The sequence below is a fragment of the Sorex fumeus genome, unplaced genomic scaffold, assembly GCF_029834395.1.
Source record: "Sorex fumeus unplaced genomic scaffold, SorFum_2.1 ptg000166l, whole genome shotgun sequence".
Classification (NCBI taxonomy): Eukaryota; Metazoa; Chordata; class Mammalia; order Eulipotyphla; family Soricidae; genus Sorex; species Sorex fumeus.
In genome coordinates, this window is record NW_026606223.1 from 1,308,147 (window position 1) to 1,380,235 (window position 72,089).

Below are 72,089 nucleotides of genomic sequence, written 5' to 3' on the forward strand. Positions count from 1 at the left end.
TGCAGAGCGCCCGCTGCTCCCCCGGTGCCCAAACACCCACACCGGGTCGCACGCACGTGACGCCAGCTCAGACGACTCGGTGCCCCGCGCCCCTAGTGTCCCTATTCTAACTTTACCTTTCTACATTTTTTTCCACCTCCCCCACCTTACCCTCACCCTGGCCCCGAATATGGAAGGTGATCCTTGCTCATAACTACTCCAGTACACCTCAAACACCAGTAGCATTCTTCGTATCTAATTTTCTCTGAGTGACACTCCCGGTGAGACCGCAAAAGCTAGCTGGGTCACAGTTGTGTTAAGGAAAATCTTTACTAAACCGATCCATGAAATAAGCAAAACCATTGGTCGTTCCAAGTTCCTTCCAAGAGGCCTGTGCTCAAGGGTAAAGCAAGGGGCCATAAATCACAGGAAAGTTCCCCCTTGACACATCTCCACAGCTGGGACATGAACACAGTCTTATTTACTTTGTCCAAGACCACAATTAGTGAAAATCAAAATGTCCACAGATATATTCACTGCTGTAAATTATTAGGTAATTAACCTTAATGCTCCCTGCTCCGAATCACCAATTTTCTTTTGCTCTGCAGCCCCGAGAACATTTCCCAGGTCTTCGAGTCTCTGATTGTATCATAGCTTACTATTAGGTACAATAAGGTTTGAATGCCGTGCAAGGGATTTAGGATGGAACAAATTCCAAAGGAGGGATAGCAAGATCCTGGCTTACTGGTCTATTAAAAATACACACTTGTGATACAAAGCCTAAATGAACAAAAAGCAGCAGAGAAGTGTTCTTTTAAGCAATCTCCAACTCATGCTTTCTTTCTACTAGGGAGTTTAAGCCCTTCTGTCATGCTTGGGCTATTTTAATAGAGAACTCCCAAATGCTCTTTTTCTCTATCTTCTCTTCAATCCTTTGTAGCAGATTAATCTTCTTGAAGCAGAACTTACAGCGACATCTGATCCACAAGGTGAGTGATTTTAGAGGCTCCACTTCCCCAACAAACAATATCCCAGCACTTTAGTTTAAAATCCGAATTCTTTCTCAACTTTGCGTTCTAACCATCACTTGCAGAATGGTTCACTATGGTGCCCCTGAGCCTCTGATCTCTGTGTGGTTGGTTGTTTCTCTCAGGGTTTCCTGCCTACATTCAGGGTCCTTCCTGAAGTCTGGGACAATGTGAAGTGGTAATGGTTAAGAGAATAAGGCCCTGAGGCAAGACTACATGGAATTTAAAGTCCGTTGTATCAGTTATTGATTTTACAATTTGGCAAATGTTATTAGTTTCTATCCTTGATTTCCTCAGCTGTGGGGTCGGAATGCCAGCTGGAAAGACCTCAGAGATATATTGTATAGATAAAGTGAGGAAATTCATGAAAATACCAGAAAAATTTCCATTTTTTTCTCATTGTGTGCACCCATTCATTTTCTATTCAGGCAATTCTCCTTGTGTTTTTATTACCATTTATTTCTACGTGCAACGATGGTGATGATGGTGATGATGGTTGTGATGGTGGTGATGATGGTGATGATGGTGATGGTGGTGATGGTGGTGATGATAGTGGTGACAATGATGGTAGTGATGGTGGTAGTGATGGTGATAATGATGGTGGTGATGGTGATGATGGTGATGGTGGTGATGATGATGGTGGTGATGGTGATGATGGTGTTGGTGATGATGGTGTTGGTGATGGTGATGATGGTGGTGATGATGGTGATGGTGGTGATGGTGGTGATGATAGTGGTGACAATGATGGTAGTGATGGTGGTAGTGATGGTGATAATGATGGTGGTGATGGTGATGATGATGATGGTGGTGATGGTGATGATGGTGATGATGATGATGGTGTTGGTGATGGTGATGATGGTGGTGATGATGGTGGTGATGATGGTGATGGTGGTGATGATGATGGTGATGGTGGTGATGATAGTGGTGACAGTGATGGTAGTGATGGTGGTGGTGATGGTGATGATGGTGACGATTATGATGGTGGTGATGATAATGATATTAATGATGGCGATGATGATCATGGCTCAGGACAACTTGGGAAATGACCCTATTAGAAGTCCTCCCTCTCTCTCTGTAGTTCCTATCACTCTTTGAGAAATATTTATCAAATTATGTACAGCTATACAGTGTTCAGTATCCTCTTTCTTGTTTGAACATAACTGAGGGATAGTGTTTTCCCCTAAAGAGTCTTTAATAATAGTAAGTCCAGTACCAGGCATGTGGTAAATATCTAGATCGATATGTATCTGTAGAACAAATAGCTGCCTATCTTTTTATAGCCTATACATGGTCAACACTGAAAAATAATATAAAATATTCAGAGCAAATAAAGATATATGATCTCAGCCAAAAGAATCAAATTTATAAAAATGTTTAGGCGGATTAAGGATCTGTGACTGTTATGAGCTTTTTGAAAAAATCCCAGCAGATATTATCTACTTCTCTCTTCCTTAAATTGAAGATATCACTGAAAAACCCTTTGGGTAACATGAGCAGAAACATCCAGAGACTTAATCTACCAGGGGGCACTAAAGAAAGTCAGTACCAAGAGGCACACACAGATCATATCTGTCAGATGACTGTGAAGCTGGTCTCATGCCACATTCAGCCTGGGCACACACCTGCCTACTGAGCTTTTGACAATGTGCCCAGGGAGAAGACTTCATTGTGAAGAGTCCACAAACAAGTGCCCCAATCTGGTGTGAGATGAAGTCATGTCATCTCACAAACTTATAATTGCAAATTAGAAATATATGAAAAGTGTGCTCAGAGCTTGGACCCATGGGTAAGGGATGTTCCCATTCTCTCAAAGCTGGGAACATTCAAAATTCAAGGATTATGGGTGCTTTTGTTGAATTTAAGTATGTCATTATGTGCCTGGTGAAATGAGAACTAGGGGTTCAGAATTCTGGATCTAGAGCCACGTAGACTCAGGCTCAATTCTCAGAATTTGGCTCCTATTTGTGATACCTGTCAATTCCCATATTCTCTTTAGCTTTCAGCTTCTTTTTTGGTGTGTGCGTGTGTGGGGGGGGGCACATCTGGCAATGCTCAAGGCTTACTCCTACTTTTGTGCTCAGGGATCATACCTTGTGGAGCTTGGTCCGAATGGAGTGCTAGGGATTAAATGGGGTCTGACACATATAAGGCAAGTGCCCTACCCACTGTACAATCTCTCTCGTCCCATTAGCTTTCAGTTTCTCTTATGAATTAGGGATATCATTAGTATCTTTCCCAAAGGTTCAAATAAGGACTGAAGGCAGCTAAATCAGAAACAGAATATGAAGCAGAGGACAGCGTTGAACACACAGTGGGTAATCATTATTCATGGGTCCTGCCCTTGTACCTTTATCTCTACTCTCTGAACCCTAAAGTCATGAACCACATGAAAGTTCTCATACACTGCCAAGGCCATTCACGACATTAGCAGGGTAGCAAGAATCAAATGGCAGTGTTCAGTGCATGTTTTCAGCAGAGGCGGAGCTGGCAAGCGCTCTGCCTTCTCCACAAATAAGTGTTCTTTTCCTGGGCTATTTAGTGCCATAGAATTTGTAGTTTTGGGAGAGATCTTGCTGTTTGTAAAGGTCCCCTGGTATAGAGCCAAAGCACCATCTAGGATCCCTAAGTACAAAAAGCTGTGATGTACCTTACGGAGAAAATGTGTGTTAGGTAATCTTCATTCAGACATGAGTTATGGTGCCATATTAGTGGGATGGTCAGATGTCTTCAAACAGAACCACATGAAACAAGGTTAAGTACCAATGGGCTGCTGAAATAGCCTTGACCTTCAGACTAGAGACACTCAGTTGCCTAACTCTATATTTCCTCTGGATAAATGGTTTAGTATTTGCTAATTCAGTATTGTGTTAACTTTATAGAACCTAATGCCAGTACAGAAAATTGCTTTTAGTACTTAAAGATCGATTGCCATTTATGATTATTATGTAACTGTTACTATTATTGTTATGTTAGGAACATTGAAAGCTCATTGACTTAACTGCTTGCATAAAACTGGATTCTGCCTTTGAAATAAATTACTTCCTAAATCCATTTAAAAAATATTTTAACAAACCACCAATGCTGCCTCTTTTATCTCACCATTGTTTATCTTGGAATTAGAACCATGCCTGTTTAGGATTAGTGGCTTCCAGGAGCTATCTTAGAATTGGGTAATGGGATCCTAGGAATGGGCATAGGGTAAGTAGGCAAAGAGATAAAGGTGGAAATGAGAGATACACAATCAGAGCAAAAGTCTTAGGAAGAATGAGTAACCAAGAGAAAGAGCTTATAGAAACTTCTAGAAGAAAGAAGATGAAGGGACATTTTGTGGGCTACACTGTCTTTGTCTTTTGATAGTAAGGGCTACTGACAATAGAGCCAAACAAAAGAGGTGTAGGTGATTATCACCTTTTGATACTTACAGTGATCTTAATTACGTAAGAAATAAACAATCTTCATAGAACATACAGAATATTACCATTAAGACTAAAGTACCTCTCAGAGAGTCTGGCAAGTTACTGAGAGTATCTGGCCCCCACGGCAAGGCCTGGCAAGCTACCCTTGACGTATTTGATATGCCAAACACAGTAACAACAATTCTCACAATGGAGGCGTTACTGGGCCTGCTCGAGCAAATCACTGAACAATGAGAAGACAGTGCTACTGTGCTACCTATTGGCCCACTCTGCATCTCCTGAGAGATAACTTTTGTTATGAATATGCTTCCACACTTCATCTTTATGTAAATGTGCACATCCGTAGGAATTAGCTTTAAAAATTTGTTTCTAAATTTGACATCATGTCATTCATATTTTCAGGACTTGTCTTTTCCCACTCATTAATAGTTCTAGGAGAAACTATATATATATATATATATATAACATATTATGTTATAAGTGGGCTGGAGCAATAGAACAGCAGGGAGGGCGTTTGCCTTGCATGTAGCCAACCTGTTCTGCCCAGGTTTGATTCCTCTGCCCCTTTCGGAGAGCCCGGCAGGCTACCAAGAGGATCTCGCCTGCACAGCAAAGCCTGGCAAGGTACCTGTGACGTATTTGATATGCCAAACACAGTAACAAGTGTCACAATGGAGACGTTGCTGGGCCCGCTTGAGCAAATCGATGAACAACAGGAGAACAGTGACAGTGACAGTTATAAGTAACATATACATTTATTTTTTATTCTCCCCTAGCTGAGTTCATAGACCTATTGTACACATCCAATTTCTTTAACTACCTTGACAACAACCAATACTATGATTGCACCACAGTTTATTCAGACACTGTTTTACTAAAGGATGTTAAAGTTCTATGTTCTTTTGGCATTTAACTTGTTAGCCGAAACTCCACTTCAAAACCCACTCCATTCATTCTTTCTCTGATTCAATATTTATTGAGTGTCTCCTTTGTGCCAGGCACTATGGTAACCTTTGGGAACATCATGTTATCCAGCTATTACCAACTCAACAAACTCACAGATGACTAAAGTGGAATAAAAGTGTTCTCAGGAAAGATAGAACATTTGTTCTTATACTAGGAAGCCCACAAGTCAGTAGCACTAATGATCAAGATTAAGTATTGTCTGAATTATTCCAAACCAACCTGTGAAATAGAATAATCATGGTTTTTAAACGCGGTCCTCCATGATTAAAGGGGAGTTTAATGGAGAAATCAGAAATAATCTTTAAGAGTGTATATATAAAAGGAACAAATAGCCTGGGATGTGGGAGATGGTGCATGGTTGCTGATTCTTGGATTAATAAAACTCAGGTTCACACACATAATATGATCCTACTTTATAAAACTCACCGGAGTGATAGCACAGCAGGTAGGGCATTTGACTTGCCCATGGCCAACTCGGGTTTGATTCTTCCATCCCTCTTGGAGAGGCCGGCAAGCTAACGAGAGTATCCTGCCCTCATGGCAGAGACTGGCAAGCTCCCCACGGCATATTTGATATGCCAAAAACAGTAACAACAAGTCTCACAACGGAGATGTGACTGGTGCCCACTTGAGCAAATTGATGAACAATGGAGGACAGTGCTAGAGTGCTACTTTATGAAAAATAATCACAATCACGATCATCCTGTTTTTCATCGATTGCCTCGAGCAGGCCCCAGTAACGTCTCCTTCATCCTAGCCCTGGGATTTTTTAAAAAGTGCCACATTCAAGGCTCTTTCAGGGTTAGGAGAATGAGATCCATCATTGTTATTGGTATTTGGCATATTGAGTATGACACAGAAAGTTTGCCAAACTCTGTCGTGCGGGCAGGATACTTTCGGTAGCCTGTTGGGTTCTCCAAAGTAAAAATGAGATAATAAGATATCCCAGCTTCTGGGAGCTGGGTTTTATAGTCTCTGGCTCTTATCCATAGATGGAACCACCTGGCGCCGGCAGCAGCTGGTGTGTGTAATGCCTACCTGCTGGAAGATGGGGGATCTGGGTGGAGAAGGCACAGTCCCGATCTGAGCAGGCTTGGAGATCTCAGCCCTAGGACCCACATGCCTGGGTTCCTCTGCCAGTTCCTTCATGCATGAGCCTTGTCCGGATGTGTGGAGAGTGGTCTCAGCATGGTTGTTGCTGGTTCTGGAGGTCTTTGGCTGCCAGGGCTCTGCTAGGGGCTGGGAGGGAAACTCAACCCACCCCCCTCCAAGGGGCCCCGGTGAGGTCAGCCAGGTGCGGGGTCAGGAGAAAATAATAACTGAAGTCAATTATGACTCTTTGGGAAAAGTTCAAAACCTTGAAGAACCACCCCATCAGTGAGGGAAACCAGTATCCAATTATTACATACATATTATTTTCTATTGAGAAAAAATTTTCTAGTAGTTTTTGCTTTGAATATTTCTTAAAATTAGAACTTTTGTTTATTTTTCCCAACACCAAAAGTAATTTTTTGCTTGTCATAGATAGAACCTTATCCTGTGTCAATTTTTAGATAGTTATTTTTACTCTCTGAATTTCCACAATTCATTAAGCTCTTATAAAAATAAGAATATAGAATTGAACTTTTGTTCCAGAATGATCTCAGTCCAATTATTTTCTCTTTAGTAATATAATAATGGTTAGGGAGTAAAGCTCAATTTTTGATTTCAGATGTAGGGTAGGGGGCTAGAGAGATATATAGTGGGTAAGGCACTTGCCTTGTATGTGGCCAACCCGGATTCAGTGTCCAGCATTCTAAGTACCACCAGGAGTGATTCCTAAGTGCAGAGCCAGGAGTAACCCCTGAGCATCGCTGAGTGTAACTCCCCCCGACCCCCCCACCAAAGTATGGTGAAGTTAGAATTTCAGCAAATAAATAATTGATGTGCTCAATAATTGACTTCTCAAGATAAAACCAAGACAAAGAAATGTCTGGTCAAGAGAGGAGTATATAGCTCCCCAAAAGAAAGGCTTTGAGAGTGTAGGGAGATACTTCAGAGATGAGAGGTACATGCCGTGCAAACAGAAGGATTCAAGTTTGATTGCTCATACAACTTAACCCTTTCCTTTCTAATACTCCCAGGCCCCATGCACGATAGGCGTGACTCTGTGACTCTGGAGGTCCCTGACCCAGCTGGGCCAAGTAGAACCATGTAGCTAGGCCCTAGCATTGTACTGTCCACCCTGATTGGTGAACATACCAGGATTACTCCACTGGCTCTTGAGATCTGCCTGGGAGACCACCCTATAAAATTAAAGAAAAAAAGGGTCTTGAGAGTTTCACCAGAAGTCTGAGGAGGCTGGTTGAATGGTAACAAGAAACCGATGTTCTGTATCACTACGTTGGCTCTCAACTACAATGATTTCATTACATGTGAACACTGAGTGTCAAGGCTAGACCAGGCTAGATTCTTTCACTAATTCTCATTGTCATTGCCGAGTCACGCGGGTATGCATAGAAGGGCCATAATATGGGAGCATATAGGAGGGATAAGTTGATATTATTTCCGTGAGTAATGGCCAGGCAGAGATGTTTCTGGGAATCTTTGTCCCCCCCAGCCTTCCGGTCCTTGACAAGTCTGTACAGAGTGATTTGTTTGCATCCTCAGGCTTACAGGGATGACGTGTGCCCCAAACTGACCTGACCCCTTTCTAAGAAGTGCTCTATTTCATGCCTCTCTAGTCATTTCATAGAGGGCAGGGCTGCCTGCAGGGTGCCCTGGTTGTTCTAGCACATACCCAACCATTGGGAATTTGTGCTATCAAAAGTCTAGCAGGTTTCACTACGAATGACAAAGCATCCTGGTTATGCTTACCATTGACTTGTATCTAGGAGTCTTCTAAAATTTTGCCCTTTGATACAAAAATCCCACCAGGAAAATAAGTTTTAAAAGCTAATCCCAAGACGATATTTGTGGGGGTTCCATAATAAGAGCTAGAGTATAACATGGGTATTAGAGAATTGGAATGAGACACAAATGTGTTAAATATCTCTGGGTGATCTAGGAAGTGCTGGGCCTCTTTGGTGCATGCTGACTCACATTCTCAGCCAGCTCCACAAATCATCTCTTTGATGTTAGAAGATTGAGATTCTCATTAGTTTCTTGAAATATTTGCTCTTTATTGAGGCTTATTTTTTATGCACTTGGTGTGATTTGGGGCAAAGGGAATAGAGAAAAAATGCTCTAAAATGTCCTCCTCCCTCATTTACTGTCTTTACCTCACCACTGGATACAGTTCATGGATGGAAGAACTTGGACAATAAGCCTCCATAGCAATGTGACACACTTACCAGTAACTGTGTCTTGTAAATGTCATTACTGGTGCTACCTTTCAATGTGGTATAAGAGTGTGGTTCCTGTCATAGACATAACATGGAACGCATCTTTGGGTGGGTCTCTGTCAGCACAACGTATCTGATTCCGGGGTATATTAGAATTTTGCTGGGATGTAGACCTGGCGCTTAGAATTTGAATGCACCCTCTTGGAACATCCTCTGTTTCTCTGGTCTTTGAGGGAAGTGGTGCACTTGATGTTTCACCAACATTTTATATTTTTGAAGTTGAATTTCTTCGGCCAACTTTGGTGGGGAACTGTTTCTGTTCTGTTATTGTAGAATGGACCAAGGAAGCATAGTTGAAATGATTTGGCTTGTCACCCTCAAATCACAGAACCAGCTGGACACCAAGAAAGGGCTTTATTGGTGAAGAGACAGCTTCAATTAGGAAGCCTGTCAAAGAAAACTCTAATAAAAAGCATGGGGAAGGGGAGAAGGTCTTTAGGCTGAGGAGATCTAGGTCTACAAGTAACCTATACATGTTTTAGAGCTCTCCAAGAAAAATCATGTATGTTAATAAGAAGGAAGGTGTGTGTATATTAAATATATTCACAAGTAGAAAGAGCATACACAATCACATGAAAATAGTCACATATACAGAAAATCGTGGAGAAATGTTAGGGATGTGCTTGCAGTATGGAAATGAGATGATGGATGGCTGTCAGTCAAGGAGTGTTTCATTGTATGGTCTCCACTGACCTGTTTTGTCCAGCAGGGCCTGCGGTCCTTGTCAGTCCAGAAGTTTTTCTAGATTTAATCAAAGTCCAAAGACGATCTCTGAGGAATTGTCACATTATCCAGACTACAAGACTCTAACTAGTGTGTGTGTGTGTGTGTGTGTGTGTGTGTGTGTGTGTGTGTGTGTGTTTATTTCGCTCCTAATCCTACAGAGTCCTTCAAAGTTTGACAAGAAGAAAAGTGAACACATCATGGTCGGAAGTCGGAACAACAAGATTGTAAATTTCATCCAACAATATTCGAGTCTTTACAAGTAGAATGAACCCAGGCATTACTTATAAAATTTAAATTTCTTCACAAATGCTCTATAAAACACAACCATGTCCTATTGTTTGATGTTTACCCCACCAGTGAGTTCACAAGTTTCTGGTTTGTGAGCACCAAGATGGTGTGGTAGAAGCCAAGGGCAAACTGAGGGAAGAACTACAGTGAGTTTAGGCTGGTGGCCAAAACCTGGCACAGAGATGGAAGCTGGAGTCGGCGTCCTGCTGAGGTGAAACACTGAGTCAATAGCAGATTAAGATGCCAAATCGCAGATGCCCAGGAGTGAGGAACTAAGAATCTAAGAACAAATCACCAGTTACCAGTCCCAGGGAGTGATGAGCCAGCAGAGTGGGAAGTTGAAAAGGAGCTGTGGGTTCAGACACATCTATGCGAATGGAGCTTCTTATGGCAGTACAAAGAGGAGAGTGGGAGAAGAAGGACCTTTGAAAGTCTGACGTCAACCTTTTGGGGAATGCTCTTAAAGCTAGAGAGTGCTGCATTAATCAAAGAATATCGGGTTGGAGTGATAGTACAACGGGTAGGGTGTTTGCCTTGCACGCGGCCAACCTGGGTTGCATCCGGGCATCCCATATGGTCCCCCCAAGCACCACCAGGAGTAATTCCTGAGTGCAAAGCCAGGAGTAACCTCTGAGCATCGCTGGGTATGACCCAAATAGGAAAAAAAAGCAAAAAAAAAAAAAAGCAAAGACTGTCACTGATGTCTTAATTTCTCCTACTATTTCTTATTATCTCCCCTTGTAGATCAGAAGTCAATTTTTAATAATATGTTTATGTCTTTTCTCCCAAACCTCAAGTGTCTAGTCTCAGGGCTGGAAAACTTTCCTGTAAAGGACCACATAGTAAATATTTTAGCCTTTGTGAGTGTAGTGGTCCCTATCCCAATTACTCAGCCCTGCCTCAGACTGACAAGGCATCTAGGGCCAATATGTTTGTGAATGGGCAAGGTGGTGTTACAATAGAGTTTTAATTTAAAAAGTAGGTTATTGGATAGATCAGAGTAATGGACCGTGGTTTTCTGACCTATGGTCTAGTACATTTGGCAGGGATCATAATAATGATTCTGATTTACTTGATGTAAGGGTGCTGTAAGAACATGAAAGCAAGCTAGTATATTTCTAGGCATTTTAGCTACTCCCTCTATTTTTCTGAATTTAAATCACAATCACAATAACGACCATCCTGTTATTCATCGATTGCCTCGAACAGGCCCCAGTAACGTCTCCTTCATCCTAGCCCTGAGATTTTTAAAAAAGTGCCATATTCAAGGCTCTTTCAGGGTTAGGAGAATGAGATTCATCATTGTTACTGGTATTTGGCATATTGGGTACGCCACGGGGAGTTTGCCAGACTCTGCCGTGTGGGCAGGTTACATTCGGCAGCCTGCCAGTTTGTCCAAATGAATGAGATAATAAGATGTTGCGTGGCCGCGAATGCAGCCACGAATGCAGCTGCGTGCTTCCAGGAGCTGGGTTTTATAGTCTCTGGGTCTTGGCCGTTGATGGGATTACACGCGCCAGGGGGCCAGTTGGTGGGTGTGACCCCTGCCTACTGGAAGTTGGGGGATCTGGGTGGAGGATGCTCAGCCCTGATCCGAGCAGGCTTGGAGATCTCAGTCCCGGGCCCTGAGTGCCTTTGTTCCTCTGCCGGTACCTTCATGTGTGCAGAGAGTGGTCTCAGCATGGTGGTGGCTGGTTCTGGAGGTCTTCGGCTGCCGAAGCCCTGGTTGGGGCGGGGAGGGAAACTCAACCCGCTCCCCTCCAAGGGGCCCTGGTGAGGACAGCCAGGCATGGGGGCAGAAGACTCTGAATTTAAATAGTAAATAAATATACACCATTTTGCTATAATCACTACAATTTTTCTTTTAGATACACACATATATATATATATATATCGCTACAATATATATATGGAGCGATAGCACAGCGGGTAGGGCGTCTGCCTTGCACGCAGCCAACATGGCTGACCCGAGTTCGATTCCTCCGCCCCTCTCGGAGAGCCCGGCAAGCTACCGAGAGTATTCGATATGCCAGACACAGTAACAACAAAGTCTCCAATGGAGACGTTACTGGGCCCGCTCGAGCAAATCGATGATCAATGGGAGGGCCTTTACTTTACTATATATATATATTTTTTTTTTTATTTTTTTTTTGGTGTGGGACACATCTAGCAGTGCTATGAGATTATTCCTGGTTCTGTGCTCAAAGATAACTCCTGTAAGTATTCAGGTTTGGTGTTAGGGATCAAACCCAGGCTGGCTGCTTGCAAGGCAAGGGCCTTACCTGCTGTAATAGTTCTTCAGATTCCTATAATTCTTCTTTATAAATGTTTGTTTGTTATATACAAAAATGAAATATTAATGAGATCAGCTTCCTTTCCATGAACTCTAGTTGCACAGGTAACTCATTCTGATGAAATTCTAGGTGCTAAGAATTTTCTTTCTGAAGTGGAGACCCAAGTGGTTTCAACAAAGATTGAACATCTCCCTTAAGGCAAACCAATGATTCTCCTTGATAGAGGAGGCTCGGAAGAACTGAGTGTGCTAATTGTTCTTGGCTGAGGACATTACCTGGCATTTGATCTTTAGACAAGCCTTGTACAGTAAATGGATTTCAAATCCAATTGGGAAACTCAGTGATCTTGTAGACACATAATGAAGACATCACTTGCCCAGAACCCCCTGAGGTTAGAGTGTCCTAGAACTGATTAAAAGTGATTTCTCTGAGTGTTATTCTTCAAAGTAAATGAATATTCTGATAAGCACAGCTCTTTGAACTGAACTATTTTTTTAAGTAATAGCTTGATTTGGTGTTTTGATAAGTCTGATGAAGTGTGTTTGAACATTAGCAGAGATTTAGCAGGTTTTCCAACTTGTTTGTACAATCTTTCTCCAATTATAGGAATTACTGGCTCATTAATACCGTCATTTGATACTAGGCTAAGGCATGAGTGAATGCATTGTGACTAGGATAAAGCTGGAAATAAATGAACAGATTATTTAATTGTCACAACCAAATTTGTTCCAGAGTGGTTTTATACCATATCAAGATGTGGGGAAATTGTTGGTGAAAACGATGCTGAGTGTAGATCTGATTGCTTTTGAGTTTGATAATTCAGTATAATTGGTGTCTTCTAAGAATGCTACAGAATCTCATGCCATTGGCTCTGAGGAAGTGTTTGCAATCACACACAAGGTTATTATTCCTCTGAAGAAAGGAATAAAAGTGAAAAGTTGAGACAGTTTCCTAGGTGTACTTATTCTTTGGGACAAAAGATTCAGTGTAAAACTGATTTTGAAGACCTTGTTTTAACAATTATGCACTAACATGCTCTTTCATGATATGGCACGGACGAGTGGGGGAACTTTAAGAATTGGAAGCTGTGGCCGGAGACACAATCAGGGATTATGGGCCTTCAGTAAGCAAAGTAGACGAATCAATGTATTCAGCCTCTGTGGTATCAGTATCCTGAGATAGTTTCCAGGATGTGGCACTTTTGGTCCTAAAACTAAACCAGCACCAGGGAAATCAGTAGAGTTGGCCCCCTGAAATAGAGTTAGAAGACAGATTTGGCCTTTCACTTCATTAAAAGTCCTGCCCGTAAATTCTTCAGAGAACTTGCCTCAAGGCCAAACTCTACCCATCTACACAATCTTAGGGATTAGTTATCTGGCTATTTGATGTCAAGGTTCCTTCCAAGCAAGGAAAAGGAGAAATTACAGCCCTAATGTCTTCATAACATCAAGCTGTATCTTCTGTATGACCTCCTGGGGTGATGAGTGTACTGCCGTCTTGGGCCAGATGCTGTTGATCTGCCACTGTGGATCAGGTGCTATTGGTCTGCCATCTTGGGTCAGATGCTGTTATTCTGCCATCTTGGGCCAGGTACTGTTATTCTGCCATCTTGGACCAGGTGCTATTGATCCACCATTTTGGGTCAGATGCTGTTGGTCTCTCCTAAGCAGACATCACCTGTAATGCCAAGTATCTCTCATGCTCTGGGCCATAACTAGATGTGGACAGATTTGTGAGCTCTTCATGTTTCTGGAGCTGAGGAAAATGGTTTCTGGCACTGGAGTGAGCACTCCCTGTTGGAAGGATGCTTCTGACTTCACAAGTGAGAGCTAAAAGCCCCAGTGGGCAGGGAGCGAAATTGGCCACGTGTCCTGAGTGCCTCCCTGGTGCTCAAGTGCCAGCCCCTCCTTGCTCTTCCTCAAGCCACCTTTCCCAATCAACTTTGTCTGAGAAAAAACTTCTGGTATCCTTACTAATTTCTATTAAATTAATTGAGCAAATTTCTGTACTTTGAGAGTCAAAGAATTTGGTGACTGTAAAGTCATCTTTCTAAAAAGAGGCTCATTTATTCATTCATCATCCTGTTATTCGTCGATTGCCTCGAGCAGGCCCCAATAACGTCTCTTTCATCCTAGCCCTGAGATTATATTCAAGGTTCTTTAGGAGAATGAGACCCATCATTGTTACTGGTATTTGGTATATTTGGTACGCCACGGGGAGTTTGCCAGACTCTGCCCTGTGGGCAGGCTACATTCGATAGCCTGCAAGTTTGTCCAATGTAGGAATGAGATAATAAGATGTCATAAAAAGATGTCCTGATAAGATGTCGCGAGGCCGCAAATGCGGCCGCGCGGTTCTGGGGGCTGAATTTTATAGTCTCTGAGTCTTGGCCGTTGATGGGATTACACCTGCCCCTGCGCCTGGCTGTTCATCGCCGGGGTCCCTTGGAGGGGAGTGGGTTGAGCTTTCCTCCCCGCCCCGACCAGGGCTCCGGCAGCCGAAGACCTCCAGGACCAGCCACCACCATGCTGAGACCACTCTCCGCACACATGAAGGTACTGGCAGAGGGACAAAGCCACGCGGGTTCTGGGGCCGAGATCTCCAAGCCTACTCGAATTGGAGTCGAGCATCCTCCACCCAGATCCTCCAAATTCCACCACCTGGCCCCCTGGCGCCGTGTAAAAAGAGGCTAGAACCACACAAATTGGTAAAAGAATAAAGTCAGCCTTGGTGAGAGTATAGTTTGAAAAGTTTAAAAAAGTCATTTAACCTTTCCAAGTTTGTGTTGCCTCATCTCTAAAATGTGATGGTAAGAACTTCTATTTGAACTGCGACTGTAAGACTCCCATTCAGGGTCTGGATTACCAGTCTATATGAGAGAAATCCAGCAAAAGTGACCTGGAGCATTTTTGCTATCAATAAAAGATAAAAAGGACATATGGTGAGGCCTAAGAATGGAGATTAGACTGAGTTTGGGGAGTGTGTATAGGTACGTGTGTGTCTGCGTGTGTGTGTGTGTGTGTGTGTGTGTTCACGCGTGCAAGTGTTTGTAGTAATGAATGTATACATGCATAGACATGCATCTAAAACTGGTTTTCTTCACAAAGCCGATATCTTCTTAGGGAGGCTAGATGCTATCAGAAAGTGGACACGAACAAACGGAAAGTTTAAATTCTGATCAATTTACAAAGAGGATGGCAGCCTTTTGTGGGAATATTTTACCTGGTCAAGGTGGGGGTGTGTGTGTGCTGTGCAGAGAAGGTTTCTCATGAGAAGGGGAAATGTAGGTAGGCTAGAAGTAAAGACCCTTTTCAGCAGGGATCAGCGTACTTGCTTGTCAGGAGTTGACGACAGAGAAAAATGAAAGTATACTGGATGAATGAGAAGCGAGAAGAGATGGAGAGTGTGTGTGGAAGACAGACTAGTCCATACATGTCTTCTGGACCATGTGGAGAAGAGATTTGGATTAACCCCAGACAGACGTTGGAAGCCCGTGAACTAGAGTGAGGGGAAACTAGACTAGAGTGAGACAAGTCTGGAGGGACAATTCAAGTGGTCGGGAATGTGCTTCGGATGCTGGAGGCCCAGGTTTGACCCCGGTGCTGCATGGTATTCGCCAACCACCACTGGGAGAACTTTGGGACATCGAGTCCTTCTACAATTAGATTGTATGAATAAAAAATCTTTATAGTGTGTTTAGTTATTATGAAGTTTAAATCTTATTCTGTATCAATTGTCCACACCCCCTTCTCTACATTTTACACTGTTAGAGAAACAGTCCTGGATATTCATTCTATAGATTGCCTATAATCCTATAAATTGGACTATACCCCAAGCACTGCCATGTGTGGTCTAAAAAGTTTTGATTTGCTTGAGCGGGCCCAGTAACATCTCCATTTTGAGACTTGTTGTTAACTGTGTTTGGCATATTGAATAAATGTCACGGGTAGCTTGCAAGGCTTTGCCGTGCGGGCGAGATACTCTTGGTAGCTTGCAGGGCTCTCCGAGAGGGGCAGAGGAATCAAACCCGGCTTTACCCTCTTCAAAAATTTCAGCATGACTCAAATCACACAACTATTCAACTATCAAGGCTTTGGAAAATGAAAGGGAGAAAGGAATAGGTGAAATATGACAGTAAGGGAATAATCAGCCAAGTCTAAGATGTGGGGCAATCTTAATCACTTAATCACTTAACTTCCCGTTAGTCATCGATTTGCTCTAGCGGGCGCCAGTAACGTCTCCATTTGTCCCTGTCGCGTGCTAGTGTAGCCCAATGGCATCTGTTCGCTCCGGGAACATGAAGGGCCTCAAACCGATCGTTCATGATCTTGACGAAGAAGTCTGACCATCTGGTAGGTGGGCGGCCACACGGTCTTTTGACATCCTGTGGAATCCAGTCAGTAACAGCTCTAGTCCAGCGGTCGTCTTTAAATCTCATTACGTGACGGGCTGGTCACGTAATGTGGGGCAATCTATTGGACAAATATCTTGGACTGTTTCTCTAACAAATCAGTATAAAAAGTGGAGGAGGGTGTGGAGAATTGATAGAGAATAAGCCTTAAACCTCATCATGACTAAATGCACCATAAAGATTTTTTTTTAAATTCTTACAGACCAATTGTAGAAAGACATCACTGAGACTATTTGGCAGAAAGATGAGTACAGAATCATTGATGGTATTAAAAAGGAGTGCATTTATTCTAAAATAGGATTAACAAATTAAAGAATGGATGTTTCTTTTTTTTTTTTTCCCCCTTTATTTTATTTTATTTTTTTTAAAGTTGTAGATTTACAATTTTTTGTGCTTTGGTTTCAATTATACAATGATCAGATACCCATCCCTCCACCAGTGCCCATTTTCCACCACCATGGATAATATCCCTCCCACCCCCAACCCCCATCCCCCCGTCTCTGTGGCAGGGCAATCCCCTGTGTTCTCGCTCTCCTTTTGGGTGTTGTGGTCTGCAAAAGAGGCATTGAGTGGCAAACATGTTCAGTCCATAGTCTACTTTCGACATGCATCTCCCCTCCTGGGAGGATCCTCCAAACATCCTTTATTTGGTGCTCCCTTCTCTATCTGAATAGCCCTTTCCTCTAGGATACCCGGCTGGCCTCTAAGTTATGGAGTAATCCTCCTGGTGCTGATCTCAGCTATTCTTGGGTATTAATCTCATACTTTGTTACTTTATATCCCCCAGATGAATGCAATCTTTCTATGTCTATCCCTCTCTTTCTGACTCATTTCGCTTAGCATGATACTTTCCATATTGTACCACTTGTATGTAAATTTCATGACTTCATCTTTTCTAACAGCTACATAGTACTCCATTGTGTAGATGTACCAAAGTTTCTTTAACCAGTCATCTGTTCTTGGGCATTCAGGTTTCTTCCAGTTTCTGGCTATTGTAAAGAGGGCTGCAATGAACAAACAAGTGCAGATGTCACTTCGACTATACATTTTTGCCTCTCTGGGATATATTCCCAGGAGTGGTATTGCTGGGTCAAATGGGAGCTCAATTTCTAATTTTTTGAGAATCGTCCATACTGTTTTCCAGAAGGGCTGAACCAGTGGACATTCCCACCAACAGTGAAGGAGTGTCCCTTTCTCGCCACATCCACGCCAGCATCGGTTGCTTTTGTTCTTTTGAATGTGGGCCAGTCTCTGAGGTGTGAGATGGTATCTCATTGTGGTTTTGATCTGCATCTCCCTGATGATTAATGATGTAGAGCATTTTCTCATGTGCTTTTTTGCCATTCGGATTTCTTCTTTGAGAAAGTTTCTGTTCATTTCATTGCCCCATTTTTGGATGGGGTTGGATGTTTTCTTCTTGTGGAGTTTAACCAGTATTTTGTATATCCTGGATATCAACCCCTTGTCAGATGTGTATTCGGTGAATATCCTTTCCCAAGAATGGATGTTTCTTATCTAATCAAGATGCAGAGAGAGAGTAATAGAGGGTGGGGAAAAGTCTGAACTTTGGTTGTTCATCCTAAGAATTTTCGATATCTGGACATCTATTCTTGTTTATCATTTTTTTTTCTTCCTGGATGCACAACTCAATTTCCCTTTGGGAATATCACCTCCTGTATATTTGTGCATGAGTCCAGACTGGCTCTAGAGGAGGGAGATTTGACCAATCAGAATGCAGCATCACCTTTACTGACAAAGAGATTGGTTCAGAGAAGATGACTTGCTTCCTTTGAACCAATGAGATACAGACACGGGACTTTTGCTAAAACTCTTGGCAAATAAAGTATGTCCTGGTGGGTCTCATTTTGGGCTTGCTCAGCATAGACGATGAAAGTCAGTGTTTCTGGAAGGTCTTTCAGCACCTGGCGCCGCGTGGTTGGTTGAATAATGTGATGGCATAAGAAAGTGGGGCAGGGGTTGGAGAGAACAAGACGTTAAACCGTAAAAATGTTAATTCAGGCTCGGTTTCATTCAGATCCAAAGTCATGGACACTTAGTTTTATGAATCAATCTCTGTCTGTCTTTGTCTCCATCTCTTTCTGTTCACTACTTTCCCTGTCTCTCTGACTCACTCTCTCTGTCTCTCTTTCCTTTGTCCAGTTTCTTTCTTTCTGCCTCCCCCCCCAAAAAAAAACTGGATAAGATTTGAGTGACAACAGTCTAGAAAGTTCTGAATCTCTGCCTCACTGACAGTCTAGGTGGACCTTTCCTTGCAGATCTCATTCCATAACTAGTTCTTGAGCTCAAAGTTTTCTCCCAAAGTTCAATTTCTATTAGATAATCAGTATTTCCCTTCTCCCCGCTATAAATCTTGCCCAGTTTCAAACATATATGCTCATAAACTGCTTTTAAAAATGGCAACCTGGTATTCTATTGGAATCATTGTATATGATAATTAGTAATCTGCAAGATAATTTTAGTTAATTTTAAATTTAAAATCCATCATGCAAAACTAGTTGGATCAGAGTGCAGCTCCCAACAAAAGAAATGAATCAGGGAACGAGAGAAGCTTCATACAACCCGGCAAATAAAAATGCGCACATTTCTCAGAGAATAATCATTGTCTCGATTTTTACTTGTAATTATAATTTAATTATGAGCCCACTTTTGCAACATTTTAAAAGTACATAGTTAGCATTTAAGTACTTTCCATATAATTATCTGTTATTGAACCTGCTCATTATGTAGGGGCTGCTGAATAAATTACTGTGCTTTGTGTAAAAATATTTTTCACTTCAGTTTGACTTGAAATGAAATAAGACAAATCCTTTGAATGGTGCTGGCTTGCTCCCCAATATCACACAGCTGCTGTAAACCTCACTGTCTTCAAGAATGGGGTCCATCTCAACTCTGGCTTTGTTTTTCTATTATCAATGGAGATCACTTCCAGGGAGCCGGAAGATTTCTTTCTTTCCTGTAACTCCTAGGGATTTACTTCTTTCCTCCTTGTTTCTCTTGAGATGTTTCTTAGAGAATCTATGAAAGCCCTGTTTCCAATACCCCCTAGGCCTTTGGGAATTACAGGAGAGCCAGCGAATTGCTGGATTGAGTCCACTGCATCCTGTCTAGATGGGCTCTGGACCCCAATGGGACGTGGTTGTAGAAAAGAGCAAAGTTAAGCTCTGAACCGTGACCCCAATGCTCCTTTCTGAATTCAGCCTCCTGTCAACCTTGCAGGAAAGCAGTCACAAGGTGAGTGTGCCACTGTCCCCTTTGATAGATGCAGAAAGAGAGGCAGGGGAAGGTCAGTAATTGGACCCTGAAGCTCCAGCGGCCACTTAGTCCTGGGAATGGAAGCCTCGGGCAGACTGGGGCCAGGATAGGGCCATACTGGGGCCAGTGTGCATTGGGGATCACCGTAGGAGAGGGTGCATCCCAATTCTACCCCTAAATGGCTTTTAGTAGCTTCAGACCAAAAGGGACTAAGGGTCCTAATGGAGGTGATTCCTGATGGACATCTGGGCTTTAGTTCTCAAGGATCTGGTCTTGTTCCCTCCCCTCCCAGCAGTGAGAAACACGTGTTTGCAAATAAGTAGTTCTGTGTGGGGTACTGGGACACTTGAATACTCACTTTTCTAAACTTTTAGGTCTTGGCAGTCTATGTGGAATAGAAGAGCATTGAATTCTATCCGATCTTTTTCAGCTTGAAAGTTCTCCCCCACAGGATACTTGGTGACGTCTGGGAACATTTTGACTTGTTACTGGGAAGAGGTTCTACTAGCAATGGTCAGAGAGCCAGGAAGCACCCAGAAATCCTGTATGACATAAAGAATAGCTCCCCATGGGAACAGTTTGGTGCAAAATGTGAGTGGTACCGAGGTAGAGAAACTTGCTCTAAGACCATTCCTACCCCTGCTCCAAGCTGCCATCTTTGTTTTTGTTTTGGGGCCACACCCAGCAAAGTTCAGGAGTTACTCTTGACTTTACACTGAGAAATTACTCCTGGCAGTGCTCGGGACCGTATGGGATGCCGGGGATCGAGCCTGGGTCAGCTGCTTGCAAGGCAAATACCCTACCAGCTGTACTATTGCTTCAGCTCTTCAAGCTTCTACATTTGCCCATGCCAGAGGTTTGAATGGTTTCCCAGTCCATCTTTCTGTTGTCCAAGAACTGCTCTAGTAATCTTTTCAAACACCAAACAATTCACTTTTTTCCCTGTGCCCTGTAATCATTTCCTATTGCTGTAACAACCAACCTCAAACTTGGTGGCTTTAAAGTACAGAATGTTATAATAGGCTATTCTCTACCCATGTTACAGCACAAGGATTCCAGTGAGAAATGCAATTTGTCTATGGTTCTTATTTTCCAGTAGGGCTGAGCAGATATAAGCCTTGTTCCAGTAGCTCATCCCACACCGTTTTATGGTGAAATGTAGAATTATTAGGGTACAATTGTCAGAATTTTAGTTGTTTTCTGTGGTTCACATGTAAATATGCAAGATCTGACACAGGCTGAAGTTTCAAACTTTCTAGTCAAGTATGGTTTTGCTGCAGATGAATGCATGAATAGGTCAGGATCTGCTGGAAGTAGAAGATCAAGAACAGAATTTTCTCTTTCTCTTTCTCTCCTTTGATTCTAAAAGGAGAGCAGTTTTAGGCAAAGAAAGGTGGAAATCTCCAGTAACTTTCAAATATATTACTCCCCAGATTTCCTGTCTGGGTAAATCAGAGATACTCACGACTACAGATAATGATATAATTAAAAACTAGTAAATATGAATGTGACATACCTCCAACCATTAAGCCCTGAAAATGTACCTGTTTATGAAACGCTGTATTTTGAAATGTCAAATCAATTATGAGAGGCACTTGTACATTTCTCCCTGAGAAATATTTACCTAAAATTATATTTGTGTATACTGTATAAAGTACTGAGCCGTAGCTATAATCAGAACTGTAAATAAGACTAAAGGTATGCTGTAGGCATGAAATATGCAGACAAAAAATTAGCAAAAATTTAAATCGATTTCATTTTGAATTACGTTGGTTTACCTGCTACCTTACATATCTCAGCTCTCCACTTTCTCTTCCCCTCTTCAATTTTATACTCTTTCAAAAAAATCACAGGGGATTTAATATTTTTGTTTGTTGGCAAAGAGATGTAAATATAAATATAAATATTGTACTAACGTTCTGAACTCTGCCTGCCCTCCCCTGCTTTTGAGGGCTCCATTGTTGACTATGAACTCATGTTTTGCGTTGAAATGAGACCTGGATTTAAATCCTCCTCTGAACCCAGCTCTGAGCCCTGGGCAAGTGACTGCATCACTCTGGTCTTAGTTTCCATGTTAACTAAAGGGGATTTATGGTACTTACCTCTTGGGGGTGGTAAGGATAGCATGAATGGGTTTAGAGAAGTCTCTGGCACATCTACTCACAATTATTTCTCCCACTGTACTGTAATGATTACCTTGCCTCTTATTGGTATGGTTGAAATATTGATATACTCTCAATATTTTGGACAGAGGGAGATGGAGTGTGTTTGATAGACAACGAATAATCTGTGTCATTCATCATGGTGTTCCAAAGATTTTACTGCATCTGGATCAGAAGACCATCCTGGTAGAGAGTGCTGTTGCCATGTTCTCTTGTGCTCAGTGTGTTGTATACAATTTGGTGTCTAGGAAGATGCCTCTGGTTTGATGACTTGACTCAACAAAGTAGGCTATTCCCGCACCAAAGTTCAAATAAAAACAGAGGGCATAAGAAAAGGAAAGTTTGGTTCAGCTGAATACTGTGTTTGAATGACAAGTCTGTCCTGGTTTCTTCAGGAGATCCTAGTTTTAGAGTAGAGTATCCTGTGCCACTGGAAATGCATCAATCCTGATTCTGGGGTGAACCAGGATGGCAGATCACTTTACACTACAATCAGTGGCTTTAATTCTGGGATTGACAGTTCGCAATAGGAAAGTGTGTAGTTATACATGACTGGAGGCGGGAATGGGAGTGCCTAAATGAGCATGAGAGTTTCAAGTCAGGCTGATAGAAAAGCTTGAAATTTAGATGATAGTGATGACTGAAAACTGCATAAGTACACCAAAAATCTGTTATAAAGTGAGTGAATTTAAGGCATGCAAATGATAATCTCAGTTCATTTCATTTCATTTCATCATCCTGTTATTCGTCGATTGCCTCGAGCAGGCCCCAGTAACGTCTCTTTCATCCTTGCCCTGAGATTATATTCAAGGCTATTTAGGAGAATGAGACCCATCATTGTTACTGGTATTTGGCATATTTGGTACGCCACGGGGAGTTTGCCAGACTCTGCCCTGTGGGCAGGCTACATTCAATAGCCTGCAAGTTTGTCCAAAGTAGGAATAAGACAATAATCTCAGTAAAACTCTTTAAATATTGATATGAAACTATTTTCATCATAACACATTTGCTTTTTTGATAGAAAAATACAACACTTTGTCCATAACATGAATGTGTTAAGCTTTTAAACTGAATTAATTACTCATCATCTCAGACAAGATTTATTAAGGTTAACAAAACTTAGCACTATCAAGGACCAGAGGAATGCGTCTCATTCCACCTAGTCCAAGGAAAAACTCAATAAAATGTAGACGGACATTGTGACAGGATGACTCAAAATATAAAATGTGCATACTCTGGCATGGCAACCTCATTTCCAGAAATCTACTCCAAGCAGAAATTGGTTAAGGGTGCAAATTTCCGTCTGTAAGACGTTCATCAAAGATGCTTTGCCATAGAACCATGATTCACACAAGACACAGTGTAAAGCTCCATGAGAGACAGGCTGTTCACATAAGTGGTGGCCACAAATACAGTCAGAGGTACCATGGCACTGAGATAATGACATAAGCCTATATGCACATCTAGTTTGACCACTCACCTGTTTGGCCTGGGAATGTTGCTTTTCGGTGCTTAAGTTCCGAGTCCTGGGGGCTGGAGCAATAGCACAGTGGGTAGGGCATTTGCCTTGCATGCGTCTGATCCCGGGTTCGATTGATTCTCGGTGTCCCATATGGTCCCCCGAGCACTGCCAGGAGTGATTCCTGAGTGTAGAGCCAGGAGTAACTCCTGAGCATCGCTGGGTGTGACCCAAAAAGCAAAAAAAAAAAAAGTTTCAAGTCCTGGGAAACTTCTCCATTCTAGTTAAATAGAAAAGGTTGGTCACCAACAAATTCCTATGAAAACACCAAACATAATGTCAGCAAAAAGCAGCAGGAGTTCTTCTGAGGTGATGGGGCTACAGATCTGATCAACTTCTCCTTACAGATGGTGGGAGAATTTGAAAAACATTAGCTGAAATTTTTATAGAATCATTTTACATTTGACAGTAAAATGTAAAACTTGCAAAAAATTTCTCCTTTAACAGATATACAGGCATCGTAAGCGTATCACATGTTTATTGTATAGGATTTGGCTGACATTTGTAAATGGGTTTATTTACATATATATCTAAATATGTATGTGACACATATATGTGTACATATCTATCTATATATCAACCTATCAATCTACACTGAGCAGGAGCACAGTGCTTGGGACATAAAATAAAATATTACAGATATTTGTCAAAATTTGATGAAAACAATAAATCAAAGATCTTATGAAATACCAAAGTAATATATTTTAGATATTTGATCAAATTAGTGAAGAGGTTCATCTTTTTTATTTTTGTTTTATAATTTAAAAAATTTAATTTAATTTTTATAAAGTAGTTCATAATATTTAAAGGTTAGTCTGTTTAAATGCTGTGCAGTGACTGATCTCTCTAACTTTCCTTCACAATGATTTGGCTAATGATTTGACAAGAGTGACTTGTTTTTTTTTCCCCTAAATGATTTTTACTTTTACTTCCCCGCCCACGACCCCCATAAAAATGCCTGCCCAGTCTCTAAAAGTCCATTGCTGTCAAACAAGAATATAAATACTTCTCTGGAGAGAGCTTTTGATCACAGCTTCTCCTTAACTTTTCTAGCATTCATGCAATGTGTCTATGCATATATATTTATGCTTGCAAAACACTTAACAAAAAATAAAATGGTAACATATTACGATCGTCTTTCCATTTCGCCACATGTGGCAGCTTCTGTCTGTCGTTGTGTAATTGAAGACCATTTTCACATTATTACTGATGGTTTTATGCTATTCCAGAACATCCACACTCGAGTTAGACCGACTCATTGCACGAAGGTCATTCTCATGCTGAGCTCGACCCATTGGGAGCCTTTTCAGTCTCTTTATCTGGTCTCCCTAAAAAGAAGCACATCCAATGCCAGGTACAGAGCTGGGTGTAGAGCAGCTGCTCAGAAAATGGGAATTCATTTCTCCCATCCTCTAGTAAGCAAGCAATAGATTTTAAGAGTTGGGGATAAGAAAATTGAAGCCTGTTAATGGTGATTTTCTGAGATCATATGAAGGAGGGCGATACATACAAGACGAAATGCATCTCTCCAAAGAGTTCTCTCCAGGGGAATATCAAATGCTGAAAAGCAACAGGAATAGCAGGAGAACTGGTCCTCAGTAGGAAGCCTGTCACGGGTGTGTGTGTGTGTGTGTGTGTGTGTGTGTGTGTGTGTGTGTGTGTGTGTGTGTGTGTAAGTTAGGGAAGGGAACACTAGGACAATTCCAGAGGGGAAATATATCAGCTAGGGAGGCTGGCTGGGGAGGGAAACTGAGGACATTGGTAGTGGACACTGGTAAAAGGAACTGGTGTTAGAACACTGTGCTCATTGAAACTCAATCACAAATAGCTCTGTAACTTTGAAAATCGTGGTGATTCAAAGACAAACAAAGAAACAAAAGCAAAAAAAGAATTCTCTAGATCCAGGCAGGGAAGGTATGCACTTGCGTTCTCTGCTGTGGGCAAGGCATCCACAAGGACCATGAATGAGCTCTACTTGTAGGATCTCCCATAATCTGTCCTGGGTTTTCTCTTCTCTCAGTTTCTGGTTCATGCTGTCATACCCTGTGGTGTTCATGACATTCATATGCACGTGTTTGGTAGGAAATTAAGTTTTCACTCATGTAGGCAAATTCCCAAAAAACACAATTGCTGGATGAAATGGTAAGACTCTTGATATGTAGAACTCTGTAAGAAACTGTCTATCAAAGTGGCCCAAACAGTTTGCATTTTTGTCAGCATGAACCAGAGGTCCTGCTACTTCACATCCTCACCAGGGTTTGTGGGTCCAGGGCTCTGGGTCTTGGGCATTCCAGTACCTGAGAGTGAGTGGGATCTCACTTCTGTTTTACTTTGCATTTCCCCGGTACTATATAATGTGAAACATTTTTCCAAATCTTCAGTTGTGATTGTGATTGTGATTCATTTGCTGCCTAATTGTCTTCTTTGATGAGGTGGATAGTGCATGCTTTGCATGTCTGTCTGAAAGAAAGAAATCAGTGAGTATCGGAAAATCAAACCCCTCGCTCCAAAACGGAAGTGTGCTTTCTCTCTGTGTCTGTGGTAGGTATGGGTTTTTGCCTTGCTTGGCTTCTAGATCTCCTGGCATCTGCTTCCGTTATATTACTCCCTTTGGCTTTTAAATGTGAATTCACTATGAATCACAGTTATTTATGATTGGGTTTAAGGAATATCAATACCGATTCCTTCACCAGTTTCCACTTCCCTCCATCAATGCTCCCCACCCACTTTTACCTCACTCCTACCCACCTCACCTGCCTCTGTTGAAGTACTTCTATGCTTTTAGTTGGAGCAAGATAGTTCTTTTTTTTTTGCATAAAACTTGCTCAAAAGATGTAAGAGGAGAGAAAGAGGGGAAATGTGTCTAAGAGAGAAGACAGTGTCTCCAAAATGGAGATAAGCAAAGAGGCCAGTAAGTGGGATTTATGTTTGAGGGAGAGCACAGGCTAGAAGAACAGGCCGAGAGGCACTTTCTATTCTTTCTTTTTAATAAATTTTGATCCTGTGTTTTAGAGTTCTGTTGCCAACAGGGCTTCACGCATAACACTTTACTACCTTCAGGCTTCTCTTTCCCCTTGGATCATTTTATTATTATTATTATTATTTTATTGAATCACAGTGAGATACAGTTACAAAGCTTTCGTGATTGGGTTTTAGTCAGACAATTCCAACACCCATCCCTCCACCAGTATACATTTCTCACCACCCTCACTTGAATCCGATTTCTTTCTCTTTTCCAAAGCCAACCTCTAGATGTTTACAACTAAAATTCATGGAACATTTCATGTGTGGGAGGCATTATATCAACTACATCATATAAAAAACTCAGAAGTGACCCTCTGAGGCTGGTATGATTGCTTGCATCTTTTATACAACAAGGACCCAGAGGATAAATATCTTTTCTCTCACCCCTCTTATCTCTCCTGCCACATCCCTTCCCCCAGCCTGCCTCAATGGCACTTTTCTTCTCTCTCTCCCTCTCTCTCTCTCTCTTTCTCTCTCTCTCTCTCTTATTGGGCATTATGATTTGTAACACAGATACTGAGAGGCAATCACATTTGGTCTTTCACCCACTTTCAGCATGCATCTCCCATCCAGAGTGTTCCCTTCCAAACATCATTGTCAGAGTGATCCCTTCTCTATGCCAACTGCCCTCTCTCCAAGCCCTTGAGGCAGGCTTCCAACCCTGAACCATTTGTCCTGGTCCTTGTCTCTACCACCCTTGGGTGTTAGTCTCATGCTATGTTTTTTTTAATATATGTAATATATTGCATCTTTTATACAACAAGGACCCAGAGGATAAATATCTTTTCTCCAGTTGTCCGGAAATTAGTCCTGCAGCCCAATTTACTTGAGTCCAGAGCTTTCCATGAATCAGCACAGCATCTAGCACAGTATAGCCATAGCACGAGTCAATGGGTAGACTCTGTATTTATGAAGCTAAAAAAAGAAATCTAGAAAGTAGGAAGTTCAGGATAAAAAAGATGAAAAATGAACACAAATATTAAACTGAATTTCAGTAGGCATCTTCTACCAATATATAGTGTTTAATATATTGTTTAGTTCAAATTAAATGCCCTTTATAATCATCTTTTATGAGCATTGGTTAAAAATGTTGGTTCAAGGGGCTGTAATGATAGTATAGTGGGTAGAGTAGGGCACTTGTCTTGCATGTGACTAAGCTGAGTTAGATCCCAGATACCTTCTGTGGTCTTCAAGTTCTGGCAGGAGTGATCCCTGAGTGAGAGCCAAATCCCTGAGTGTAAGCCTAAGCATCACCATGTAGGGCCCCAATGTGTCCCCTCACCACACACACACCACCACCACAAAAAAAGGAAAGAAAAGAAAAAAATGCTGGCTCACTATTTTCCCTTCAGACATAGAAGACAAAATCCTCTCGGAGAAAGTGTAGCAATCTGTGTTTTAACATGTGTGTCTATTGATTTTGAAGTTCCCCATAGTTGGGAAACACAATGGTGCCAATTCATGACTGTGGAGAACAGATACTCATTCGCCTTTGTACAGGAGTAACCTCACCTATTGCATTTTTGTACCAGTGACTATTAGAAAGTTTTGTATTGGGACCTCCATTCCTTGAAGGGATTCCAAGACTTTCCCAAACTGCCTGCTTCCTATTATCTTCCAGAGCACTTCAACCCACAAGAAAAACAGTGAAGTTAATTCACCTCTGTTCAGGAGGATGGATTTACAAACTCTCTCCATACCCCTAATCCACTGATGTTCAAGTTTCTTATATAAAATAGCATGCATTTACATATACCCATACATATCTTCCTGCATATTTGAAGTCATCTCTAGATTGGCTGTAACTCCAAATTCAATGTATAAATGATATAAATTGTTGTAATCTGTAGTTTAGGGAAGAAGTGCAAGAAAAAAATGCACATATTTGTCACAGAAGCCACCATCATAGATACACCTACACAGAATATCATTCTTAGCTAAAGTTGCTTAAATTTACAAATATAAAAAGTTTGAGAATACAAGTCAGAGGTCCAACTATTTTCCAATAACCTCGTGCTATTTTTCTTCTTGAATTGGAAATATTTTCCTTTTGCATCACCTTCTAGGTGATGAGCCTCTCAAAAGCAAAATCTGATCCATTTACCTCTAGAAGTTGACATAGAGCTGGCAAATCATGGACCAGAGATACTACTAGAATATAATTTTATCCACCAGGCGGATGGAGTAACTAGTTGAGAAGTTCACTCAGTGTATTTGAGTTAAACCTGATTTGGCATTATCATCAGGGAAGCAGAAATTTATAGTTTCTTTCACTTTGGTGATGTTTCTCTAAAGACCTAAACTATGGCTTATAGAACTATATAGTTACTTGTGGATTGTGGTGGGAGGCAGTGCGGTGGTTTCCCTTGTTGGGCAGGTAGAGGTTTAAATTCTGGTTCTGACTCTTGCTTATTGAGTAGCTGGGAAACGGGTCCTAGAACTCTCTAAGTCTTTCTTTGCTCTTTCTCTTAAATGAGGACAATCATATCCAACTTCTCAGATGGGAGTGACGATTCTCTGATGCGAGAGAAAGCTCTCTGAAGCTGCCTGCAAGTCCTGAACCCTCAATTATTTGTCACATTCTAATAGTCCACTGTGGCAGGGCCTCAAACACCTTATATGGAAACATCCACATGCTCATGCGTGTTTTAATCCATGCTACCCCATTAGTTGTTACCCCATTAGTTGTGTTTTTATCAATAAATATGTTTGATTCACATTGATTGATAAGAATGCAATGCCTGTGATGCCTGAAGATTTATTTTTGGCATCATTTGGCTTACCTGAGTAGAGACAAGGCCTGGTCAGATAGAATGGAATTACCTGGAGTCTCTGAGACTCTGTTCATCTCCACACAAAGAGAGCTTATATTAATAAAATATTACTCCAGTGCCTTGGAAATCTACATCAAACAAAGCCTCTGTGATTATGTAAATAGCTCTGCCTAGATACTCTTTTGGCCAAAAGCAAACCTGAAGCTCAATTATGGAATCAGGGCCAGGCATCGAAATTACATGGTTGGTGCCTGCCACTCACCAGACAAAATTATCGACTGTTCAAAGCTCTGCTGCACGTCCCTGGTATTTTATTGTTTCACAGGTTGTCCTGCTCTTGTGCAGGTCTCCCTGACTGGAGTGCCTCCTCTAAGAGCCAGTCTGCAATCCTATTTTAAGAGTTTCCTTTATTTTTCCTAACTTTCCCAAGTATAGGCATACAGCATTAGAAGATAATAGTGTATTGAAGGCGGAGATGACTGGAAAGACTGTGCCTGTGTGATGATGGCTTCTCTGCAGGGTCCCCAGGAAGGAGGATGACTCCTTCCAAACAAGTGACTTCAGGGGCTGAAGAGATAGTACAGTAGATAGGATGTTTGCCTTGCACACAGCCAACCCGGGTTTGATCTCCAGAATCCCATATGGCACCCCCTAAGGCCCACCAGGAGTAATTCCTAAATGCAAATTAGGAGCAACCTCTGAGCATTGCTGGGTGTGGCCCCCAAACTAAAATGTAAAAAAAAACATATTCAACAGTGATTTGACTGGTGTCTCCTTATGAGATTCTTCTATGCATCCAGCTAATTTTTTTAAGTGCATCGAGAACGCTGATGGAAAGACGGTGATAAAACACCATCATCGCTCTGAATCTCATGGGACGTCAAGCAGGAGAGAAACATTCACAAAATAGTCATACATGTGTAAACACATATTCATGCAATAAGGGCAGATTTGTTGGGTGAGCAGACATGGGGTTAAGGGTGCTGCTTAACCCCAAAGCACGGCCTGGAGAGACGATCTGGTGTTCAGAGGTATCATCATTTTCCCCAAGGGAATGGAGACTGTGTTGGGTTTGAAAGAAGAAATGAGAGCTAATGAGGAGAAGGAGGAGGAGAGAATGTTAAGGGGAAAGGGTGAGCACGTGCCATCCTAAGATGAAACCATGGTAGGTAAGCGGGGTGGAAAGTCCCAGGGCAGAGAAAGGAGTCAGGGGAAAGGCAGGGCTGGGCAGAGGCTGTCCACTGCAAAGCGTTGTTGGTCCTTTAAGGAGTTTGGAGGTGATCCTTGGAGCCAGACACTGGCTGGATTTCAGCAGGAACGGAGTTCTTGGAGGGATGAGCAGGTGAAAGAGGATGGCAAGGGTCTGGGTGGGGCCGTCAGAGCCTCTTCAGCAGCCCAAGTGACAGACTCTCAGGCTTGATCTGAAATGAGTGTTGGATTCAAACCAGGGGGATTGACAGAGAAGGGTTTTATTCTAGACCCTGTACAGTGGTCAAGGTAGCGGGGGAAAGACCATGTAGACAGAAGGACCCACAAGTCAACAACTGAAGCTAGTGGTTTGTGGGTATTTGCAACATGGAGCAGAGCTGACTGTCAGGGGTGGAACTTGACTCCTCGGCTGGGCTATCAAAGAGACAAGAAAGAGAGGAGAGACAGACACACACACACAGACAGAGGAGAGAGACAGACACACACACACAGACAGAGACAGAGAGACGGAGAGACAGAGACAGAGAGACAGAGACAGAAAGACAGAGAGACAGAGAGAGACAGAGAGAGAGAGAGGGTGATTTGCATCACTTTTGAGAGGAAGGAAGCAGAGGAGGCAAGGGAACAGGATGCTGATGGGGACGGGTCCCCGGCAGCTGTGCAGTCTGAGAAGGAAAGCAATTAGTCATGACGCTTTCGGATACTTGCCAGAAAAGCAGCTCAAACTAACTCAAAGCAAAAAAGTACATTTATTTGCTGAGCTCAAGGAAAAGTGCTGGAAATGGCTTCAGGTAAAGTTGGATCTAGCTGCTCCAACAACGGTGCCAAGACCTTGTCTCTCTTTTATCCATGATACTACTTTCAAAATAATGTGGCCACTTGGTATACCAATGCTACTACGTGGGTAATTGGGTGAGTGCCATAAAATTTGTAGAGTCCTTCCTGATTTAAAGTAAATGAAGTATGGTAGCCATTTGGGATAAAGCTGCGAGGATAAAGACTTGGAGGGACTCTCTTTTATGGAACAATCGGATTTGCTTTTCATCCTTGGGCTTGGGTGTGTGGGGGGCTTTCTAGTAATTAGAGAATCATAAACGCCATCCTTTTTCTAAAATGTTGCACTCAGACTAGGGGGTTCTGTTCATTCACTGATATGAATTTTTTTTATCTGATGTTTTATTAAAAACAGCATGAGAAGTGTCAGAGAATGGGGAATTGAGCCATACCAGGAAGGTGAAAGAGAACCTGAGTCATTCTTTCCTATTTTTTTAGTAGAGAGAGATTGATAGAAGCTTTTGATCATAATTCAAGCGAGCGCTGGCCTTGACAATGATTTGAGAGAGGTATCTAATTTAGAGCCTGTATTCTCCCACAAGTTATTTTTTTTATGTTCTTTAAATTCTTTCATCTTTCAGCAGGTTTTATTTAAAAAAATTTAATTTTATGTTCCTTTCATTTTATCTTGATTAAGCTTCGAAAGGCCTTTCTGAGGGTCTTATTCCGGCTGATAATTAATTTCAGGGTATTCTTTTCTGCTTCGTAATAGCTTTTGTTAGTGTATAATTAAAAACAAAATTAAAATATTTCTGCCCCCTCACTTTGGTGAAGTCTATAATCCCGCTCCTCGTGAGGACCAGGATGTCACCATCAGATGCGAAACCTGAGCTTCCCGCTGTCTGGCAACTAAATTAAAACCCCAGCCTACGGGAGCAAAGTAAATATCAAATCGGTTCATGGCGAGGATGAAGCTGGATTGTGGATGAATTCCCCTCCACCACTCAGCACCCATATCCTCAGTCTTTTCAGGGTTCCAGGGGAAAACAGGCTCGGGATGAACCGGTCCTCACCCAGCACAGCACTGGGTTCCCTTCTCTGGCGGGTGGGCTCACTCCAGCACCAGGGCTGTGAATGGGGAATGGTGAAGGATGGCTCCTTCCAGCCCCTGTTCCCCAGTTTCTGCAAGGCTTCTGCAAGACAGACCCCTCGCAATGTGCCCACAATTCCCAGAGCTAGCTTATTCCCTTATACCCCAATTCTAGCCAGCAAGGACTTCAGTAGTTGGAAATATAACCCAGGGAAAGACATGAAGAGTATTTGACCACCAGTGTCCCCAGTATCTCCCCCAACCACCAGCCCACCCCTCCCCCTGCCTTTATGGAAGACAATTTTCTTCCTTCTCGCTCTCTACTTTTAGATATTATGGTTTGCAATACAGAGGCCATCATGTTTGGTCTTTTATCTACTTTCAGCACACATCTCCCATCCTGAGTGATCCCTCCAACTGTCGTTAACTTAGTGATCCCTTTTCTATCCCAGCAACCTTCTCCCCCAGCTCATGAGGCAGGCTGCCGACATGAAAGCTTTGTAACTGTATCTTATGGTGATTTAATTAAAAAATAAAAAATAATTAAAAAATTTAAAAAATGTAAGCACTTCAGAAAATCAGAAAATAGGAAAAGGGAAAATTTTTACTTGAAGAAAAATCACATAAGAAAGACCTATTGTGAGACTAACACCCAAGAATGGCTGAGATTAGTACCAGGAATTTTACTCCATGACTTGGAGGCCAGCCACACATGCTAGGGGACAAGGGAGCTCAGATAGAGAAGGGAACACCAAATAAAGGTGTTGGGAGGATCCTCCCAGGATGGGAGAAGCATGCTGAAAGTAGACTATAGACCAAACATGATTGTCACCCATTGCCTCTTTTGCAAACCACGACACCCAATAAGAGAGAGAGAACAAAAGGGAATGCCCTGCCACAGAGGCAGGGTGGGATGGGGGGAATGGGGGATGGGAGGGATACTGGGATCTGTGGTGGTGGGAAATGGGCACTGGTGGAGGGATGGGTATTTGATCATTGTATAATTGAAACCCAAGCACAAAAATGTGTAAGTCTACAACTGTACCTCATGATGTCTCACTAATAAAAATAAAAAATAAAAAAAAGAAAGAAAGACCTATTGCTAAAAAAACGCAAAAGAGTATTTGAGAGGGTTTGGCCAATTGGATGCCATCTGTTTCTAAAACTGGAGGCTTCTTGATGATGGGGGCAGAACTTTGAGAATGAAGAATTTCTAGGAAAGCATGTGCAAGGACCCGCAAGCATCATCTAGAAGCTGAGAGCAGTTCCTGGCTGCTGAGGTGCAGGTCTGGGGACTTTCCTCAGGAACCTACTAGGAACTGGGCTCTGCCAGCCTCCAGAGAGGTCTGGAAGAGGATTCTTACCCGATCCCACCCCCAATCCTCAGAGCCAAGCCCGGGAGCTCCTTGCTGTCAGCTCCTGGTGGGGTCCTAATTGAGATTCCAGGAGCCTGCTCAGATTGTCCCCTCCTCACCTCAGTGACATAGAAGGAGCTGAGGATCTAAGTAACTAAGATTGTAGCACTTTTGGTTTTTACTCTTTTGTTTTGTTTTGGGACCACACCCAGCAGTGCTCAGGGCTTACTCCTGGCTCTGTACTCAGGGATCCAGACTCTTCTGACTTCATTTCAGTCCTGAGAGCCAGGCTGACTTCTTGGCTTCTTCCCATTTCTCCCCAGGAGGAGCCCTAACTCCTCCGAGTAAGACCCCTAACTCTGAGCCATGGGTATCATCTTGTCCTTAGATCCTCAAGGTCATCACGTCTTGCAGATTCTCCTGGCGGGGCTTGGAGGACCACATGGGGTGCCGAGGATAGAACCTGGATTGACCGCATACAAGGCAAGCGTGCAATCTGTTGTATTACCTTTCAGATTGTGGCTGTTTGTTACACAGGATGGAAAGGCAATTTAGGAGTTTCAAAGGACAGGTACAAAAGGCCACATCCTAGCAACTGAACCCCAAGATCTGTAAGCACACCTTTCTCTTTATTTGTAATTTTTATATTCGGAGGTTTTATTTTCTTGCTTCCTGGGTCACACCTGTTGGCATTCAGACTTCCTACCAGCTCAGTGCTGAGAGGTTGCTTCTTACAGTGCTTGGGGACCATGTGGAGCCAGTAATTGAACCTGGATGCAAAGCCTGCATCCAGCCCGGGGAGCTGGGCCTGGCTTTAAGATCAACCTCCCAGAGGGGGTCTGATACGAAAGAGCTAAAGGCACAGAGACTGAATGACTGAGTCCACCATGTCTCAGGACCTGTTCAAAGTTTGAAAATATACTCCCCTGCCGAGGAGATACAAGAAAAACCAAATAGTGCTTGGTTCGAATACTCTTTCTCATTGCCTCTGCTTCAGTAAGTGCATGGAATCCAAAGTAGAGTTGTAGGAAAAGGAAGGTGCGAACTCTTAAGTGCAAATTCCACAGTGGTAGGGTAATGGCCATTGAATCATTTTCAGATCCCAGAGGAAAATGGTCTTGAATGAGTGGATGAAGCTGAAGGAATCTTGGTCAGTGTCTGAGCATGGGCTTTGCCCATAATGGGAGGGAATTGCTCTTGGCGTCTAGTGGGCGAGGGCCAGGGGTGCCACTAAGCTCTGCAGTGAGCAGGGCAGAGCCCCCAAACACACTCAGACAACAATCATCAGGCTGACAGGGCATCGTGGAGGCTGAGACTAGTGGGAGGGACCACTTTCCTCTCAAGCTTGGTTCCTTTGGTTTTCACTAGCTGTAAAGTTCTTCCTGGTTTTCCAGACTCTTCTGACTTCATTTCAGTCCTGAGAGCCAGACTGACTTCTTGGCTTCTCCCCATTTGTCCCCAGGAGGAGCCTACTTCCCCAGAGTAAGACCCCTAACTCTGAGCCGTGGGTATCATCACGTCCTTGGGTCCTCAAGGTCATCATGTCTTGCAAATTCTACTCTCAGCAACCCACCCCATCTCCCAGAGGGACAAACTTGAAGGTCAGACAGTATAGCTGAGATACCTAAGGTTACAGGACTGGTTAAAGGCAGAAAGTGCTCTAATCCCAATCTCCATGGTCTGCATAACAGGGCTCTAAGCCGTGTCTGCTCACTGAGACTGTACTTGTTCCAACTTTCAGTTCTAGAAAATGCCCCAGTGTTTTCCCCAGAAGTTACCTTTGTTTCTCATCCTATTGACATTACCCATGGGGTCAATATTCAAGACGTCTTCCATTATTCAGACTTCTGTCATTCATTCCCTATTAGAACACACCCCTGAAGTCCCTTATTCTTCCTCCTCTCTTGCTCCTATATGGTACAGGGTCAACCAGGGAATGGAAAAGGGAGAGCTGCAGAAATATTACTACACACAAGCAACCAGAATCATCCTTTCAAAATGGACATTAGGGGGCCGAAGCTATAGCACAGCGGGTAGGGCATTTGCCTTGCACGCGGCCGACCCGGGTTCGATTCCCAGCATCCTATATTGTCCCCCGAGCACCTCCTGAGTAATTCCTGAGTGTAGAGCCTGGAGTAACCCCCGTGCATTGCTGGGTGTGACCCAAAAAGAAAAAATTTTAAAAAATAAGGAAATGGACATTTTTGGCTGAAAAGTCATTACAGTGGGTGAAACACTTGCCTTGCAAGCCACCATCTCAAACTCAGTTGTTGGTGCCTGTAGGGTTGTCTAGGCACTGCCAGGGGGCACTGAACACGGAACCAGGAGTAGCTTCTGAATACCACTGGCTATCAATCATAATCTTCCTCCTCTTACCCTCCACAGATGGATATTGGATCATGTCTCATCATCTTGAATATGACCATTTGCTAAGAGACCAGGGTCATAGCTCGAAGGAGAAAAGCACATGCCTTATATGCATGAGGTCCCAAGTTCTATTCCTGGCACCGCAGAGGCCCCCAAGTACCACCAGGTATGGCCTTGGTCCTCTGGCACTATAGTGACCCAGTACTGAACCCTTGGGCCCTTCCTGTCGGGTTGAGTATCACGGTGCTTCCAAGAACTGGGTAGGTCCACCTTCATTTAGAAAATGCTGTTTTCTGGGGGGATGGCTTCACTCAGGTCTGACTCAGTTTTCAGAACCAGTGCCTGGAGGGTGGGTCCAGCATCTCCATGGCTCTTGTATTTCAACTTCTTAGCATGATTTCTATAATCACTTCTTGAATATTTGTCAAATAGAAAAAAAAAGGAGTGAGAATCTCAGGAGTGGATTCAAACAACAGCTCACCGATCTTATTCTGATCCTGGGCTGCTCTCTGAACCAAGTGCCCTTGTGACTCTGGGGTCTATAGGGCAGTGCAGTTGTGAATTTTTCTCTCCCCACCTGGAGCAGATTTCTGTTTTTGCAGACCTCTCTCTCCCGGCTCCCTTGCTCCCTGTGTATTTATTTGTTCATCAAACATACTGAGCCCGACATCAACTATTATACTGGGGCCTGGCTATATGCAAATAAATAAGTCACCTTTTCTGTCCTCAAAGAGTTCTGAATAGCAAAGGAAATTGACATTCAACAGACTTCACAATGGTATTATTCTTGTGATAAGAGAAGTATGAATTAAAGGTGAGGCTTTGGACCTGAGTGGTAGGAAATGATTGTGTTTCTAGAACAGATACTTCATATTGTCCTTGCTGACAGGCTTAAAAAGCATACACACACACACACACACACACACAAGGAAAGAGAAAAAAGATGTTAATTATCTTAGGTTGGCCCAGAGTTTCTAATTTTGTGGAGTTTTTTAAGCTGCACAACACTCTTCCATGTGGAAACAAACCTAGGATCTGGTAGGCCAAACATAACTCACTACATTTAATCAACAAATGAAGAGACACTTATGAAATTGGTGAGTTTTGCTGGTTATTTTCTCCTAGTCTGAATATTTCAACATTTTATAACTGGAATGGGATGGGGGAAGACTCTGGAGAGGTAATACATAGGTAGGGCACTTTCCTTGCATGTAGCCAATCCAGATTCAATCCCTGGCACCCCTTAGGATCCCTGAGTCCCACCAGGAGTAATGTCTGAGCACAGAGCCAGGAGTAAGCCCTGAGCACTGCCACGTTAATTCTCAAGACTAAAACATAAACAAAAAAATCTCATAACTGGTATGGCCTTCTAACCATCTGCCCAATTTCTAATCCACCTTATGTTACTACCCTTAATATGTTGTCACTTGTCATTTGTCATCCCATTGATCATCGATTCACTTAAGTGAGTAACATTCGTTTCCATTCATCCCTGTTGCGTGCTAGTGTAGCCCAATGGTGTACTGGGGGCTCTTTCTGGTCAGGGGCATGGGGCCCATTACTGTTACTATATTTGGCATATCGAATATGCCAGGAGTAGCTTGCCAGGCTACTGGCAATATGTTAATTATTAAAATTTTAATACATTTTCTTTTAGTTGAAACTATAACTATAACACAATTACAAATACAAAGAACATTGAAAACAAATGGATACGGACCTCTACCTCCCTCCCTAGAGAAAATGGTAGCATTTTCCACATCATTTTCCAAATATGGCATAAAAACCTGTGAACTGCTTAATATAAGGAGGAGTGAAAAGTCTCACAGACTAGCCACTTGCATTTTCTGTGTTTTTAGATTTCTATTACCCAATGTTGGGGAATAGAATATAGGGTGCTATCCCTCCATCCCCTAGCACATCTGGGTTCTTCTGACTGGAAGAATGAACAAATTATCTTTATTTTTTTCTTATCTTTGAAATGACATTTGTTCTTCCTTTATATTTTTAACAGTTTTAAATTATACATGCACAAATTTATTATTATTATTATTTATTTATTTTTTTATTATTAGTGAAACACCATGAGGTACAGTTGTAGATTTACAAATTTTTGTGCTTGGATCTCGGTCATACCACGATCAAATACCCATCCCTCCACCAGTGCCCATTTTCCACCACCAGGATAATATCCCTCCCCCCCCATCCTCTCACCCCCCCATCCCCCCCTGCCACTGTGGCAGGGCATTCCCTTTTGTTTTCTCTCTCCTCCTGGGTGTTGTGATCAGCCTAAGAGGCATTGAGTGGCGAACATGTTCAGTCCAGTCTACTTTCGACATGCATCTCCCCTCCTGGGAGGATCCTCCAAACATCCTTTATTTGGTGCTCCCTTCTCTATCTGAACAGCCCTTTCCTCTAGGATACCCGGCTGGCCTCTAAGTTATGGAGTAATCCTCCTGGTGCTGATCTCAGCTATTCTTGGGTATTAATCTCATACTTTGTTACTTTATATCCCCCAGATGAATGCAATCTTTCTATGTCTATCCCTCTCTTTCTGACTCATTTCGCTTAGCATGATACTTTCCATGTTGTACCACTTGTATGAAAATTTCATGACTTCATCTTTTCTAAGAGCTACATAGTACTCCATTGTGTAGATGTACCAAAGTTTCTTTAACCAGTCATCTGTTCTTGGGCACTCAGGTCTCTTCCAGTTTCTGGCTACTGTAAAGAGTGCTGCAATGAACAAACAAGTGCAGATGTCACTTCGGCTACACATTTTTGCCTCTCTGGGATATATTCCCAGGAGTGGTATCGCTGGGTCAAATGGGAGCTCAATTTCTAATTTTTTGAGGAACGTCCATACTGTTTTCCAAAAGGGCTGAACCAGTCGGCATTCCCACCAACAGTGAAGGAGTGTCCCTTTCTCGCCACATCCACGCCAGCATCGGTTGCTTTTGTTCTTTTGAATGTGGGCCAGTCTCTGAGGTGTGAGATGGTATCTCATTGTGGTTTTGATCTGCATCTCCCTGATGATTAATGATGTAGAGCATTTTCTCATGTGCTTTTTTGCCATTCGGATTTCTTCTTTGAGAAAGTTTCTGTTCATTTCATTGCCCCATTTTTTGATGGGGTTGGATGTTTTCTTCTTGTGGAGTTCAACCAGTATTTTGTATATCCTTGATATCAACCCCTGCACAAATTTATTATTAAAGTATCCACTATTCCTAAAATAATAAATATTTTTATTTATGATTTTAAAATATGATTTTGTGATGTGGATGAATATCTTCACATAGGTTCAGAATCATATTGTTCTCCCTATAAATAGTAGCGTTGAAACTTTTCTTAAGTTTCATAAATAGGGATTCTGATCTTTTAAATTATCTGATTTTGCAGTAAGAAAATGAGTATTTGGTCATGTGGGTTTTAACTATTCTTATAGTTAGTATTTTTGCTTTTGATTAAAAACAAAACATTTTAAAGGGTCAAATTTATATCCTATTTCTTGAGAAGAATTTTTTTATTTCAAAACCAGAATTGTTTTCCTGAGAAAGCTAAGATTATTTTATTTAACTCCCTTATTTTCTTCTAGTTCTTCGAAGGTGTTATTTCTTACTCATATCACTGACCCATTAGGGATGATTTTTGATGAAAGAAATGATGTAAATGCAATTTTGTTTTATTTTATATTTTGAAAACTTCCCAGGTGCCCCAAATCCATTCATCGAATAATCTATTTTCTCTTTACTGATTTAAAATGCAAGCTTTATCGTAAATTAAATCTCCATCTGTATTTGTGTCTGTTTTTTCATTCAATTTTGCTCCATTAATCTTTCTCTCCATTCCTGTGTCAGGCATTGTGCTAAGTAATTTACATTCATTATCTCATTAAATTACTCTAACATTATAATGTTGTATCTTTCAAGGCTAATCTCACTACCATTTATTCTGCCTTTTCAGTTTTTTTCTAGTAATTTTTGTATCATTATTTTCCCTGAGACCTTAATTAACTTGTTTTCTTCCTTTAAAACTCTCAACTAGTCAATGAAACATACTTCTTGAGATTTTAATGGGATCACTTTACACTTATACTTTCTAATAAACAGAACTTAGAAAAGAAAGACACATCTTTCTATTCATCAATACCTACCATTTGCTAATATTTGTATTTATAGATTAAGATCCTATATATTGCTTATTGAATTTATTTTCTGGAATTCCCTCCAATATTTTTTGCTTTAAATTTTTCTTTATGCTTTATAACAGTTTTAATTTATATTTATACAAAATATAGATATCAATGATATCTATGTTATTATTGTATACACTATTCCTAAAATAAAAAATATAAAATTTGGTCAAATATGTTTATAATTTTTAGAGTATCATAGACTCTATGGCCACGAACTACCAGATTGGGTTTAGTTGTATGAACAGCTTATAAACCTCATATAAGCATAGCGATCATTCTTTAAATTAGCTGCTTTTGGGGACCCAAGTGATAGTTCAGTGTTAAGGCACTTGCCTTACATGCAGTTGACACCAGTTATATCCCTGGTTCCTGCAGCACTACTTGGAGTGAGCCCTGAGCAGAGAATCAGGAGTAAACCCTGAGCACCATTCACTGTGACCCTTAAGATTTGATTTCTCCAAACCTCCAATCACTATTTTTTGGTTAACTTTTTTTTTCCTGATTTGTTGTTTATTTTTGGTTTTTGGGACATACCCTGAAGAAGTCAGGCTTACTCCTGGCTCTGTATTCAGGGATCACTACTGGCAGGACCATGGGACCATATGGGGTACCTGGGTTTTTATCTGGCTTGGCCACATGCAAAGCAAGTGCCTTCCCCACTATCCTATTACTATCGCTCCTGTCCTAGCATTTTATTTGAAATTTTTCTTATTACAAAGATTCATTGTCTTGTGCTATGTCAAAAGTTGAAATCATTGATCAGGACTGATTGTGTGTGTATGTGTGAGTGTGTGTGTGTGAGTGTGTGTGTGTGTGTGTGTGTGTGTGTGTGTGTGTCTGTTTTCGGGTACTTGGGTTGTTTCCAGATTGTGAATAGTTATTGTGAATAGTGCTGCAATGAACATAGGAGTGCAGATGGTGTTTCTTCTGTGTGTTTTTGGGCCTTCAGGGTATATTCCAGAAGGGGTATTGCTGGGTCAAATGGGAGCTCAATTTCTAGTTTTTTTTTTTTTGAGAAATGTTCATATTGTTTTCCAAAAAGGCTGTGCCCATCGGCATTCCCACCAACAATGAAGGTTGTTTCTTCCTGCATCCATGCCAGCACTGGTTCTTCTTCTTCTTCTGGATGCGTGCCAAAGTCTGTGGCGAAAGCTTGTCTCTTTAGAAGAGAATTAGGAAGCAATACTGGGGGACCACAATGTGCTGAAGATTGAGCACAACTAAATGTGACTCCCTAAAAGACACAGAAATGAAGAGAAAAGGCAGCCCCCCTTACCCCGGGGACTGGCAGGCTGCTTGCCCACTGATAGAGTTTTGACTGACGCTCATGTGTGAAGGTGGGAAAATAGGGCCTGGATGACCGAACCGAGTATGTGAATTAACATCAAGCTCTGCAAACCCTTGAACAGTCCTAGGAAAACTCAGAGGATGGAAATGAGGCCGAACAGTAACTGTCTCTGGGCTCCTGGGGCTCACATGGTCTTTTTCCCAGTGAAGAAATCCTGGTCTTTTGACTTGTCTCCTGGTTTTCATAACCTGGGGAGTGTTCTCTCTTGTGCTCATGAATTGGACAGCCTGCTTCCTCAGCATGGTTCTGGCCAAGGAGGGCATGGAGTGGTATTTCTTCACCTCTCTTTCGGGAACCGCATAACTCACGGAGAGAGTCACTGCAGGCTTAATCGAGAGGCTGCTCCTCAGGCCCTCAGCCTCCAGCCAACTATAGCAGGAACACTCCCTGGATGGCGGCTGAGTTGTGGCACACATTTTTTTCTATTCTCTCCATTGCCTTGGGATCACTCCTTCCTCTGACTAGGACTTTTCCTACTCGAACGTGGAAGGAAGGTACATGGTTCACCTGGACCGATGTTTAAAGACTCTTACCTCTGAATGATGAGAAGAGTGGCTTCCCATGGTGTTCCGTGGTCCAGGATTGTGCTCACTGGCCACTGCATCTTTTTGGTAAATCTCCATGTACTGGCCAGAGCTTTGAGTTGCACCTCGCTCTGGAAAGGTGAAACTGCACATTAGATGGCCCGGAACCCAGGAAGGCGAGGCAACTGGTTCCTGGGCTCAACAGGAAATACTCTGAGCGGTGAAGCGGCTCTAGAGATTATTTCCTCTTTGTTCACAAATTCATCCCCCTCTCCAGATGGAGTTGGGGACTTGGGGGTCAACTTTCTTTTCAACCTGTCCCTTCCATGCACCCCATTTGAAATAAGGGAGCAGAAGAGGGAACTCTTTGTGGGGACAGCTGCTCAGGCCTCCAGTTCCAGCTTCTGCTGATAAGCAATTCCAACTCGAATCCTGGGGGACACACGAGGCCTTTGAAGTGTGTGTTTTTGAGACTGTTCGCTGTGTGTCCTCCCTCCTTGGGGGAGATTACCAGAGACAGGAAGGATTCTTCTGTGGTGTCTCAGATAGAGGGATGCCTAAGGGAAGTGGAGAATCAGGGGAAACCTCTCTGGTTTTGGGGCCCATGAAATCTCTGTCCTCCTCTTGGTTGTTATGAAAAAGTCAAGAAAGTGCCTTAGGTAGCTCTTGGCAGTGGTGTCGCTTGGACAGTCCCCCACCCCCAACCCCGTTTCCAAATAGTGGAGGTACATGCTAGTTTGAGTCACAAAGCTCTGCTTGGAGCTGCTGGTCTTGACTTGAATTACAATTGTGCCTCCGTGCCCTGTCTGGCTTCAAAACCTCCGAGAAGATCTTTTGATGTGTATGCATTTTCCTAGCCTGGCGATTTTGCTGGCAAACTGCTTGGTTGGCGGGAGGAAGGCCGAGCGCAGGTCCTCCCTGCAGAGCTGGCAGGGAACAGCATAATGTACTCAGCACCCACAGAGCCCAACAACACTTGAAAGACACACTGATGGTCTCCAGATGAAGTTGGCAAGAAGACGCAAAGGACCAAGGGCCTCTATCTTGGCTGGACTGTTGGTCCACAGACACATCGTCATCTGCTTCCAGTCTTAGAGATGAAAACGTCCTTCCGGTGGTGGAATATTTGAAAAGCCAGGGAAGGGGCTGCCAGGCAGGAAAGAGAAGACGGGTGTGCATGGGTGGATTTCTGTGGTCTCAGCATCTGTGCCCCTCCAGTGGTCCTGCACCCTCCCTCTCCCAAGTTTCTCTGTCGGAATTCCTGGGGCTGCTAGAATGGTATTGGAGGTAGGATCTTTGGGAGGGGCTTAGATAGTGTGGGTGACTGGGATTGGTTCTTCTTCTTGTCAATCCTCCCAGAACAGACCGCTCACTCCTTCCCTCACATGAGGGCATTGGAGAAGGTGCCAGGTACCAATTAGGAGGAGCCGGCCCCTCTGACCTCGTCTCTGCCTTCAGGACTGTTTGGAGCCAGCACCTGCCCACAGTGGGGTAATCCTAGCTGACTCTTTGCCGGGTCACTGTGACAGCCAATCAGCTGTGTCTATGCTCCTCTTTCACTGTGTCTATCCTCCTCCTCCTCCTCCTCCTCCTCCTCCTCCTCCTCCTCCTCCTCCTCCTCCTCCTCCTCCTCCTCCTCCTCCTCCTCCTCCTTTCTTCTTCTTGAATTAACGTGAATGACTAAGTTACAAAGATATATATGACTGAGTTTGAGGTGTACCGTGTTTCAATACCAACCACTTCACAAGCGTTCACAACCTTACACAGTGACCCCAGCTCTTCTCCAGCCCACAGCCTGCCTCTGGCACGCATTCCCCCCTCCACTGTCCTAGTGTTTCCTTCTGGAACTTACTGTAACTCACAACTCAGTTTTGCTTAGAGCCGGTGGTTTTGAATTACAATTGTGCCCCCTCCCCCAGTTCCTGACCCCCACTCCCCTTCCAGGGGCAAGCTTCCCACTGAAGACCAGTTCTTCATTTCTATTTCTGTTGGGCATTTGAGCGCCTCTTCTTTTCACTGCAGTGAGTCCCCAGCCCCATCATCTGTCTTGATTCTTTGGCAAAGAATCTCTGAACTGGTTAGACTTTACCATAAAGGATCCCATGCCCATAACTTCCACACAGTTTTATAATTGCTTCAAGATGTGGTTTATTTAATTTAATTTTTTTTGTTTTTGGGTCACACCTGGCGATGCACAGGGGTTACTCCTGGCTCTGCACTCAGGAGTTACTCCTGGCGGTGTTCAGGTGACCATATGGGATGCTGGGAATTGAAATGGCCGCGTGCAAGGCAAATGCCCTACCCGCTGTGCTATCTCTCCAGCCCCTTAATTTTATTTTTAAAAAGCAAAAACATCCTTCAGTTCAATCTGTCTTCCTGGTATAGAACGAGAGTATCCAGTACTGGAGTAACCAGGAGCTACAGGAAAGGCAGCTAGTGGTTATCAGCTTTAGTGTCCGCCAGCATTGTGCTGTGAACTTGATGCACAGGATCTAAGTCCCAGCTCAAAGTAGACCATGGAGGGAGAGGGTAGGCTTATTTCCAGCCAGCAGGTGAGGAAACTGTGTCACACAGAGACCAAGTGACAGGATCAAGAACACAAATCTCAGAGAATAGGAAGTCCAGAGCTAAGAATGTTGAGTCATGCTAAATCAACACTTCAAAACTGAATTGGGCAGTGTCTGCTAAGAAGGATGCAGGATCTGTGGGCCTGTCCTATGTCCCAGCCACTATCCACACTCGTGGTTCTTACATTTGGTGTGGGCTGAACCACTGAAAAGATTATTTTAAACATATGTACACTGGTGGAGGGATGGGTGTTGGAACATTGTATGACTAAAACCCAACCATGAACAGCTTTATAACTGTATGTCTCACAGTTATTCAATTAAAAAAATTTTTAAATAAAAGCTCCTTGACATATACCTAAAAATATAATAATTTGAAAGTATTTCAGACTAAGAAAAATGCTGCAAAAATAGTACAAAGGAGGGTGGCACATTCTTCACCCCAACCTCAAAGCTATATACCCGACATGCCTCGGTTAAATGATGACACATCATACAATGAACACTCAAGTAATCTTTTTCTGTAACTTCCCATATATTATTCACCTTTCCTGGCAGGCTACTGAAGGGCCTGATTCCTAGCCGGGAGTCCAATTTGAGAGCTGCCTATCATTCATTTTTTTTTTTTGTTTCCTCATCCCGAACACATTCTCACCTTCTCATAACTGTTTCCTAGGGATGTGTTTGGAAATGGCCACACATTGAATAGCCTGGGAACACTGGGTGAAGTTTCTTACAGCTCTGAAGTCTGCAGTCCCTGCCTGAGGGCTGGTGGAATGGGATCCTTGGAGGCAGAGTTCTCAAAATGTCTCCACAGTCCTCTCTTCTCCTCTCCCTTCCCAGGGCTGCTTGGAGGCATTAATTGGCAGCTCAGAACTCCAGCTCCTGTCTCCTTCTTTCACTGCCACTTGTCTCTATGTCCTGCATCTTCCTCTTTGTGCTATTTGATTAGGAAGCCCTTCATTGGGAGTCACATCATGTTGATATTCTTATTTAATTAGACCTATGAAAACTCTAGTCCACACAAAGTTCTATTTCAAGATTCTAGGGAACATTTCCATGGGAACCACAATTCGACCCTCAATAAGATGACATCAATGCTGTAATGTACTGACTTCCTATTTGTTAAGCTTCCTCAACTTGGGTCATTATGACATTTCCCCAGGATAAGAATCAGGTTACAGATTTGGGGAATAATGGCCTTAAGTTTGTCCCCACACATTCGAGAGCCTGCATCTCCAATGCTTTGAAGCAGAAGGTGATGGTGCTCATTTGTTTCCTTGACTGGCAACTTTAATTTAGTGAAGACGGTATCCTATAGGTTTCTCCATCATAGTTGCTTGTTTTCCTTTGCAATCAGTAATCTAGTAATAAGGTGCTTTGAAGCTTTGTGTGTATCCTGATATTCATTATTATTTTATTCACTACTATTATTTTTCAGTTGCACTAAAAACTTACATGCCATAAAATTAATTCTTCAACATACCTAGTTCAGTGGTTTTTATTATATTCTCAAAGCTGCACATTCACCACCACTATAAAATTCCAGGACATTTCCATCATTCCCCAAAGAAATCTATACCAAAAACCCTTGGCAGACACCACTGAGTTACTTCGAATTTGCCTCTTCACCTAATGAACATTAGGACACATTGATAATTCTTTCCTGGAATGTTTTTTACTGTGATATTTTCTGGATAGTGATACTACTAATCCACATACGCTTTTGAAGACTAGAAGTTATGGTGACTCATTTAAAGGGATTAAATCATGTCTACTATTATTATATGACTCGTGTGCCCTGAACAGTAATGGTGTCCATTGACATTTATCATGTGTCTCAGAAAAAAGCATCTTGTCTGGAAGATAAATTATTTGGTCCCTCCAGTTATCTATCATCCCGTTTGTTTATGATAATCTTGAACAGGATCAATCTGCTTCTGTGACCACATGTCTCAGGGTGGGTCTCGCTCATAGAAACATTTTTAGAAGGTCTATTCTGAGCCCCTCTCCCTCTCAGATCCAGTAACAATTGTTACTTCACTTGGAATTCTCTCTTATGTAATCAGGAAACAGAGTGTTTTTATATATTCCCATGTGATGTTTAAAATTTGTGGATAACATTAAGATTTCTTAGATTTCAGCAAACTGTGCCCTTATCTCTCCTCAAAGCCAAATGATCCACCAAGATTGACCCATCATAGATTTCCTTATACTTGCATGGATGAGCCATTGATCATAGTAAGGTATACTGAGTGGAGTGAATGAAATTTGAGACACATTTTTATGGTCATGGCTCAATATTTTCACCATGTTGAAATCTACGTATGCGTGGTGTTGGGGAACAGTTTTCCTTAACGTGCCTGGATACTTTGCACTCCAGGTACAGGCAGACATGGGGGAAGGATGATGGAGAAAACACTCTCTTGGAGCAGCTGGTGACTGTTCACTTTATTGCCAAGTAGACATATATACATATATATATATATTTTAATTTTTATTAGTGAGACATCATGAGGTATAGTTGTAGGCTTACAAATTTTTGTGCTGGGGTTTCAATTATACAATGATCAAATACCCATCCCTCCACCAGTGTCCATTTCCCACCACCACGGGTCCCAGTATCCCTCCCACCCCCATCCCCCCCATCCCACCCTGCCTCTGTGGCAGGGCATTCCCTTTTGTTCTCTCTCTCTTATTGGGTGTCGTGGCTTGCAAAAGAGTCAATGGGTGACAATCATGTTTGGTCTATAGTCTACTTTCAGCATGCTTCTCCCATCCTGGGAAGATCCTCCCAACACCCTTTACTTGGTGCTCCCTTCTCTATCTGAGCTCCCTTTTCCCCTAGCATGTGTGGTTGGCCTCCAAGCCATGGAGTAAAATTCCTGGTACTAATCTCGGCCATTCTTGGATGTTAGTCTCCTATTTTGTTACTTTATGTTCCCCAGATGAATGCAATCTTTCTGTGTCTATCCCTTTCTTTCTGAGTCATTTCGCTTAATATGATACTTTCCATGTAGTGCCACTTGTATGTAAATTTCATGACTTCGTCTTTTCTAATAGCTACATAGTACTCCATTTACACATATATTTTATAGAGGGTCTTGGCTTATGGGACGGTCCAATCACATAAAAATTAGCATTATTGGCTTATTAGTTTTCCTACTCTGCTTTGCCTGGGTCCAATCCCAATCAAGGCTAGATGCTGCAGTTAGGATAACTTGCTAAGCGTATGTGACAGTTTCTGTGTCTTGGGCTCATGTGACTAGGAGGTCGAGTGAGGCTCAAAGCTGGACACCTGGTACTAACACCTTGTTCTTGCTAACTTTGCATAGATACTCCCTGCCTCAGGGCTTTGCTCCAGGACCACTTTGCGAAGTTGGGGTTTTATTTTCTCCAGTGCCCATCTCCATGCGCCACAGTGTAGGAATGCAGTCATTGACTGCTTAATCTTTGTTTTAGCTCTGTTCCCTGTTTCCCCCATTCGTTTATAAAAATGCTTCAGTTTAATTTTTAATTTCATTTAATTCGGGGAGCTCCCAAGCAGTACTCAGGTGGTTCTCAGTCAATCCTAGTGATGATTGGGGGCCTCCAGGGTTACTTTAATGGGAATCCAATCAGGGTTGACTGCATGGAGGAAATGCGCCCTAACCCCTGTAGTATTTCTTGTCCTGAGTGTTCTCTGGATGTGAAGATATGTTTAAAGAAAGTAGAAATAGATCTGACCGATAAAAAAGGGAAAGATGTACATGCTGTGGGCAGGAGTATTTTAAATGGGCGTGGGCAGCTTGCCATGTACTGCATGGTGGCTTGTAGAGACACACACAATAAGGCTGCACATGAGCTCACAGTGATTTTTCAGTGGAGGTAATAATCATTATTTATATAAACAATAATCATTACTTATCTTATGTCAGCTCCCTAGACCCATTACTTTCTGTTTTTATGGTTGCATATTTATGGTTTATGTTCAGTCTCCACTCGGTCGCCACAGTTGGAGATCCTTGGCTAAGATGTCAAAGGCACTGGGGTTTGCAAAACTTGGCAAGACGCCTCCTGTTCTGGGAAGGAGGAGGAGCAGAGTACGTACAGAAACACACCCAAAGCAGGTGTCTCAGCACCTTCCCAATGGTGCACGGAAGTGTGGAAAAGCAGCAAAGAAAGTCAAGGGGACTTTGAACTATTAGCGTAATTTATGCAACAAAATCTTTTATGTTTAAAGATAGAACCATAAATCTCTTTTCGATATTCATATGCAAATGTTTAAAGGCTCATGTACTCCTATAATGGATGAAAGTCCATAATGACTAGCGTCCTAGTCAAGCTTAATGGAAGAGAAACACACATGCACGCACATACACACACATCCCACACACACACTTGCAGGCACCCAGAGTTTCTTGTGGGCTGACTGTAGTTCACAGAGGTGAAAGGTGTTGGTGGAAGGTACATGTCTTCTAGAATATATGCGCCAAACATAGACTACTCTAAAGGCTTAATAGCAAATTAATTATTTACAGTCCACAATTCTTAATTATTTATGGACCCTGGCTTGCTGACTCCTACCATTCCATGATTTCACGACATGCCTGAAGTAGATAGTGGATAGGGAGAAATAGCAGATAATAATCAGCTTGGTATGCTCTTTTGTTTTAGTTACATGTGTTTACATTTCAAATTACTCTACTCTTTGAGACTATTCTTAATTATGCCTCTCAATGGTCTTGGTAATAAATTAGTTTTTATGTGATTGCTTAGAATAAGTGGTTTACTCCCTAGCAAGTAAGTTAAGGAAATAGGATTTCAAGTGAGTCAAATAATTCTTAGTACTAGCTAGCCAGCATTCATTATTGGAGAGTGAGTGACCAAGCCACAGGTTATTTTTCTTACATTTCAGTGTCCCCTCAACATGGCTCCATTTTCCAGCAAAGTAGCAGCCTTTTGGTAGGATGCTAGCTCCAGGTAGGCAGCTTAACTTCTCAGCAACCCTTGAAGGGGAAAAAGAAGCAATCCTGAATCTTGGCAGAAAAACTCTCAGGCTCAGCCCTGCTTGAGTTGTATGCTCATTCTGAGCCAATCAGAGTGGCCAGGAGAATGCAATGCTTTGATCGGATAGTTGGCATGGTACCTGCGTAATGAGAAGAGGCAGTTCAACTTGGATCCTATGGCAAATGTGTGGGCGGGAAACGATTCTCCAAGGAATATTAGAATGTTATAAACAGGGAGAGTGAATGCTGTGAGCTTGATCACACTTGTCTACTGTCCTGCCTTTCTGGGTATAGATGACAGGGTGGGGCTAATATGCCTCCAAAAAGAGTTATTTCCTACTTTTATTGATTAGTGATGGAGCCTCTCCCATGTGTTGGCTCAGGAGGCTAGGGTCAGGAGGCTAGGGTCGATGCAAGGACCAGAAGATGTGATGATGCTCTAGCTTGGTGGGCTCTCGGATACCAAGTACACCCTATAGTTGCTGAGGGCCTCGGGGTGCTACATTCTGCAATGCTTAGGGGACAATGTGGTTCTTGGAATTGAACTGGGTAAGGTGTATGCCTAGTACTAGCATGCTTGCATAAAGCAATATTATCTCCTGGTCTCTGGCTTCCTATTTGTTGTATTAATTGCTATTAGTGTAATTTGGAGCACTCATATTGGTCTTCACCCCAAACCAAGTGCTATTAGTACAATTTAGAGCACTCATATTGGTCTTAACATAACCCCAAACCAAGCCAGTTAATATATTAGCAAGGATAGTGTCTGAAAGATGTTTGAAACACTGAAGGTAATTCATACAGTCCAGTCGTGTTCAATGTATCTGGGCAGCGAAGCTTGAGACCAGGTCCTGGATTCCTTGTGTAATTTGGAGACTTTCTGCTACTCTGGGTATCTGTCACTCTGATCTGCAAAGTATAGAAAAGGAGGCTGAAACCATGACTTCCCTCTCATTTGATGATCTGACTTGACTTGATGTTTCCCTGCCTTTTCCCCTTTCCATTATAAATCAAGGAGTAAATTGTTCAAATGGGCTTGAGGTTGTGTTTCTCCAATAAAATGTATAAATTTCCTGGGGGCTTGGGATAATGGAAAGACATATTAGAAAAAGGAGCTTGAATGAAAATGTCTGGGAGTAACTTTTGTTCTTGCTGTATATCAGAAAATTCCATTAGCTTTTTTTTCTTATTATATTATTATTATTTAGCTTTTTTTCTTATATTATTATTATTATTATTTGCTTTTTGGGTCACATCTGATAATGCACAGGAGTTACCTCCTGGCTTTGCACTCAGGAATCACTCCTGGTGGTGCTCAGGGGACCATATGGGATGCTGGGAATCGAACTCGGGTCAGTTGCATGCAAGGCAAACACCCTACCCGCTGTACTATCGCTCCAGCCCCAATATTATTATTATTATTTTAAAAATTTTTTAATGAATCACCGTGAGGTAAAGTTACAGACTTACAAACTTTCGTGCTTACGTTTCAGTCATACAATGATCTGGTACCCATCCCTCCACCAGTGCTCATTCTTGGAACTGGGCTGTGACATTGAGTCACTTCCTCTTGGGTGGAGATCTGGGTACCCTCAGTTCCTTATCTAGATTATGTCTTCCTGATCCTTAACCTTCTCCCTTGACCATTTGTCTCATCTTCAAAACAGGAAGAATTTTTGTAAAGCAACCTAGAGAACCCCACTGCTCATATCCTGGTCCAAACCATTGTTATTTCTTACCTAGGTGATGAAAATAGCCACCTACCTGCCTTTCTGCTTTTGCCTTTGTCCTAGACTAATCTTTGTACTCTTCAGTGTAATCAGCTCACCATCGTATTTGAAAATCTTTTGGTGATTCCCAGCCTCACTCAGGGTAAAAATAAAAGCCTTTCCAAGAACTGGGCTCTTAACCCATCTGATCCAGCCTCCTCTGACCTCACTGCTGACTTTCTTGGCCTTCCCATGAGTCTGCTCAATGGCAGTTGTCTGTGGTGCCAGAGGTGCATCTTCCCTGGGTCTTGGCACATGCTGCTTCCTCTGCCTAGGATGCATTTCCTCCCAACACCTATGTTCCTCACCTCTCTTCTCCTTAGGTCTTAGTTCATCATGGTGTTCCATGGATACTGCATTAGTTTCTTGTTGCTCCTGAACAAGTCTCCACAACTGGTAGCCTGAAAACACATAGATGTATCTTATACTTTTGGAGGTCAGACTCCCTATTTCTTAATAGGTGGGTTTTCAGCTTTAAAGATTCAACCAGAAGGTGCATCTTTGTCTCTTCTGGAAGCTGTAGTGCCATGTGTATCTCCTTCCTCTTTCCAGCATCTGGTGGCTGCCTGCACCCAGGGGCTTCCGGCCCCTTTCTGAGAGCAGTCACATCTATTTCCATCTCCACATCTGTCTCCCTCTTATGAAGTCACATTGGTCCCACCGGGATTGTTCAGGATAATGACCCCTTAGATGATCCTTAATTCACTCACATTGGTGAATTCTCTTTCACTGTGTTAGATAACTCAAGATAGATTTCTGAGATTTGGACATGGATATCTTTGGGGGAACCTTAGTCTACTCACTGAGCCTTGTATATAAATAAGCATGCACCAACACTCTCCATCCTTTTCCTCTGACATGATTTTACTTATTATCATTTCAATTATTTATCGGTTACCAAGTAGCTTAGATAGTATGCAATCAGAGAGGTCCAGGACTTGGAACAGAGGCTCATATGTGGGTTCCATAGGAAGTTTTTGTATATATTATTTGGAACTATGTTCTCCTCTCTCCCCCAAATAAGCAATATATAAAAAGTTTTTCAAGGTAGGTGCTTCTTTTGGGTCCCTTAAAATTCTGGCAAAGACCAGCACTTCAAATGCTATTACTTCTGCATTATTCCACTTCTCTGCTTGAGGCAGACAACAGGGAGGGAGGGAAGTGGTGTGACGAGCTGGGGGCCCCAAGTTCCTGCTGAGGCAGGCCTGCTGAGCACGGCTGGAGGTGTAGGTTCAAGATAGACCATCTGACACTTGTCTCATTATTCCCTCCATCTGTGATATGATTTTTGTACCTGAAAATGAGAATCAATTTCAAAAGAACACTTTATTATTAGCCTTGGAAACAAAATCGGGGATTTGTACTTTATGATTATAATTAAAGCTTGACTTAAATTATTTTTTAATTTTTATTTTGACTCTAGGGAGAGTACCTATAATAAGATCTCTGAAATGGCCATTTAAAGGTGTCTATGAGTGTGTAATCTAGTAGCCCTTAATGGCAAATTAAAAAATTTTTTTTTCTGAGCTTCCCAACACAAATTCCATAAAACAATTAAAAATGATCACTGCAAAACTTTTAAAGGTATAATTATTTTAATTTTAAAATCAGTCACACAAGCACAGAGTACAAAAGTTAAAAGGCCAAGAAAGTATCCAGCAGCCTCTTGCCAAATACTATTCACTAGAACTTTCTACAATGATGGAAATGTTCTGTTGGCACGTTGTCTAATACAGCACCTTCCACACGAGACAGCCAGACACTGGAGATGTGGCTAGTGGAGTGGAAGAATTGATTTCAATTCACTTTTATTGAAATAAACTTCCTAGAACTAGAGTATCCGACAACACATTCCTGGCATGGTTTCCTGTTTCCAGAGCTGCTGCACTCCTGGGTGTAGTCTAGTCGTGGGTGTAGACGAGGATAGTCTTCTCTTACACATTGATCCATCTGTCCTCCTGTTGTTCATCAATTTGCTCGAGTGGGCCCAGTAACGTCTCCATTGGAGACTTGGTTGTTACTGTGTTTGGCATATCAAATACATCACGGGTAGCTTGCCAGGCTCTGCCGTGCAGGTGAGACACTCTGGGTAGCTTGCCAGGCTCTCCTAGAGGGGCGGAGGAATTGAACTCGGGTCGGCCATGTTGGCTGCGTGCAAGGCAAACGCCCTACCACTGTGCTATCGCTTTAGCCCACACTGATCCATGGGCAAGCATATTTCAATTTTGTGTAAGGCTATTTCTGTTTGTCTCTCTGTCCTTATGGCACAAACCTTGAGCACAGAGGTTCGGTAACGTGTCCCCACTGGGGACACTCCTGCCCCTCTGACTAACACTGTCAACTTAGCCTTTGCTTGGTGCAGATCAATGATGCAGAACCAAGGGAGCTGAGTGGCAGATGGTAGCCAACTTCCTGCTGTCCCAGACCAAGGAGTCGGAAGTCAGTCTTTCCCCTAAAGAAGGATCCAGCCTAAGAAAGCTGTTGAACACAAATCAGGGCAGGAAGAGACTGCGTGGGGCTGTTTCTTTCTTTTTTTTTTTTTTTTTGCATCCCAGGAATTAAAGTGAATTACTTTATGTGCACAAAAGTAATGAGATTGATATTTCATTGTGGCTCATGGTGGAAGTGATGGATTTTTTTTCTTTATCATCAGGTTACCTGGCACGTTCCCCTTTGTGAGCAAATTGGTTAGCAACGGGGTGCAGTCTGATGAGAATTCAAAGAGGAACTGATCTCCCTCATTTTTCTTCTTTCAATTTCTCCTGCTCTCTACTAGCCGAAGTTCTCTAGGAGGTCATCAGAAATGGGTAATAAACTTCTCTTTATTACAGGGGAGTCTCCAAGCCACTCTTCAAAAGACAGCTTGTCTTGGCTGCAGAGGAATGGCAAGACAACTTCCTCTGTGGTGTCCTGGCCAAGAGCACCATTCCTGTGTATCTTTCATCTCTACGAGGAGGATCCAAAGAGAAATGGTTCTGGGGGTCCTTTTCCTTCTAATCTTTACTCCAGTGAGACTTCAGCCTTGCTTGTTGAGTACCGGGATGAAATGACACAGCTTGTCTGGTGAATATTGATTTTACATACAACCGAATGGTTTCTGTAAGCTGACCTGCAGAGAAACAAACAAACAAACAAACAAACAAAAAAAAACAAGAGTGAGAACAGTGAAGATACCAGAGTGTGGAACTAGAAGTTGTTTTTTTTATTTTTCTGATAACAAAGCTCATTGAGGTTTCTCGGGAGTTCAAGATGCCGCTCTGCTTAACGTTCATTGATTTAAAGAAGGCCTATGATTCTGTTGAGACGGAAGCGGGCATTGAAGCCCTAGCCAATCAGGGCATTCAAGCCCAATACATCAGGATCCTCCGTGAGCTGTATTGCGGATTCACTACCAGGATCTCACCATTCTACAAAGAAGTGATCGTTGATGTCAAGAGAGGGGTGCGGCAGGGTGATACCATTTCACCGAAACTCTTCAGTGCCACCCTCGAGAACATCATGCGACGACTGGAATGGGAAGGAATGGGAGTGAAGATAGATGGTCGGCAACTACACCACCTCCGCTTTGCTGATGACATTGTTTTAATAACACCAAACATCAGCCAAGCGGCACAAATGCTGGCCGACTTTGACTGTGAGTGTGGAAAGGTAGAACTACAGCTGAATCTTACGAAGACAATGTTTATGAGAAACAGCCTTGTTCCTGACGCCCCATTCGCTCTCAATGGAACGACCATCTCCGAATGCAACAGCTATGTGTACCTAGGTCGAGAGGTCAACATGACAAATGACCTGGCACCCGAGCTGCGCAGGAGGAAGAGAGCGGCTTGGAACGCCTTCAAGAATGTCGAAGCAATAGCTAAGAGGACGAAGAACCTCCGGCTCCGGGCACATCTCTTTGATTCCACTGTTCTTCCTGCATTAACATATGCCTCAGAGACCTGGGCCCTACGCAAACAAGATGAGAACGCCATTCAGGTCTCCCAAAGAAGAATAGAAAGAGCTATGCTTGGAATATCACGTTTCACTCAAATGAGAGAACGAATCCGGAGTTCTGACATCCGTCGACGATCAAGGATCAGGGACGCTGTCTCATTTGCCAAGGTGTCGAAAATCAGATGGGCTGGTCACGTAATGAGATTTAAAGACGACCGTTGGACTAGAGCTGTTACTGATTGGATTCCACGGGATGTCAAGAGACCGCGTGGCCGCCCACCTATCAGATGGTCAGACTTCTTCGTCAAGATCATGAACGATCGGTTTGAGGCCCTTCATGTTCCCGGAGCGAACAGATGCCATTGGGCTACACTAGCACGTGACAGGGACAAATGGAGATGTTACTGGCACCCGCTCGAGCAAATCGACGACTAACGGGAAGTTAAGTGATTAAGTGATTAAGTGATCTTTCTTTGTAACATGTATACACAAAGATGTAGAGAAACACACAGGGAACTCTTGTAAATTCAGTCAACACGAGGTTCTGTGAGGTGATTAAAAAAAAAAGACCAACTCAGCAGCATCATAGTTTTATTACCAAGTAAAAAATATGAACGCAAACATTTCTAAGTGTTTGCTTATTCACTCACAAAATTATTGAGCAACTATCAGGATTTGTAGCAAGCATTTAGTGCACATTATCCCGTGCACTGAAGACGTGAAATAACTTGCCCAAGGACTAGTCAATGAACAGAGATGTCTGACATCAAATGTCTTTGCCCTTCACCATTATGCTCTATAATCTTTACGGTGACTTTTAATGACTGATTTGGCATCTAGTGTGTTATGTATCCCAATTTATTTAGCAACGCTGATAAAAAATTTTACCACACTTCTCTAACTCTAGAGACGAGATGCCATTCAGAAAGATGACAGGTCTGCTCCTTGGAGTCCGTTTTCTCTGTGGATCTCGAAGTTGCCAAGTTTTCAACTTTAAACTTTTATGTCATACCAAGAATTTGGTAGACATATTCTTGTGCTGAGTGGAAGAGAGGGGTTTCTTTGAACTGAGACAGGGATTTTTCTTTCCATGCCTCTGGCATTTGTCTTTACATCCATCTAAAGAAGCAAAATGAATAATGACAATAATAATACCCTTAGCACAATAACTGGTGGTTCTGTGTGCGTCGCCCTTTGGGCATTTAAAACAAGCTTCCTAAATTAGTAATTGCCAAGTCATCATTACCAGATGAACAAATCTCCTTTGTCTCCAGATAAAGCTGTTAATTGTCCATTTTTCATCCTCCAATAGCCCCCAATTGTTTCATTAACTGACAGGAGAAAATGCCAGTTCGTTTCCTATTAAAATACAGGGTCAGTGTAAAATTATCATATTTTTCTCAGGGAAAATGTCTTAGATCAAAGCAAAGTCTCAGGCCTTCATTCCTCACTCTCTCCCAATCCTGGTAAATAACAGGAGAAAAAAAAATCCCATGGAGATTTCTCTATTAAGCAACCAAGCACTTCACATTTTGACTCATATAGGAAGAATTTGAAGATACAATTATGTTTGGACAATTGAATATTTGTCAAGTCTTTGTCCCAACACCACCATAAGATAATTTCACCTTTAACTTGCTATTTTGTATAAAAATACCTGAAAATGCTTTGTTGTGTATTCTTACCTGTGTTCTACAATTGAAGGATGATTTTATTGCATTTCATATGAATTGAGCCCCAAAACTATATTCATATGAGAGAATAAAAAGTATATAATTAAATTTCAAAGTAGGTCACACACTCCCATTGGCAAAACTTTAATAAAATTCAGGTTCATAGGGATGAGAAAAGTAGGAGTTTATTTGTATGTATGCATCTTAGTTAGGAAATAAATTGACCCCTCAATATAAATATATTAGGTCTTTCTTATTAAGAAGTGCTTCAATAATGGTACTCAGTTATTAAAATAGTTGGGTTTTATTGTGCTCTTCTTTGTAATCTTAATTATTGATTAAAGCCTAAAAGTTAAGTTGTCCCCACCTCCCCCTTTCAATGAAAAGAAAAGAAATGAATCTATTTCAGGATGATTTCTTTTAGCATATCTTAGATAAAGCCTTGAAAGCTATTTCCATATCAACAACAAAATTTACTGTAGTGGCTAGAGATAAAAATGCCTTAAAGTAAGCTTCTAAATTTGGGTTTAAATAATTATCCTTGGTAATAATTTGTCACTTTTCCCTCTTGATTTTTTTCTTTCTTGCTCCTTAAAGCTCTTTTCTAATCACTTTTTCTTTCTGCCCGCATTTGTTAGGCTTTCAAAAAACAACAGCAATAGAGACAAATGGGAATCACCCATGACGTTTTGCTCAGGGGTGACTTCTGGCTCTGTACTTAAGAATTATTCCTAGCAGTGCTCAGGCAACCATATGAGGTGCCCGGGATTGAACCCAGGTTAGCTGCATGGAGGGCAAGCACGCTACCTGCTGTACTATTTCTGTGGTCCCCAAAGGATCATTCTTAAACTTACAATTCGTATGAGTCAGAAAGAGAGGGATAGACATAGAAATATTGCATTCACCTGGGGGATATAAAGTAACAAAATATGAGATTAATACCCAAGAATAGCTGAGATCAGCACCAGGAGGATTACTCCATAACTTAGAGACCAGCCGGGTATCCTAGAGGAAAGGGCAGTTCAGATAGAGAAGGGAGCACCAAATAAAGGGCGTTTGGAGGATCCTCCCAGGAGGGGAGATGCATGTCGAAAGTAGACTATGGACTGAACATGTTTGCCACTCAATGCCTCTTTTGCAGACCACAACACCCAAAAGGAGAGAGAGAACACAGGGGATTGCCCTGCCACAGAGGCAGGGGGGGATGGGGGGATGGGGGTGGGAGGATATTATCCATGGTGGTGGAAAATGGGCACTGGTGGAGGGATGGGTATCTGATCATTGTATAATCGAAACCCAAGCACAAAAAATTGTAAATCTACAACTGTACCTCATGGTGTTTCACTAATAAAAAAAAAAGTGAAAAAAAACCCTTACAATTCGTTAGGGTCTTGAGCACTCATTTGAACTTTGAGATGTTTCACATTTCCAGAGAGACAAGAAGCAAGTCAATAGGTAGAATTCAGGCTCTCCCCTTCCCTAGTCTTGTTCTTTGTCCATTTACCTGCCACTATTCCCCACCCTAGCCCACCCCGTGGCGTGGTATCCCCCAACGCAAAGCTTTTTGGGTGGGGGGTGAGGGTGGGCATATGGCAGTGCTCAGGACTTACTCTGACTCTGAACTCAGAAATCACTCCCGGTGTGTCAGGGGGCCATATGGGAAGCTGTGGATTGAGCCTGGATCAACTTCATGTAAGGCAAGTGCCCTACCCACTGTATGACCTTTCCAGCCTTGCAAAACACTTTTGTCTTATAAAAACTGATGCTTAAGAAACCACCTGAAGGTTCCTGAGAACCAACCACAATGCTCTGTTATAGTGCCTGTTTTAATGTGAGCACAGACATCACCAAGAATTCATATATTTTGCTCTTGAGGAGATGTGTTTTTTTTTCTTAATAATAATTTTTTTTGGCTTTTTGGGTCACACCCGGTGATGCACAGGGGTTACTCCTGGTTTTTCACTCAGGAATTACTCCTGGCGGTACTCAGGGGACCATATGGGATCCTGGGTATCGAACCACCAAACACCTTACCCGTTGTACTATCGCTCCAGCCCCGAGGAGATGTGGTTTTGATTCCAGTCCTGGAAAAATATTTTTTGTCTAACCTTTCCTTTCTTTTTTTTCCTCTTTCTCCTGCTTTCTCAGAGACTGTAACAGTGAAAGATTTTAATAAGCTTATTACTGGGGGCCAGTCCACTTTAGAGGTCCAGGCATGTGCTTTCTATGCTCCAGTCCCTTTAGGGATGCCCATGGCTGGTACCTCTTGGACTCACATGCACACAATCCCAGCATCCCTACAGGTATGTCTTATGTGGCTTGTCTGTTAATTGACTAGGAGTCCAGTAGTTGTTTCTGAAAGACAAAATGCAAACCTTCCCTCTGTTGTCTCCTTGGTAACATATGACCAAAAGAATTTAGTCTTGTCCTTCCAGAATCTTCTGGGTCTGACAGACTGCAGATGGAAATAGGAACACTGTTGGAAGTTGGGAAAGGGCCCTCCCCAGACAAGTCATTTTCAATGCTCTTATGTTTTGCCAGTTTTTTGTTTTGGGACCACAGCTGGTGATGCTCAAGGATTATTCCTGGTTCTGCACTCAGGGATCACTCCTGGTGGTATTCTGGCTACCATCAGAGGTGCCAGGGAACAAACCCAAGTGGCCAGATGCAAAGCAAGTGCCCTACCCACTGTACTAGTACTAACCCCAGTACTTTTAGATTTGTAGAGTGCAAAGGAGACTAAATTCAAAAATAACAGCTGGTCTTCAGTAGGAAGCTACTATAAGGGACGAAAGGACATGGAGGATTAAGGTAAGGGGGCAATGGTGGAGGAAAGGGACCACTCTGGGGGAGGGTATGGTGAAGAATTGGGTTTTTCATGAAATTCTGTCATTATTAGTATATAAAGCACAGTGCCTAAAATAAAATTCAAAAAGGAAAACAGCTACATAGTCCTGTCATGTAGCTGGGGATGTCTCTGAGAAACGTGTCCTTAGGTGATTTTATTATTGTGTAAATGTCAAAGCCTGCGATCACACAGCCTGGGGTGGGAGACCCTCCTCCTCCTCCTGACACGGGGTTTACACAATCACGGTGCTCACGGCTCTGGCCTTCACTGGAACGTAGTCAAGCAGCGTTGGACAGTAACACACTTTCTAGGAAATAAATGAGGAGAATCATACAGATCTACTGGCCGTTAGCACCAAGTGAACCAGAAAGAGACTGCAGGTACAAACAACTGAGCACTGACATCGCAGAATTGTTTCATAAACTAGTTCATGGGCACGCCTTCGGGTCTACTGCCGTAAGTCATGAATGAGGAAACCCAGTTCATTGCTGAAGTAATATGGGGCATGCTCCGATACTAAAAAGATTGGTCCCAAAATGAGAGGAAAATTGGGAAAATGGTATTTGTTTGCTGGGAAGATTCTCTGGCACGGGGCATTTGGGTAGAATGGTCTGCCTCGGAAAGTCCCACAGGAGCCTAATGGTTGAACTCAGAGGACGGGAGAGACGTTCAGAGTGGGGACCTCACAACATAGAACTCACTCTGCAGAGAGTAATCAAGAAATTCTCCCTTAATTCCAAGTAGAAAAGGGGAAGAACTGAAATGAGAGAGACAGAGAGAGGGAGAGAGAAGCTTGATGAGTATAAACACCAGAAATCAAAGAGCAACTCCCCAAAGCAAAATCCACCAATCAAAAGAGCATCTGCAATTTATCAAACTCAACTAAATGGAAACCTCTCAAGTAGTAATAATAAAATATCTGAATTTTAAGGATAAAGAAATAATGTTTCAAAATTGAAGATTGTCAAATGAAGAAAATTACATAACAGCAATAAAATAGGAGATAAATATCTAGGGAACATGACTTGATGTTATTCTTAGAAAACAGTTTATTCCTCCAAATGATTTTGTTGCTGAGAAAGAAGATCAGGGACTGGAGCAATAGTTCAGTGAGTTGGGTGCTTGCCTTGCCTGGGTTTGAGCTTCAGCATCCAAGAGGGTCCTCTGAGCTCCAACAGGAGTGATTCTTGAATACAAAGCCAGAGCCAAGTATTTGCAGGATGTGGCCATCCTCACCCCTAAAAACAACTAAGATCAGAAATTATTGAAAGAATTCATATGTATGAATTATATGTGTGGTCATATGCTCTATTTTACTGTATTATACATGACATATAATATTCATTATATTTAATGTCAGCCGCGCGACATCTTATCAGGACATCTTTTTATGACATTTTATTATCTCATTCCTACTTTGGACAAACTTGCAGGCTATAGAATGTAGCCTGCCCACAGGGCAGAGTCTGGCAAACTCCCCGTGGCGTACCAAATATGCCAAATACCAGTAACAATGATGGGTCTCATTCTCCTAAAGAGCCTTGAATATAATCTCAGGGCTAGGATGAAAGAGACGTTACTGGGGCCTGCTTGAGGCAATCGACGAATAACAGAATGAATGAATAATATTCATACTTTTCATAACTTTATGTATCTGAAATGTACTCTGAGAAGGAGGGTTCGAGGTCAAAGGGCAAATCTGTGCCTAATGTTTCTATATTCGCCAAGTTCCTCTCTGCTGCCATTGGTCATGCGCGATCTCACAGCTACCATTTGGAAGTCTCCTTCCCACAGCGCTGCCCTCAGCTGGCGCGGTCCAGCCCCCTAATCTCTGCCAGCCCAGTAGGCGGAAGCATGAGGCGTGGGAGCTCAGCCTCATGAGCCAAGTTGAACTCTTCGCCCCCACGTCTTCACGGGTCATTTGCAGTCGTTTCAGGGAACTGTGCAGGATCCTCTCAGTACACAGTAAAAGAAATGATTGTAGCTCATTCACAGGGAGTTGGTCTAATGTCAGCTAAAGTGGAGAACTTCAGAGAATTAGCTGATGATCCATGAGAAGAAGGAAGGACTGACCATCGGACGTTGAGTGCTGAACTGAGGTCTCATTGGGGACAGGAGAGGAGAGAATGGGGGAGAAAGGAGAGAAAGGGAGAGGAAAGAGGAGAGAAGGGGGGAGGAGGAGAGAAGAGGGAGGGTAAAAATTGGAGGGTGTAGAATGGGGGTGGGAGGCATAAAAAGATAAAGGAATGTTGATATTTTAGTGGTGGGTATGGCAGTAGCATAGTTTGAAGAGGGGTAAAACTGTAGCCCCTAAGGTGCAGACAATCTTGTAAACCAATGTAACCTTGTGAAAATAAATAAATATTTGGAGCAAAAGAATTAGGAGCATTAGTAATAGTGGATTACACACACACATATATATATACATACAAGACCAATATTTTTATACCTAACAGTAATATATAATATTTATTAAGTTTGCATGAGCAATATACCCCAAATCAAAGATCTATTTACTTTTAAAATAAAGGAAATGGAAAACGTTAGGTAGGCATAAATATTTTACTGTGACATGGCCAACCATATTTCTGAGTGGTAAATTTTAGTATTCCAACGATGAGAAGTCTTCTCTAATTTGTAGCTTTAAAGCAACTTTAATCAAAGTCCCAGAGGAATCCGTGTTTTCTCCTGTAACTGACAAAGTAAATACCGGAAGTTTATTTGAAAGGATAATGATGTAGAAGCTTTGTGAGTGTTTTAAAGAGGTGCAATTGAGACTTTTACTAGTCTTACATGCTGATAAAGCTAAAGAACTTTGCCATGCCACTGGACCAAGAAGAGACGGCAGATTCCATGGACAAGATAAGAAATCAGAATAGATCATGTATTATTTTAAATAATATTAGACAAGTGAGGACAGAACCATTTCAAAACTGGGGACAAGTTACTTGTTCTTTCAAATATGGTATGAAAAACAAAACAAAGCAAACTTCCCCTTGTAAATGAAAAAATCAAGTAAGTTTTAGGTTGGATATAACTGTTGGACTCAGAAACGGTCATGCCAACTGTTAATTCGATGTTGAGACATAGCGCTAAGTTGTGTAGTTTTTGACCCTTCTTTCCTGGGAGGCAGAAAAGGTGATCTGAGCAAATTAAACCAACTCAGTCTCTTTTTGTGTAGTTGCTGATACTCAACCTTCATGTGGCTCTGTCCTTCTCTGTGAGATGATCTGAAATTTGGGGTACTGTGGAGGTGGCATGTGTACAGTTGCCTTGACCCTCTATCTTCTGTGGGAGATGGTGTGTCTCTTCTTGTTCAAAGTCACCTTCTTGTTTGCCTAAGATAAGAATATTCTTTTTTGGTAGAAAACACTTTAATTTAATTTAATTTTTTTAAATTTTTAAATGAATCACCTTGAGGTATAGTTACAGATTTACAAACTTTTGTGCTTACGTTTCAGTCATACAATGATCGAGTACCCATCCCTCTACCAGTGCCCATTCTTCACCACCAATGATCCCAGTATCCTTCTCACCACTCCCACCCCATCCCCCCACCCCACCCTGCCTCTGTGGCAGAGCATTCCCTTTTGCTCTCTCTCTCTCCTTTTGGGTGTTGTGGTTTGTAATAGAGGTATTGATTGAGTGGCCACTAAGATAAGAATATTTCTGAGCTGAAGAGATAAAACAGTGAGTAGATCAGTTGCCTTGCCAGAACCAGGTTTGGTACCCCCTACTACACGTGGTCCCCTGACCTTGCCAGGAATGATCCCTGAGTTCAGAGCAAGGAGTAAGCCCCAGGCATCACCGGGTGCCCACCCTATCCCGTACCCCCAGATATATGCCTATATTTTTAATGGTTGTACAGACTAAAAAGAATAGTATTTGTGATATGCAAAATCATATGAAATATGAATTTTGTGGGCACAAATTATTTCATTATTTTATAGCCAGGAGCCTCTGGTCATGTACAGTTCTATGAGTCCCCTCCAATGGAGACATACGGTCCTGTCTACAAGATGAAGCTGGTTCCTATTGCTTCTTTGCAGCTAGATGCTGCACCCCGATATGCAGAATTATGGGAGACTTCAGTCTGGATGTTTCCTTCTCGCCCAAACATAGCACCAGTGCTGCTCAGTGTTCCCAGGGGAGAGAAGGCAAACTCGGGAAGGAGACTGCCCTTGGGTTGTGTCGTGGAAAACTGACTAGCCACCCTGTGTCGTCTGCCTTCTTTCAGGCTGGGGTGCAGGAGGCGGAGGAGAAGCAGTGGGCCGAGCCTGCTCTGACATTTCAAAGGGCAAGTTTTTCAGGGCTTCATTTTTGTTTGGATTCTTTTCTGTCTTGCCTCTTTTTTTGGGGGGGGAGAAATTACTCAAGCCTGAGTCTAATTTTAGAGGTAAAATGACTTCTAGGTTTAAAAAAAAAATAAAAGTGAAACGGTGGTATTGGTTTAAAATATTTCTCTGACCTTAATGATCACATACATCTTTATTTATCACCAGTAATTCGTGTTGTGCTGAAACCTGGTCAGAGTCATAGCAGGAGCAGGACATTGAGTCACTATTTGAAGATTGGGGGCAGATGAATTACAAGTGGCAACCTCTAAAAATGTAATTTGGAAAGGAGGCATTTTTTTTTATCCCAAGAAAAAACTTTTAATTGAAAGTGTATTTTAATGAATGTGATAAGGCACACGTATCTCTTGTAAGTGCTGATCAGGTAAAAGCATCAGAGAATTAACACCAGTGACTTTGGCTGCTCAGACAAATCCTGATCGTACGTCAGATGAGACGATGGCAGGATGTATTAGAGAAGGCGGTGCCATCTGATTGCAAAAAATAATAAAAAGTTATTTAATTAGCAAACACAGAAACTCTTGAGTCTGTTTTTTTTGTGTCGTGCACTAAAATAAATTCCAGGTGGTGTGAAATGTTAAAGCAAAACACAAAACCAGTAACTACAACAAAAACAAGCCAAGCAACATAAAGCAATGTGAAATTAATGACATGGGGGAGAAAGGGAAGACTTGATGGAGGCTTAGCAAAAAACATGAGCGTGTGTGAGTGTATCTACAAATGCCCAGAAAGTCTCTGGGATAAGAAATCAACATCATAAAATCAAACTCGAGCAAGAAACTGAGAAGTTTATTTTCGGCAAAGAAGTAATTTAAAAGAATTCTAACAAACGAGTAAAGAAAACACAATCTTAATAATGAAATGGGTGAAGATTATGAAAAGAAATAGAAAATTTTAGAAGAAGATAGATAATGGCCAGAAAATATATCAAAACCTCTTCTTCACCAGTGATCAAAAACATTCTACATTAAACACACACCATTGATTGCTTCCCAACAGAAGAGTTGGGGAAAGAAAAAATCTGAAGATGTATGAAGCTATATGACTTCACGATTTCAAGATAAAAGGGACTTGCTGACAGACTACTTGCCAGTCTGTGCCAGAACTTTTGCAAGGCCAATACTGGTTTCTCAAGAAGTTATGAATCAAGTCCTATGAATTGACTATTGCTCCTATGCCCCCTAAAAGTGGCCATGTTGGGGACCCCATCTTAGACAACGGATGTAGTGAATGAAGGTTTTGTAGATACATCAAAGGCCAGATAAAGAGATTAAGGAACACAGTATTCAAATTATTCATTTCCCCAGTCTAAACATATCATAAACAAAAATTGCGTACACATATGCATTCCTGTATTCTTATAGTTTCAATATCCTTACAGAATCAAATAATTGAAGTGAACCCTCTGAGTTAAGGTAGGCATAGTTAAATTAAAAAAATATTATATACCAGGTGCTACAATGCAAGTATATTTCTCAGAAATATGCAATGACATAATTTAAAGTTTTAGAGAAGTATAAGGCATTCTGTATTGTGCTAAGTCAATCCATAAAGCATGTACATTATTAACTAAAATATTAAGCATGTGCCAGTATTAAAATTTTCGATTCTATATAACAGTTTTCTGTGTTTTCTAAAGCTTTTATAATCCAAAGCATGGTTTTCCTTATAAAAATGTAAACTGGCCTTTTTACCCGAAGAATGATGAAAAGCTGATGAAATCACCTGCCCTTTGTAGGGTCTGGGTAGCAGGACCCTCTGCTGGCTCTGCAGAGGGGCAAGGTCCCACTTTTGCTTCTGGAGGGCCTTTCCATATAGCCAGCACATGCTGGTTCTCACACAGGCTGAGCTCTCTGGGATCAGAATTGGTCCTTGACCTTCCAAATTAAAAGTACTGCAGTTCGAGTCATTATGCATTTAAACACGTGGATCTGAGAGAGCTGATGATTTTATTTGGTCTAGATAGTAACTTTTCATTTATTCTAAGTTCCCCACAAAGGACAGAGCAGACAATGACGTTCAGACCCAACATATAACCACATAAAGCAAATAAGTCCACACCTATTTCATAGTGATATCCCTTATTCTGTCACAGTCTGATGACATCTCTCATAAAGAACTTCAGGCAGCTCTTAGTTTCTTTTGTTTTGGTGCTTTTACTGGGGTGCATCTCAATCTTGGGTTCACAGGCATTAACCTGGGAATGCCAGAAACACAAATGTTTGGACTACTCCAGACTGTGGAAAAAGAGACTTTAATTATTGGCATTTGTCATTAATCTTCCTCATCCCTAAACAATTGCTATCAAGATTGAGAGGCTCTCATTTATAATAAGAACTCATTGATGAGCCAGCATTTAAGATTGGGATACATGAAAATGACTAATGGCTCTTGGCCAAGCACCACAAACTTTTAAATGCTGGCCTGGTGTAGATGTCCTATGAAAGTCTTTTTTGCTTCCTATGACAAAGTTGTCGACAACAGAATTTCAGGATATAACGTCAACAACAGAATATAACGTTCAACTCCAACTTCACCACCATTACTCACATCCCTCCACCAGTAACCCAGGTTACTTCCCAACCCCTCTGCCTCTATATGTCAATAGATACTTTAAAATTCATCGTTATTTTGGTTGTATCTCATGCTTACAGTTAGCTATAGTGCTTTAGAATACACAAATATGTCACCTCTACATCCTGATGAGTCCAAGATCCTGACTCTTGCCCCTATAACCTCCAGACTGCCGCTCCTCACTTCCCTCTTCAACCCTCTCCTTCCCCAGACTTTTCTATAATCAAGAGTTTGCCCACCTTTGATGATAGAAGACAGTACTTCATCATTAGGGCTTCTTTTGAAGCCTCAGGGAGGACATTCATGAAGCAGGGATTATGGTCAGAGGGTTGATTTGGGACCAGTACCTCTGAGTAGACAAGTGGCCATGAGGAGACTCTTGGGAGGACTAGAAAAGGAAAAAAACATCAGAAGGCTCATGAGAAAGGAGACGAAGAGGTCACAGAGCTGAGGCTGGAGCCCGATCAAGCCCTGAATTATGATCCAGCAGCCGACTCTGACTCAAATAGTCATGGGAAGCTACTGGAGCGTTGGAAAATCGGAGAGTCCAGTGATTGCATTTTTGAATGATTGCTCTGTTGGCTGTTTGGAGCGCTGGTTTGGTGAGCGGGGAAATTTCCATGGCTGGTGGCTTCTTGCTGTGTGACATGCAAAGGATTAGGTGACAGTGCTGGACTTAGGAAAAAGGAGTTTTATTTCCCCAGGTCAAGAGCAACAAAACTCTCCAGTGTGAAGAAGTAGGACCCATGGGAAAGATGAGCTTCCCAAAGGGGCAACTCTGCATAGGCAACTCTCTCTGGAGGTGGGTTCAGGAGAGGACCATGGGCTTCAGTGTCGTGTCCGTTAAGTAGGGTGAATAGTAGAACTTGAAAAGCCTCTGGAGATTCCCTGGGCATGGAGAAAAGAGAAATGATCAGGGTTTGGAAAAGGTTCTTATGCCCCTGACTCCTGCCAGAACATTCCACTGGCCAGGCATGGATGAAGCCTGGCTTCACCCCAAAAAAGGCTCCTGGGACTGACTTTAAACAGATGGCAAGGAGCCACAAAAATTACGAATAGCTGTAACATAACACACCTGGAAAAAGACTCACAACTCTCTGGGGACAAGAATGAAACCGCTAAGACTTAGCGAAGGAGCAATGGCGGTTTTGATCACTGCCGTGAGGTAGCTGGAGGAAGATGTGCTTGAGAATTGATTCCCTGATAACTTGTCAAGATTTTTCCCTTTTTGAGCAATTCTCTGCCCATGTTAGGGCAATCAGGGTCAAGTCTCATGATTTTAATTTGACAGATGCTTAACCCTAAACATCAAGGTAGGACACCGTCTGGCCAGCTCAAGGTCAGGGAGAGGGTATGGCCAAGGGAAACGCAAACAGTTTGGCCAAAAGCTATGAGGAAATTGCCTTTCCCCTGCCACCAGCCTGTACTATAAACATTTCCTGTCACATTATTTAATTCATTTCCTTCATAAGCTTAAATGCATTTGATTTAAAGACCTGTCTGGAGCAAAATATATATCCCTCCCCTTTCTTCAAAGCTCGCGGCGCACTCAAGCTGTTTGCTTTGCCTAAGTCAGCATATGGGGTTATTCACTGAGTGGAAAAGAGAAAAGGGGTATCCTTGTTTTACGTTAAAAGCGTTCTGTAGTTCATTGACTCAGTTTCCCATTTCTCTTCTCTACACAGTACAGATGAGCTCTCTTATCTAAAAGATAATGTCCCCATTTAAGATGACTGACTAGGTTATTTGAGGGGTCTGAAAATGCTATTACCATCAACCTACATGGAAACTCTTCCACTCCCCACCTCACAAGTAACCTATCAAATCATGCCATAGGGGTTGCTCTGGGAGAATGGGAAAACCCATCCAACTGTTTTTAATTGGCGATATGGGATTAGCCAACCGAAGTGTTTCCAGTGTTCTAGATGAGGCCACGGGAAGACCTGACAAGTCCTGACTGAGCGCTTGATAGGCTTGACAGGCATTTGGGAAAGCCTGTGACTGTTTTGATTCCATCTGTAAGAAGGAGGCTCTGTGCAGAGGATCGGGGAGAGGTTTGGTGTAAAGTTGTTCAGCATCTAGCATCATGCTTGGGTCACTGCCGGCATCCAGGGAGTGGGGAAACGGTTGTGGCACAGTTGTTTCAATAACAGCCCAAAGCCCTGTATTAGCTGCCTGTTCCTCATGTGCAAGAACTTCAGCTTGACGGGAACGTGTTGCTGAAGCATGTCTTAGGGGAGAATTGGCATGGGAAATGGAATGATCTAAATTGGGTGTCGCGGAAGACCTGTGTTTCAGCCCTCTTAGTGTTCTGTGTCTGAGGTTGGCCATGGCGTTCCCTACCACAGGTGACTGGAGTTTCACACAGAACATGCAATGTGTGGGTCTTCCAAGAGCAATCCTCCAGTTTTCTGCTGAGTGGGCTACCACAGTTGGCTTCAACTGACACTAATTCACCAGAGGCAGCGTAGACCTGGCAAGTCCCAGTGGCTTTGCCCCACGGCAGATTCGATCTCAAGTATGGATCCCTAGCTTACCCATTATCTGACTTAATCCCTTTTCTCATTTGATAGTTTAATTTCACAATGAACAGAAATCAGGAAAATGCTGATCTTGTTCTCACAGGTTTGTTATGAAGGGCATACCCTCAGAATAGCCAAACGGGAGAAATGCACAAGGCATTATTTGTGAGAGTGTGTGCGTGAGTTGCCTTACCCTCTATACAGTCCCTACCCCTCAGTGCATTCACCGATATGAAGCTCTGAACCCCTTTGTTCTTTGTTTTCTTTTTAATGATGGTTCTATGACACAGAAATGATTTTAATTCAATCATTGACTGTTGGCCATTACCGTACTCCTAAACTCTTTCTCCTATGGACAATGGAGGGATCCTGAGAGATGTTTTTAAAAATCAGATGGTGGTTCTTACTTGGCTATTATGGGTCCCACCCTAAGTCACATCATTAACAGAAACTCAAGTTTACATGAGAGGGTTTTATTATGAATAACAGAAGACTTTCATACTTATCACTCAGGAAATTGTGAGGCCGCTAAGAGCTCTGGGTCAACAAGCAGGACAAGGAAGAAATATCACCCTGTTTATGACCTATAGTTTATCTTGGTTTTCCTGAGTATGTCGAGTCAATATCTTCAATGTGCTATGGATAAAATATTCTTTGTTTTTAGGAAATGGAGTTTGGAGAAGACTAAATAATGCTTCTCACTCCACCCTAAGAAGTTCTCGCTTAATTTCTGGAACCTGAGAATATGTTTGCTGATAGGGAACGAGGAATGTTGCAGAAGAACTAAGAAGGATGTTGAGATGGGAAGAGGATTCTCAAATATCTGGTTTGTCCAAGATAACCGCAAGGCCTTTATGAATGGAGAAAGGGAGAGAGAAGTGTCAGAGGAGTTCCACCTTGAAGGTGCTGGCACTTGGGTATGGAGGAAAGGCCACAGGGCAAGGAATGCCTTGGCCAAGGTGACCTCTGATCAGGTAGGAAATGGTGTCTTCCTGGGCCTTTCAGAGAGAATGCAGTCCTGCCAACACCTTGATTTTAGCCTCATAGAACCCATTCTAGACTTCTGACATGCTGCACGACAATGAATAGATTTTGTGTTAAGCTACTACAATTGTGATCATTTATTACAGCAGCAGTGGAACACTGAACCCCAATAGAATCATTTTAATAGTGTGATCCAGTCCTCCTTACACCTGAGGATTAAGATGAAACTATCCCCTTATTGTAATTCAGAACCACCTTTGTTCTATCCAGGTCAAGTCCAGCTAATGAAAGCTGTTTAAATATACTTACCCACCATCTTCTTATAATCCTGGTTTAGTCTTGATTTTGGCTTGCAAAAGAAACCAAAGACAAGAATTCGATCAGTTGCATGCTTGCTTTTTCAGCAAAAGTGATTGGTTGATCATGGGATAAGAATCAAGAAGTCTGTGCTTCTGTGTCTACTCTCTAAGATTTTATTGATGAGCAAATCTTAGGTTTCTCCCTTGAGTACTCACCTTCCTACCCTTCTTTTTGCTTATAAAATCATAACCCCACTACCTGGGGAAAGACGGATTTGTAGTGAAGCCCCATCTGTCTTTCAGGTGACACCATCTACTGCATCATCGTCATCTCATCATCTTTATCTATTTGTCTCTATTCGGAGCCCCTGATTATGTCTATGCCTTTGGCTCTAGCTTCCTATGTACTTGTAGAGCATAGGCTAGATTTAAGTTTGGTAATAACAGTGTTATAGATTCTAGCAAGGCAAGGGGGTGCAAGGGATACATCAAGGCATATGGGGGTCTGAGGCAAATACCAGCATCTGCTCCATCTCATCATTAATCCATGAGTAAGAGACCAGAATCCCTGATTTTTCAAGAAACTGGAAATCTGATCTTTTAAGGAAGGATGGTTATTTCTATTTTTACAGATTGCCAGCTAATTAAAAATTGTATTGATTGGAGAGGCAAAACTAGCCATAGTTAGGAAATTGCCAAGCTTTGGGGCTGGAGATATTTTTAGTGATGTGATTAGACATCTCTGATGGGATTTTGTTTTGATTTTTCTCTTTCTTTCAATTGTTCTACAAACTTTTCTGTGATTGGTCTTCTGTGTTGGTCTCCTGAAAGTGTATTGCTTTCCACTGGTGGAAATCACTAATATTTCCTCCAGTAGTAGAGATGACATGTTTTTAAGGTAGATCATTTATGCAGTAACAAACCCAAGAGACTCAGCAGAGATTAGAGTACCATCTTAATTCATCACACCCAGGCTGATTCTATAGACTCCACAGGAGAGCTCAAGGGAGAGATTTTAAATGATTTTGTACTCTCTGGATGAACTAAAAAAGAGCTGGTTTTCCCTTTAGTAATTTTTTCTTTTCTTCTGCCTTCATTCCTTGGTTGTGCCTCTTTATAATTCTGTGGACTTCTTTTTTCCTCTTTCTTTGCCCCTTTCCTCTGTTTTTCTTTACTTCATTATGTTTATGCCACTCACCCTCATTATTTAGAGTTGTCCTTACATTTAATGATACTTTTTTCCTTTTCATCCAAGAATCTTAAGTCCTTGTTCTGAAGTAATCGACAATAAGTTAGACTTTCCTTTCTTGGTGAGTGGTAGAAATTCATTGCAGATTTATTGTAGAAAATTTCCACTTTATTAAGCTGACAGATTTTGCTTGAAGGCGTACTACCCTGTGAAATTCTAAATTTGATTTAAAGGTCAGAGGAAAAGTCTGGCACCTACAATCTGCCTTTGAATTGTTTTT